The sequence below is a fragment of the Drosophila serrata genome, unplaced genomic scaffold (genome assembly GCF_035046125.1).
Source record: "Drosophila serrata isolate PLE 108 unplaced genomic scaffold, ASM3504612v1 contig_151, whole genome shotgun sequence".
Lineage (NCBI taxonomy): Eukaryota > Metazoa > Arthropoda > Insecta > Diptera > Drosophilidae > Drosophila > Drosophila serrata.
Genome location: NW_028257049.1, coordinates 1535 through 68294, shown reverse-complemented (window position 1 = coordinate 68294; position 66760 = coordinate 1535). Strand labels below are relative to the sequence as shown.

Below are 66760 nucleotides of genomic sequence, written 5' to 3'. Positions count from 1 at the left end.
ATATCAAATCCATAGGCACATTCACATACATATGTACTATCACGTCCGTCATTAAGCTGCACTTCTATTTGGTTAAAAAAAAAAATATATTTATATACACACAGACACACCCATACACTAAATGCACAAACAAACCCTGCACTACCTGTCATCAGTAATTCATCAACGTTTCATCAACAGTCAAGGGGGTGCAGTTGATTTTTCATCGATGACAGGTCATACAAACTGTTGATTTGTTTTAACATGGGCCTGTCCTAGGCTGTTATCAATAAAAATTCATCAACAATTAATCGATGTATCACCAACAAATTTCTCAACGGCCGGGTCATGGTACTGCCGACGACTGCCGTCTAGACTACCGCCGTAACTGTATCGTGGGCAGAGCGCCTTAGTAGAAGTCGCAGTCGGCAGAGCGTCGACTCGGTACAAGTCGCAGTCGGCAGATCGTCGCCTTGGTAGAAGTCGCAGTCGTTGATGACATGTTGATGACAGTGGCCTATTGATGACACGCGGTACTGCAGGGTAACCTTTTAATATAATAGTTCCCACGGACAGAAACTGTCGAGTTGCAGGCCATATCCGGTGGCCAACACGCGCAGTCTAAAAACTCCCGACTCCACACTCCGGGGGCAATAGCTCGGATTCCGGCCAGAACACTCGGTCAGCAAATTATCGCTACTGGCCGGATTTAAAGTGCTGACCCGGCACTTTGGCGGCAGCGCTGCAATCCGGCAGAGGCCTCGAGCTGCAGCCCAACGTAACCGACCCACGCCGTTCTCGGTACAGCATTTTCACGAGTTCTAAAATTTCGAATACTCGCGCGACGAAAGTGCAGTGAATTTGCAATTAAAATTACAACAAATAAATAAATCGACCCTAAATCGCGGCCGGTGTAATTTATTTGCGGGAATTGCAAGATAAATAAAAATAATAATAAAAATAGCAACATCACAAGGGGAGCTACTGTGCCCCAACCCCAAAGAAACAACTACTGCAGCGACGGCAGCAGCGGCCAGCAACGACGGCCATCAGCGACGACGGCAGTAGAATCAGCGGCAGCGAACAGAAAACTCGACGGCAGCATAAATATAAGAAATGTGAGTAGGCTTTTTATCCAAATTGTTTGCCAGTATACAAATAAGATATTTTGCGAACTTTAACTTTAACTTTAATTCCCTCACACTACATGTATATATTTCCTCTAATGAAATTTATTATTAGTAATAAAAATTTATTTAAAAAAAATCAAAACTTGATACTTAATTGCCGGAAGGAATGAAAAATTCCAAAGCCACAATTATTTTTTTTTTAATTTTAATTGAATTTTGCAGCACCACTAAATTCCTTTTCTGATTAACTTTTATTCTACTGTCGCCCCAACAAACACATTGCAAACATTGCAAAAAAAATACCAGAACTTGAGCTCCGTCACATGTATAGAATAGACGAGGATGTTATCGGGCAACGTAGTAAGCCTATTCCTCAAATGGACTCGTCTCCTCGTAACTGGAATACAAACAACTATAACACGGAGTTTCCTAACCTTCCTGGTAATGGCAAGAGAGCGAGATCCAGAACTAGAGTCCGTGCTCCTTCCTCTGCGCATGTTGCTCCTTCTGCCTCCACTCCTGACTTGTTGAGTTTGTTCCAAATGATGCAAGAGCTCCAAAGGGTGGTCGCTCAGCTATCCCTCTCAGTGGCAGCAATAGCCCAGAATGTGAACCAGATTCAGGGAGGATCCTCTCTGACAATTCCCAGATATAGTGCCCATTATGACTAATGATCTCCGCATTGTATTCTGGAACGCCCGCAGCCTGGCATCAAATGCGAATGAGCTGCTTATATTTACTCTACAGCATAAAATTGACATCATGTTAATTGCGGAGACTTATTTACACCCTGGAATCAACTTTACTCTTGCAGGATTCGAATGCTTGAGAGCTGACCACCCCGGCAATACTCGCCGAGGTGGCTCAGCTATTCTGATCAAGGAAGGAATTTCCTATTACCAACTTCATGTTGTCAGGGATTGGAAAGTTCAACTAACTACCGCCATGATCTCATCTAGCAGTGGAGAGCTATTGATTGGTGCAGCGTATCTTCCTCCTTCATTAGGTTGGACTAGTGCTGAATTTGATCACCTCCTTTCAGAACTGGGCCATAAGTTCATCCTAGGCGGGGACTTCAACGTAAAACATCGACTTTGGGGTAGCTACAGAGCCGACGGTAGAGGGAGCGCTCTACATGATGCTATTACGAATTCTTCAGCACAAATTCTAGCAACTGGAAGCCGTACGTGCTTTCCATCCAATTCTAGGGCCACCCCGTCCTGCATTGACTTTTTTATCTACAAATCGATTACAAGTAACCTGCTTTCCATCAGGAACGAGCATGATCTTAGCTCTGATCACTTGCCGCTGGTAGCAACATTTGCGTCTGCTCCTACAACCATTGTCTCTAGATCCAGCCTGCTGAAACCTGGATTTTGTCTCTCCGCCTTCCAAGATTCACTGGATAACTCCCTTGAGCTTTCCACCTCCCTAAACACGAAGGAGGACGTGGATTCAGCCATTAACATCCTTCTTACAAGGATTGGGGAGGCTGCTGCAGTTGCGGCCCCTCCGGTGTCTCCAGGCTCTCTTACGGCAAGGCGTCATTGTGTGCTCTCTTCTGAAGTTGAGGGATTGCTGTTGCTGAAGAAGAGGCTTAGGCGAGAGTACATCCGCACATCCGACATGAGAATCAACAGATTGTTCAGGAGGATTTCAAACAGAGTACGTAAAAAATTGTCGTTACTCAAGGCTGAAGCTACGGATCGCATGCTGGAAACCGTGACAGCTGATGCGAGCTCCAACTATTCCCTTTGGAAGCTGACTGGATCCTATAAAAGGCAAGCTACTCCCAAGTTTCCAATCAAAACAGAGGATGGTACATGGGCAAGATCAACACAAGACAGAGTTGAAGCTTTTGCTCAAAGTCTAGAAGATAGATTTACTCCCTTCGGAACAGCCTCTGTCCGGAGACAACAGATTGTGGCTGACAAGCTTGCGATTACACACCAAATGGAGCTTCCGGTGCCACCTATAACTGTGCAGGAGGTTAAGGAGGACATAAAAAAGTTAAATGTCAAGAAAGCCCCTGGAGATGACCAAATTGATAATCGTATTGCACGAACGCTACCTCTTAGAGCACTGCTATACCTTATACTCATCTTCAATGCTTCCCTGAGGTTGAGCTACTTCCCAAAGGCTTGGAAGAGTGCTCGGATTGTAATGATCCTTAAACCTGGGAAACCACCCGAGGACCTAAACAGTTATCGGCCTATTAGCCTCCTTTCCACATTTGGTAAGCTGCTGGAAAGATGCATCCTTAGAAGATTACGTCAGTCTCAGTTGGCAATGAACGCTCTTCCCAAATTTCAGTTTGGGTTCAGACTTAGGCATGGCACCCCTGAACAGCTGCACCGTGTTGTTGAGTATATACTCGAGGGGTTTCACTCTAAACAATACGTGGTGGCTGCCTACCTAGACATACAGCAGGCTTTTGATAGGGTGTGGCATCCAGGGCTACTCTATAAACTCAAGCCATTACTAAACCCACAACTGTTCGAAATGGTTAGGAGCTTCCTCTCTGAAAGGACATTCAAAGTGGTTCAGGACGGTACCCTATCCTCTCTAAGGCCGATAAAGGCTGGAGTTCCCCAAGGAAGAGTGCTGGGACCGACGCTGTACAGCTTGTTCACTCATGACATGCCGAAGTCCACGGGACATGATCATAATTCTATGCTGGCCACATTTGCTGACGATACTGCTGTCCTCTCCAGATCCAACTGTATCTATGACGCCACTGATATGCTTCAGCTATACCTCAAAAGGTTTGAGAATTGGGCCTGTCGCTGAAACATTTCAATTAATCCAGCAAAGTGTGCTGTAGTGACGCACTCCCTCAGAAAGGAGTCGTGCCCTGGACTGTTCCTGCATGGAGAGAGCTTCTTGAGCAGGTCAGAGATTATAAATACCTGGGGGTCACCCTGGACACTAGATTAACCTTCGCCAAGCATACAAGGTTAGTTAGGCGTTCATTAGAGGATAAAGCCAGAAGGCTGTACTGGCTCCTAAAGGCAAATAGTCACCTGAGTCTGGCGAATAAGGTCCAGATATACAAGTCCATACTTGCCCCTACTTGGAGATATGGGATTCAAGTTTATGGCATAGCGGCCAAAACTAATCTGAGTTACATCCGGGTCTTCCAAAGCAAGTTCCTGCGGAGAATTACTGGTGCTGAGTGGTTTATTCGTAACACTGACTTAGCGAGGGACCTTAAAGTTCCCTTGTTAGGGGATATTATCAATGAACAAGCCGAACATTACAAAAATAAGCTCATGTCTCACCCAAACATTCTAGCCAGGAGACTTGCGTCTCGGCGGGCAAGGCGCAGACTTAAAAGGATTCATCCCTCGGACCTACCAAGAAGGAAAATTTATTAAACACTAACTAAACTCCCTGCCACTTGTTACTTCTTCACTTCTTACACTTTTGTAATAATCCAATGAACTCCTCCGCTCACTATTGTATAAGTTGCTACACTACAGTAATTTACAATAATAAATTCAGTCAAAATGGAAATATCGGGTTTAAAGAAATCCCTAAAAATAGTCGAGTTTCCGGCACAACCAAGGGACTTGCAATCAGCATTAGCGCTAGCGCAAGAAGCTGAGTCAAGTAACGGAAAAAGTGTCTTTGCAGCCTTTTTTGCCGGCCACAGCGAGGAAAAAATTTATAAGCCAAACAACCAGAGACAAGTAGGATAGAGAAACCCTCAGCATGAACAAAGCCAGGGGCGATAAAAAAAAACCCTCACCTTATTAGGAATCAATGAGGTTAAACAACTTCTTGCGGACGGCGTGATAAGGCCATCCAAGTCCCCTATAACAACCCTACCTGGGTTGTAGACAAAAAAGAAACAGACCAAAATGGGGTCAATAAGAAACGATTAGTTATCGACTTCAGGAAATTAAATAAAAAAATCACATACGATAGATATCCTATTCCAACAATTTCGCCAATACTGTTGAACATGTTCTAAGAGAAGGAATTTCAAAGATATGCTATGTATACGTCAATGACGTAATAATATTCTCAAAGACAAAGGAGGAGCATGACGTAGACTGGGTATTAACCAAGCTCTTAGAAGAAGGCATTAGAGTATCCCAAGAAAAATCAAAGTTCTTAAAAAAAAGCGTTGAGTACTTGGGATTCATAGTGTAACAAGGGGGCTCATAAAAATCCATAAAGCAAATCCCCGTACCAAAAACGTCTTTCGACCTCAGATCCCTTCTGGGGCGAGCGAGCTACTACAGGTGCTTTATAAAAAACTTTGCGACAATCGCAAGATCCTTAACTAGCATTCTGAAGGGAGAAAACGAGAAAAATAGAAAGTACCTGTCAGAGAGAAACGTTTGACAGGCTGAGAGAAATCTTGGCATCTGAGGACGTTTTGCTTTCATACCCAGACTTTAAGAGGCCATTCTATTAAACAACGGAGGCGTCGGGCTTTGGTCTAGAGGCTGCACTATTTCAAAACGGCCGCCCAATCACAATGATATCACGTGCCTTACGCGACTGCGAAAATAATTAGGCAACAAACGAGCGAGAGGTCCTCGCCATTGTTTGGGCACTCAAGAACCTCCGGAATTACCTATACGGAGTAAAAGGCGGATCTTTACCGATCACCAGCCACTTACCTTTGCTGTCTCTGAAATAAACACTAATGCAAAGCTAAAGCTCTGGAATGGGATTATTGACGATCATGGCGTAGAATTGGTTCATATACCAGACAAAGAAAATGTCGTAGCGGACGCGTTATCTCGCCAAAACATAAACGCCGTAGAGGACGTACAGGAATCAGACGCAGCCACCATACATAGCGAACAGCCGCTAATATACACTATCGACTCAACCGATAACCCTGTAAATTGCTTCCGAAATCAAATAATAATTGAGGACGGAAACAGCTTCTCGGTAGACATTTTCATCTTGTTTAAGAACAAAAAGAGACACATAATAAGAATTCCCAATCGGGAAAATCTGCCAAATACGTTACAGAAAGTTGTAATAGCCGAAGTAGTGAATGGAATATACTGCTTTTTACCAACCTTGACATTCATCCAACACCGACTGGTTGAGTCGTTTGAGTCGGGAAATTCTACATATTTATATTTTTTTTTATCAAACCATCGCATCGAGGGCAATTGTGGACATAAAAACGCCATTGCTACACATACACAATTTTTTCCCGAAAATAAAAATAATCTACTGCGATAATGAAAGATCACTAAATTCCGAAACCATTAAATCAATCCTACTAAATCAGTTCAATATCACCATTTCCAATACTTCGCCCCTACATAGCACCTCAAACGGCCAAGTAGAAAGGTTTCACAGTACTTTGACAGAAATAGCCAGATGTTTGAAACTGGGAAACAGCTTAAACGATACTGTTGAATTAATTCTTCTGGCAACCAATAGGCATAATAATTAGATCCATAATGAAAGATCACTAAATTCCGAAACCATTAAATCAATCCTACTAAATCAGTTCAATATCACCATTTCCAATACTTCGCCCCTACATAGCACCTCAAACGGCCAAGTAGAAAGGTTTCACAGTACTTTGACAGAAATAGCCAGATGTTTGAAACTGGGAAACAGCTTAAACGATACTGTTGAATTAATTCTTCTGGCAACCAATAGGCATAATAATTAGATCCACTAGGTTAGGTTAGGTTATGTCGGACGGCCCTCCTGAGGGAGCCAATAATAGGCCAGTGTGGCCCTTATTTATCCGGATGTCGTTTTTCACATGGGCCTAGAGTCCTTTAGGATCGCGATAGTATTTGCGAAGGCAAGTAGTTCACCTGGCGACCTCTTGGAGGCATCTACTAGTGATGTCAGTACTGGGATACTTAGGTGCTTTACTCTTGCCTGCGTTAGGGCTGGGAACTTACAGATGAGATGCTCCAAGGTTTCGGTTTCCTCAGATGTATTGCATTTCCTGCAGTTGCCGTTGTTGGTAATGCTCAGACAGTGAACCGTAAGCATTATTTCGGGATAGATGCAGTACGTAATGGCTGAGTTTGTCATTGCGCTCTTTGCACACGATTTTAGTTGTTTTGCAAGTCGTGGAGTTTCCTCTCCACCTGCTTCTTGCTAGTACGTCCTAGTTCGTAGCTTTGGAGCTTTCTTAGAGAGACTGGGACGTTTTCTGTTCTATCGATAGCCAGTCCGACTCCTTCCTTTGCAATTTCGTCTGCGATTTCGTTTCCCTTTATGCCCCGGGGGCTGGGAACCCAGTAGATCCGCACTGACGTTGTCGTGCTCAGGATACCTAGTGCGTCACTGCTTGCCAGTAAATTTTTCAAACTGACGATTGAATGGATCTAATCGCCGCCTGACTGTCTTCGAACAGGTTTACCGCCTCACATGGGCGGTAAGCGCAAGCTCTACCGCCTTCCTGATGGCGAAGACTTCCGCCTGGAATATGCTGCAATGACTTGGTAGCTTATACGACAGCCTCATCTCGGGGTCTGTACAGTGTATGCCCGCTCCAACTCCTCCTTCCATCTTGGAGAGAGTGGTCCTGAACCGTTTTCCAGTCTTCAGGTCCCCTAAATGTTGATGTTTTCATATCCGGGCAAGTTCTAGGCGTCATGTAGTCAGATACACTGGTCATGGTTCGACCAATTGAACTGTGCCCGTATCCTTTTTTTGACATATTTCCTGGCGCTACTAGGCGCTGTATCGTATCCAAGTATCGTCTCTGGTGCATTGCCTGCCGCTGGGTTCTCTCCATAAGCATTTTGTAGGGTTTCCATGTTTTCCATGGCTTGCCACCACACTAAGCCCCCGTATAGCAGATTCGGACCAGATATGTAGACCCAGTGGATCAGAGCGGGTGAGAGGCCCCATGTGCTGCTGAGCATCTTATTGGATGCATATAGCGCAATGGTGGCCTTTTTCACCCTCTCTAGTACATTGGGTTTCCATGCCAGCCTGCTGTTCAGTACAGTGCCCAAGTATTTAACTTGTGTTTTCGGGGTCAGCCTAGTTGAGTTTTTTTTGGGGGGATCCATCTTGTATCTCTTTGTGAAGAGAATGAGGTCCGTCTTATCCGCATTGATACTGAGTCCTACCTTGTCCGTCCACTCAAATATCTCCCTTAGTGTTGATTTCAGGATCGAGCTAAGGGTCGATGGACATACTCCCGTGATAATTATGCTTATGTCGTCAGCATCGTTAGATCTGTTATCTTTGGGGCCTTCCTCTCGAACCTTTTGATTAGGTCGTCGACCACTAGATTCCATAGGAGGGGCGATAGGACTCCAGCTTGCGGCGTTCCTCTGTGCGCTCCTTGTACCGTGGAAGCGGTGCCCCCATCTGATTGTACCCGACTGCAACTTAGTAGTTTTCCTATCTAAAAGTTGATGGCGGGGTGCGTGTTAATCGGTCCTAGGCGCTCCACTAATTCTTATGTGCTAACATTATTGAATGCCCCGGATATGTCCACAAAGACTCCGAGCGCATATTCCTTGTTGTGCAGGGACCTCTCAATGGCGGCTACTAACGAATGCAACGCCGTCTCCACTGATTTCCCTTTTGTGAATGCGTGCTGGTTAGTTGACAGTGATCTGCCCACATTGTTTCTGATGTATAGGTCCAACAGCTTTTCTAGCGTCTTGGGTAGAAAGGAGGTGAGGCTTATCGGCATGTAGTCCTTGTAGTAGGAAGACAATCCTCGAGGTCCTCTATTGGATTGGGATATAGCCCCTACTAAGACAACCTGTATAGATGGCGTATAGCCATGGAGTAATAACTTCATTGGTCGCCTGCAACATGGCTGGAAATATTCCATCTAGTTCTGGCGCTTTTATCCCAGCGAAGGAGTCTATAGTCCACTGAATTCTTCTAGAGGATATGAGATCATTTGGGAGATGCTCTTCCTTGGTTGCTAGTACCTGGTGCTCGTTAGCATCGGTGATCTCTGTGCAACTTGGGAAGTGCGCGAGCATTAGTGCTGTTAGGGCCTCTTCGAGGCGAAGGCCCTAAGTCCACTGTCCGTCGCCTCGTTTGAGCTGACTCTGTGTGGTGGGTGGCTTTGAAAGCAACTTCCGTAGTCTACCCGTTTCTGCGGCCGACTCTATGTTGGAGCAGAAGTTTCTTCAAGAGCTTCTTTGCGACCTGCGTATTTCCTTCTTGTAATTCCTTAGCAGGATTTTTTATTCTTCGTTGATTATATCATCCTCCGCCTGCTTGGCGAGTTTGAAAAATTCTCTGAGGGTATCAAGTTAAAGCGAAAGGTCGTTATTCCACCAGGATGGTCTGGTCCTTTTCTTGCTTCTTGAAAACGGGCATGATGCGTGATATGCATCCAGTAATTCCTTTAAGAGGGTCTCTAAGGACTTTTCTATGTCTTCATCGGACTTTATTGTGCCCGGACTAGTCGCGAGTTTACGAGAGATTATATCTTATATCTTTCCCCAGTTAGTGTTCCAGGGGTTCCTAAAGACTGTTGTTTTTAGAGAGTAATCGAACACGCATTGGAACTGTATGTACCTGTGGTCTGAAAAGGATGGTCTCTCCAGGACCTTCCAGTCTGATACCATGGTACTTTGTCCCACTACGAGAGTTATATCTAGCACGTAGCACGGCCCCACGCTTACAAAGGTGTGTTCCTCCCCCACGTTTGCTATATCTAAATTGGTAGAAAGAATAAAGTCTAAAAGTGATTCACCTCTGTCTTTTATGTCGGGGCTTCCCAGCGTATGGGTGAGCATTGGCGTCTGCACCCACGATCAGTTGCTGGTCCTTTGGGCCGGGATCTACTAGACTCCTGAGTTCTTCCGATGAAGCTGGCTTATCGCGTGCATTGTAGCAGGAAGCTACCAGTAGGCGCTTTTTCTTGCTTTCTAGCAACAGGTCAGGTCGTCCGAGTTGCAACGAGACATAAGGTTAGCTTGGAGACCCTTCCGTACCCTTCTTTTCTGGGACTCTCTGCTGAGCATTGCCGTTTGGTAGCAAGCATATCCTCCATCTTGTTGTTGAAACAGATCGTTGATGCCATATTTGGAAGCTTAAGTGCAGCCTGCTCTCTTCGATCCTTTGATCGGCCCAGTTCTCCTCTTACCTTCTCCGCCTCGGTTAGGGCAGCTTTTGTCCGGAGGCGGCTCTGGATGCGGAGGGCAGGTTTGTACTGCGCCTTAGCTTTCTTCCCCTCGCTTAAACGCTTCGGCCCGTCCCTGCGCGGGGAGCTGGTGCCTGGTTCTGGCGAGCGAAGTAGCCTTTCTTCCTTCTCTTCCGAAAGCTGCATGTTCTCCAGGTCCGAGTCTATATAGACAACAGCTTCGCGTTTTTTTATAGTTATTGTGGCAGCAGCGTTACAACTGACTTGACCTGCTCCCGTCAAATCAGAGGTGTGACCGCTGGCGACACGCAGAGAGGATTGCTCCACTTCGTGCCCGACGGGGGTAGCAGTCACGCCTTCCACCGACGTTTACATCCCAGCCCCGGTTGCTTCTCCTTTCTCCATCCCTGCGAAAAATTGGTTTATTTCCGGGGAACCACACACTTGCGTGTAATGCCTGCCGCCAGGCACCTCCAACCATGGCTAGTGATTCATTACCTCCGGCGTTTAAGCGGAAGCCTTGGCTAGGCACTGTATTACCCCGGACAGAGCATGCGCCACTGCATTACCATTGTACGCGGTAAGACAGTGCCCATTGCCCAGCCGGCTCCCTTGTAGAGGGTTCAGCTGGAGGATTTTTGCCAGCCATTCGATCCACTCAGTAACTAATAAAAAACCAATAGAAATAGTTTACTCAAATCCAGGAAAGAACCCTTGATAATGCGAACAAGAATAGGACTTACAAAGATTATCAGGTCGGCGAAAAGGTTTTCCTAAAAAGCAAATAAACGCCTTGGGAACAAACTTTCCCCGTTATGTTCGGTAGAAGTTATTGAGGCAGACCTGGGAACCACGGTTCTTATTAAAGGGGAGGGTGGTCCACAAAGACTATCTACGCTAAGCATTTCCGCTAGATTCCTGACCCTTCTTTTTATATGTTTCTTATATTCATTTATATTCTTTTATATATTTATAGGATAGGAAAATACATTTTAGTTTTGGCACTAACGGCTGTTAGATCGGACGCGACGGTAAAACTGAACGACTACACGAACGAAGACTATATCCCAATAGAAGACGGTGACGTTGTAGTTTGGGAATCTTATGGGTACCTACAAAACGCAACGAACATGACAACCTACGAAAACTACGCCGACCAGACGGAAACTTTGACAATGACATTCACTGATGACCACAGAATACCAGTTTTTACGACGGACCTCAGACACATTCGCAAGTTGGTGGCTACACTAAAAATTCATCATAGGGCCGCTAGGAGTATTAACTTAATTGGGACAGCTTTAAAGGTTAATGCAGGCACACAGGACTTTAGTGACTGGGAGCAAATAAAATTCAATCAAGAGCAATTACTGAGAACAGATGAAGGGCAAACGGAATTAAATATCAAATTTCAAGAACGTTTGAACGAACTCGCAAACGCGATGAACCAAATTCAAAAATTTGGAAAAAATAATGAAACGCACCTTTTGGAAATAATTGTAGCAAAAAATAAAATCGTCATCACTGATTTGGAAAATATTCTAGGGCTTCACCCTAGCAAAATTAAATATTGTAAGCCCAGCAATTTCATATAGCTCTGAAATTAGCGAATTTAAGGACAGGCAGCCTATTAAAATTAGTCTAATAGAAATATTAGAAATATCTAGTATAAGGGGGCCATATCCGGTGGCCAACACGCACAGTCAAGAAACTGCCGACTACACACTGCAGGGGCAATCGCCCGGATTCCGGCCATAACACTCGGTCAGCAAATGATCGCTACTGGCCGGATATCAAATGCTGACCCGGATCGGGCAGAGGCCTCGAGCTGCAGCCGGATTAGACTCTTAATATCAAATGCTGACCCGGATCGGGCAGAGGCCTCGAGCTGCAGCCGGATTAGACTCTTAAGTTAGACTTAATTTGGTAATATAACTAAGCCCAAATCAAATTAATTCATATACAAAATTATAAAAAATATACAATATTTCATCCACTCGATTTATCTATACTATTATATAAAGAGGAAAGGTTTGTTTGTTTGTTTGTTTGTATGAATTGAATAGGCTCCGAAAGTACTTGGCAGATTTGAAAAATTCTTTCACTGTTGGAAAGCTACATCATTCCTGAGTGACATAGGCTATATTTCATTTAAAAAAAAAATAGGCATCCTTACTAAAATTACGATAACGTAATCCAAGGTGTTAAAAAAATATCAAAAAACTACCGCCCTCTACAGGCAGCCAGCTGAATCAAAGCATTTCCTGTCAAACATTCAAAACATATTGAAATAAGGAATTGGAGATAAAAATTTTATTTTTTTGTTCAGGTTCAGTAAGAAACGAAGTCATGCCACCCAAGAAGTCGAGTTTGGGTCGTCGTAATCGTAATACAGAAGCAAAAAGACGTAAGATTACGAATATAACTGACGAAGAACGGGCCTCCATCCGAGAGACTGAGCGGCTGAGAGCAATGCAGATGCACAAGGAAGAATCAGCAGAAAGACGAGCAGATAGGCTTGAGAGAAAACGATTAAGAGTTAGACAGTCGCGTTCTGCAGCAATCGATTTGATTCACTCTCAAAATAATGAACGCGACAGGGCAAGGGTAGCTGAAGCGGGTTTACAGCTTGCAGAAGATTAGATATAATCCAACTATTGATTACAGCTCGAATCGAATGTCGTTATTGGCCGGATGCATCAGGTCTGCATATCATGTCAGGCCTCTTAGATTGAATCAGACGAAACTTCGGTTCGAGGAATATATCCATTTGCGGGATGCTGTGATGAATGCTGCAACTCTCTTGAAGGAATGCAAAACTGCTCATTCTACTTTTAAACTTCCACAATCCGTCAATCTTGAACAACAATCTACATGTTCCATCCGCAAAAATGGACCTATTGGTAAATTACTACAAGACGCCTCGTTGATTATGTGGGACGAATGCACGATGAGCCATAGAGCACATATATAGGCCGTGAACAGAACCTTACAGGATCTAAGGAACTCCTCTGCAGTCATGGGCGGGATTACTTTTGTATTTGCTGGAGATTTTCGACAGACTCTTCCCGTTATTAACAGAGGCACGCGAGCAGATATCATCAAGGCATGCTTGAGATCGTCTCCCATATGGACTACGATTGAAACATTAAAATTAAGGACAAATATGAGAGCTCATCTTCATGGAATCACTGATAGCGATTTCCCACAGCAACTGCTAAAACTTGGGGAAGGAATTTTTCCAACTCCAAATTTAAGCGGTCATTGTGACATTCTTCTGGATGAGTCTCTAGGCCAAATACTCCATAATTTGGAAAATTTAATAGATTCTGTATACCCTGATATCGAGAATTTGCACGAAAGAGACTTCCATTGGCTGTGTTCTCGGGCTATAGTATCACCTAAGAATGATACTGTCAATAAAATAAATAATCTGATAAAAACATACAAATCGATCGACACTGTAACGAATATTGAAGATGCAGTCCATTATCCACAGGAATTTTTAAATTCGTTGAACCCCTCTGGACTGCCACCCCATGAATTGACGTAAAAAATCGGAATCCCACGGAATCATGCTTTTAAGAAATTTAAACCCTCCGAGCATGTGTAATGGGACGAGGCTGCTTATTAAGGAGTTAAAAGTCAATTTAATAGTAGCAACTATTATCACTGGCCCAGCAAGTGGTCAACTAGCTCATATACCGAGGATACCGATGATCCCAACTGATCTGCCAATACCATTTAAACGGCTTCAATTTCCGGTAAAAACTTCTTTCGCATTAACAATTAACAAGTCTCAAGGCCAAACCTTCGAATTAGTAGGGATCGATCTGCGAAAGAAATGTTTTACTCATGGTCAACTGTATGTTGGTCTATCGTGAGTCGGAGCCCCTGAAAATCAATTTATTTTGGTGCCACAAAATAAAAGAACATGAAATATTGTTTACAGAGAAGCTCTAACAAAATAAATGTATTTTCTTTTAGGGTTATGACCTCAATAATTGAAAAAAAAGGATGAATATGTGTCATATTATTATTATTATTATTATTATGAATGTGTTAAAATTGACAAATCTAAATGTAATGTTTAATGCCCGTGCGAAGCCGGGACGGGCCGCTAGTGTTAAATATATGCCAAACTTACACACTATTTTAAAAATATATAGATACACACAAACAAACCCATACACTATAAGCACAAAATAAAATTATACATGTATTCATACATATACACAAAGTAAAAAATGTACAATATTTCATCCAATCTATTTAAAAATAAAAAATATGCAATATTTCATACGCACAAATTTAACCCTATTTTATTTACATCAAAGAAATACCAATTTATTTACATACATACATACATAAATATATTGGGAAAGCTTCTCACTATTCTGTATAAATATATATTTACAAACCTACATACATATATTGGGCAAGCTTCGCGGTATTCTGCCCTGAGCATCGATCTCCACAACTATTACATACATACATACACACTCCCGCATAAGGGCATATCAAGCAATTATTTGTCATTTTTTTCGTCTCCTCTTTGTGCCTAGATTGTGTACAATTCCACAGTGATCGAGCAGCCGAACAGTGCCGACGAAACAAAATCCGTCACCTACAACTTTAAAGAATTAAATTTCGGGAACCGAGAATTTAAAATTATCCGAATTTTATATATATTTTTTTAATTACTGTGTAACGACCTTCACACGCGTTAGCTATTTTATACCTGGTTGTCCAGCTAGTTTGTTTTTGGCGTTTTTTTCTTATCTCGGTGGTTGGCGTTTTTAATCGGTTTTATTTAGCTCACCCCGATTGTTTTATTATTTAGTCTTGGGTCAAATTTAGTAATTCAAATTTCACCCTCTTCCTGTCAACCGATTAATTTAAAATTTTGTATACACTTTGGATTTTGGTGACAATACAATTATGTGTATTCATTATCATTATAAATTCAAGATGGCCGCCGCTACAAAATGGCGGATAACTAAGGTTTTATCAATCCCATTAACATGGGTATCAAATGAAAGGTCTCAACAAGTAGAATACAATTTACTATGAAAAATTGAAATCTAAGATGGCCGCCGCTACCAAATGGCTGATATCAATTGTTTATCAATCCCAACAATATGGGTATCAAATAAAAGGGCTTGACAAGAAGAATACAGTGCACTATACAACCGTAATATTTAAGATGCGCGCAGCCACTAAATGGCGTATAATAATAAGATTTAAATTTAGAAATTGAATCTGTAATTTAGGTATCTTACGCGCCGAGAACTGTATGGCATTAGGGTGGATTGAAATCATATGTCGTTAGCGTTTTCCCCTCAAGACTCAGGCGCATCTTTTTGTACATACCCTTGCCCCTTTATTGGAGCTCTGGGGGGGGGGGTCGACCGTTTAAATGTCCATTACTCGTGGACTCGTACCAAAATGGTTACAAAAAATATAAATAAGAATAGGTAAAAAAACTTTTTAAGTTAAACGGTTTAATGTTAAACATACATTGCAATGTTTAAGATAAATGTACTGAAAACCAAATAATAAAAATAGGTAAAAAACTTTTTAAGTTCTACGGTTTTTATCTTAAACATACATTGCAATGTTTAAGATAAATGTACTAAAAACCAAAAAATAATAAAATAGATACAGTCGTGGAAATTATAAACATATGCATAGACTAGACTAAAATAAAACCGTGGGGCACGTCAATTGTCTACAAATTATCGACTTAATGTGCAATAGAAGAATCCTTTAATTCGATGTTAGGCGGTTGGCCTGCAGACGGTGAGGAAATTACTTACTATTTTTTTTCTCATCGAAATTCCAATAGTTATACACTCCATGTAAATAAAAGAGATGTTTCAACTAGTTTATCGTTGGACATTCACACTGCTGGCTGGCGAGGAATCGTTTCACTGCTCGTAGTTTGTCTTTAATAGACAAAACATATGATAAAAGTACTACTCGCTCACCACTATGATACCCTAAAACTCGCTTATAATCGAGCATGCTAGCTTGTTTCCACAGTCTAGCCCTACTTATCACACGTCCATCGTTGTCGGTTGAACAACTGCCTAATTATAGTGTAACATTACAAAACAATCATTTTAATCAACGATTGTAGACAATTGACGTGCCCCACGGTTTTATTTTAGTCTAGTCTATGCATATGTTTATAATAACCACGACTGTATCTATTTTATTTCGATTTCCCAAAGCCAACCCATCCACTCCGGTACCGGCTTGCGCTTGGCCAACACCCAAGTCCGAAAGGAAGAACCGCCTCAGCGTTGTCCACTTCTCAATGAAGGAATCTTCCGTCGACAAATTCGAAGGCCATTCCCCGTATTGTCATTTCCCATCCACTGCCGAAAGCATCGAGCGAATCTTCGCTTGTAGTTAAGCCAGAGAATCCCTTCGCTTCCGGAAGTAAATTCCTAAGTAAATTCCTGACACGCGCAGTCAGCAAAGGAATGGCATCCTCCGATCAGCCAACGGCAGCAACCACTGCGTTGCACAAATTCATTGCGGTCAGCGATCGAGTAAGCCTCTTTCGTCCGGTTGTCGTTTACCTTTGTGTGATACGGAAGTTTTCGACGGGGTCTACCTCCGATGGCCCACTTTCAGGGACCTGTTCATGGCAGTTTATGTCAATAAACCCAGAGTTTCATTTCTCAAGAGTCTGGTCAAGCTCTAAAGGAGCTTCTGCCAACGATTCAGGGGTATTTAAAAACGCTTGCACACTCCCAAATATCCACAGAGAACTGGGATTGTCTGCTGGTCTTCCTTATGGGAACAGTCCCTCACTTCGAAATCCGAAATACCAGCTTGGGAAGAAATGAACACCTTCCTGAGTGAGAGGTATCGGACATTTAAGGCCATCGAGGATATGAAATCGACTCAGACAGTTCCGAAAAGGCTTCAATCCTTCGAGACAAAGGTTAGCACCAACCAGAGAGGGTGTGACTTATGCTCCAAGGAGAATCATCCAGTGAGATTGTGATCGCGCTTTTTCCAAATGTCAGTTGACGCGCGTTCCGGTTACATCAAAAAGAAGCAGCTATGTCTGAATTGTTTCGCGAGAGGTCATCAGCTTCGTGATTGCTCAATTACACACAGCTGTTTTTCTCCTTCTCCACCTCGCCCTCTGCACCCTCCAAACCCTCCAGCCGTAATGCATCTGCGAGCACATCAACGGTGCAAAATTACATCGGCTCCGGCACACACAACCGTGTGTGCCATTTGGGCACGAACTACCGAGCACGAGCTTTAATCGACTCGGGATCAGTGGCGACGTTCATTTCCGAACGTCTTTCCAAAATCATTATGTTGGCATTCCGTAACATCCAGACTCAAGTCTCCGGACTAAGCCACTCAGTTTCGGCAAAGTCGACGAGACTTTGCAATTTTGCAATCCGCTTCCCTACCAAACCGGGTCTACAATTAGACACCGTAGCCTATGTCCTTCCGGAATTAACGGGCAAATTGTCCTCGCATCCAATTGTGAGAAATTTCTTGAAGGACCTGCCCGATGCCCAATGGCTCCTAATCGGAGCCGACATTCTACCGTCAGTGATGATGGGTGTCTCTCGAAGGGATATTTGCGGCTCACTTTTAGGCCAAGAAACTATCTTTGAGTGGGTGCTTACGGGGCCAACCTCCAGTATGCAGGGCAACCGAGTCGCATTCTTCACGACTCAGATACGTAATGTTAATAATGATGCATTGGACACACTTCTCAGCAAGTTATGGAAGGTAGAGGATTTATCAATAAAGATGGTAGGAGAATTGAATTCCTATTGTGGGAGTAATTTTATCCGAACAACGAGAAAAGACGCAAGCGGGAGGTACGTGGTCACGCTCCTGTTCTGCGACCCCAAAACTCCGGCTCCAATCTGGGATATTCAAGGTCCATTGCGTTAGCTCAGGTTCTTCGAAATGAAAATGGTTTAAAAAGACACTTTTCCCTAAAAGAGCAATATGACAGCGTGACTCAGGAATATCTGGATCTGGGTCATATGATAGAAGTTCCACCGACTCATAGTTCTCTTATCTACTTCTTCCACATCATGCGGTACTTAAACCCGAGAGCATCACTACAAAGCTTCGCGTTGTATTTAAAGCCAGCTTAAATGATATTCTTCATGCTGGCCCAGTCCTGCAATTCGATTTAACTATCCAGATTCTGAAATGACGGTACTTTTAATACGTATTTAGTGCAGGCATCACAAAAATTTACCGTCAAATCTGGGTCAATCCGAAGCAAACGCCTTATCAAAGAATTCTGTTTCGAAATAATGAAGGGGATATCCAAGACTTCGGTTACCTTGGGGTCAACTGCGCGCCTTTCGTCGCCATTCGAGTGCTGCAAAAGCTGGCAGAGGCCATTTCCAAAAGCCAGCCGAATTATAAACCAAAATATGTAAGTCGACGACGTTGTAGCAGGAGCAAACTCCCTAAATGAAGCCCAAGCCTCAATCCAAGAGTTGCAAGAGGTTCTTAACTCCGCGGGTTTCTTGTTTAAAAAATGGACTGCCAACCACATGACTATTTTCGAGAATATTCCAGTCGAGTACCTCCTTCATTGCGAGTTCTTCGACATAGATGCCGAAAGAACGGCCAAGACACTCAATATTCGATGGAAGGCAAGGTCCGATGAATTCTTTTTCGTCCCACCAGAGATAGCATTGGAAACCTCCTACATCAAGCGCGAGGTGTTAGCCTAAATTGCGAGGTTATTTCATCCGGATGGTTCGCTTCGTTCATAATGCGTTCAAAAATCGTCATGCATGAGATTTGGCTGCAAGATCTGGGCTGGGACGATACGCTTCCTAGAGAAATGATTCAGAGGTGGCGATCGTTCCTCCTTGAATATTCCGGCCTCAGCCAGATCTGTGTTCCGAGATGGGTCCAGTATCAGCCCGATATAAAAGTTAAGTACCATAGCTTCTGTGATGCGTTCCAAAAGGCTTTTGGAGCGGCTATCTACGTGAGTGTCGAGTTTGGTCCCGTACCTTCTCACACCTCTTCACAGCCAAGACACTAGGCGCTCCAGTAAAGACCTTGTCCCTCATCAGCCTAGAGCTCTGTGGTGCTGGTGGCAACGGTTCTTCCACATATGCCGATTGCCGACTGATTCCACGATCGTGATGGCCTGGTTAAGAAAGCCTGCTTGCAACTGGATCAGTCGACTGCTAGCCACACGTTCGATCCGAACAGAATTCCGTCGATTTAGCTAGACAAGGCGTGTCCCTACCTAGCGGATAGTCAACTGTGGTTGCATGGACCTGAGTGGCTGCAAGAGCTATGGCCAGCGCAAAGCGATGTCCATCCGAACACAGAGCTAAAGCAGCGGGCGGTCAGGGTGTATTTTAGTAAGGCCCCCTCTGACGAGTTTCTGGAACGTTTTTCCAAGCTGGACAAAGCACTGCGAGTCCTGGCGTATGTTCGACGATTCTTTAAGCGCTGCCGCGGCTCTATCCCGCCCACTTTACGACTCACTAGTAAAGAAATACGAGAGGAAAAAAGAGCGCTGATCTCCATTGCACAGCATAGAGCATACGGCCAAGAGCACAAGTGCTTGCCAGAAAAATGGCCCCTTCTAGTGGCATCTCCAATCTTATATCCGTTCATTGACCAACACGGCCTTCTTAGGGCATGTGGACGCATCACTGCGACAAAAGCCCTGGATTATGATGAGCAACATCCATTCCTTCTGCCCTACAACTGTAGGCTGGCTCGCCTTCTGAATCAATTAACTCACCAGATGACCCTCCACGACGGCAGTCAATAGATTGTGCGCCTGATCCGATCAAAGTATTGGATTCCCAAAATCAAGAATATGGTGAAGGCGGTATGGAATCTGTAGAAGGTTTGCATGAATTACAAGAAGAAACTTCAAACACAGCTGATGGGCAATCTTCTGAGAGACCGAGTCTCCTTCTCCAGGGCCTTTACCTACACGGGCATTGAATTTGCCGGCCCTTTCGAGATCATGAATTATACCGGGAGAGCATGTCTCGTTACCAAAGGATACGTGTGTGTATTTATGTGTTTTTCCACTAAGTCTATCCATTTGAAACCCGCCTCCGATCTAACAACCGAGAAGTTTCAAGCAGCCTTTGCTCCTTTCGTAGTTAGGCGCGGTTGTCCTCAGCGGGTCCACTCGCATAATGGCAAGACCTTTGTGGGGGCAGCAGCTTATCTTTCAAGGGACTTTCTACAGGCCTTCAGGTGAATGAAGCAAATAGCCTTCAAGGACTAGTATTGCGGTTTATACCACCAGGGCCTCCACACATGGGGGGTCTGTGGGAAGCCGGGGTGAAAGGTTTCAAAACTCTTTTCTTCAAATCCACGGCTACCCTCAAGTACACATTCGAGGAACTAGCGACGCTTCTTCCGAAGATCGAAGCTTGCCTCAATTCTCGACCCCTCTCCCCAATGTCCAAAGATCCATCCGATTTGCTGGCCCTTACACCAGGCCATTTCCTGATTGTAGGGCCGTTGCTTTCCATGAAGAGGAGTATCTGAAGTACAGGAGGAGTATCGCAGTACAATAAAACGCCCCGCCCACAAGGTCATCCGTCTCCCTGTGGAGAATTAAGTCCCCAATGTGTCCAGCAAGGGAAATATTGCCTCCTCCAGTCGCATAATCGACTCCGACTAAAGTTTTTTTCTTTTTTTTCCCTCGCAGAAATATTCGGCATCATGGTGCCGCGTCCTCGAACCGGCGAAACTTTGCACAGCAGACGCTCCCGACTTATTCAATCCTACCGCTGCCGAGTCCGCCGGGGAATCCATCCTCTTCTGAAATGCAAGAGGTTTCAAAAACTAAGCGCTCAAAGGCGTCTTCGAGCAGTGCTTATCAACAAGTACTGCTCGAACTGCATCGCCCACCACCATTCGGAGGGCACGTGTCGCAGCACCAATGGTTGCAAAAACGGTGGGGGGAGCCACCACACTCTGCTACACATACACGAGGAGCCGCGCCGTTCACTTCCAGCTGCAGCTGCTCAAAATTCTTCGAAACACACGCGCCAGCTTGCTCCGCGTCGGAGGACGGAGCCGCGGCCGTCCGCTATAACCGTCTCCAGGTCTCCGTCGCCAGCCATCGAGTCAACCCGCCCTGCGGCCTCCACTCCGTCCTCGGCTGTGGCAGCGTTTCTGCACCAGAAGGTCGTCCACGTTTTCCCGACGGCCTGCGTCGTGCTGGATACCGGGACGACGATCTTTGAGAGATGGGCCATGATTGACCCGTGTGTGGCGGTCAGCTCCATTGATCGGTCGCTGGCGCCAGCGTACCGGCAATCGACAGTGGAGACAGGAGATGACGAAGTCTGCTCGGCGACCATCCAGTTCCGGACAGGTAGCTTCAGCCTCGAAATGCTTCCGAGGCTTGATCCAAGCCTCAAGATCCGAACCAACCGAGGTTCCTGAGATTTAAAGATGGGTTGCCTGTCGCCCAGAGCACCGTGTTTGGATGGACCGTCACCGGAGCATGCCGAGGGGTCTAACGCTGCTTTGCGTGCCCAAGGGGGGGGGGGTTAGAATGTTCAAGCCACAACGGCGCTTAATTTCGAGCATCAGTGTGGGAGCAAGAGCTCTCGCTCTCGCTTGCTCTCGGTCGTCGCTCTCTCGCTCCCGTCTCCTAGCCGAAGACACCAGGCACGCCTGTTTGGGTTAGGTGTTAGTAGGCGCGATGGAAAGTATAGGACGAAATACGAAGAAATAGACTGCCAGCGTTCTGCCTGGTTGTTTTCTTGCATGTTTACTAAGTGTGTTAGAATTAAAGATTTTAATTCTAATTTTGGTAATATAGAAGGCAATAAACGCCTTCCGAAACTAAAAACTGTATTACTTTTAGAAGGTAACTTATTCTAATTTTTTCTCGTTATATTAGCTATTTTCCTTCTTACGCGTATATATTGAACGCGATCGTGTCATACGTTGCGACCCTCGGTCGATTGGGCAGAAAGTGGTCGAGGGAATAGGACCACTAAGCAAGACAGCAAATAGTACAAAAAAGTACTATCACAAAAACGGCTGAGCCTAGAACTCCAGAATACTCGAACGAAATGTCTAGAACCCCAGAGTCCCTATGGCTTTTTCGAGTTCGAAGCATTCGTTCGAAACCGAACACAAGATTTTACTTTTCAGTAGCAAATGGACCGTGGAACGATGAACAGAGGTGCGTCTCTTTGCGCTGTGCTCTCGTTTCTGTGCATGTGTGTATATGTGTACAAGCGCTCGCACATTTGTATTTCAGCATGCAGAGTCTGTTTTATAGATATCGGACGGCCACAGCCAGTGCGCCGAAGCGGCGGCTCACTTGCTTATCACGTCACAGCAATACTTAGCGGCTAGCGCTTGCATTGGGAGACACATTATTTAAGTTATCTAAGTATAATTACTACTTAAGTTTTTTTTTCTGACAATATATTTCCCAAAAGGCATTTTTGACCGACCAGAAATTATTATTGAATTCTATATTGTAATAAATCATTTTTATATGCTTCAGTACATTTGCAAATTTATAAAATTATAATAAATAAAAACTAATTCTATAATTAATTAATTAATTGTAAACTAGAATATAATAATAGATTTATGGTAATTTGATGACATTATTTTTCAACTATGAACAGAACGTACTCACATATAAGAACATACATACTTATGTATGTACCCTGCAGTACCAGTCATAAGAAATTCATTAACGTTTCATTAACAGTCATGGGGGTGCTGTTGATGATTCATCGATGACAGGGCATACAAACTGTTGATGAATTTAATATGGGCATGTCATAGGCTGTCATCTATAAAAATTCATCAACAATTCATCGATGATTCATCATCAACTCTGGTGTTCTAGACATTTCGTTCGGGTACTCTGGGGTTCCAGACTCAGCCGTTTTTATGATAGTACTTTTTTGTACTGTTTGACTTCTCTATGTATTTCTAGCTTAGTGATAGAACTTAATAACAAACCTTAGGGGATTTTCTAAATCCAGTTATAGTCGACCATATAGTCCGTTTCTGTGCAAAGTAGTCCCTTAGTTTTAAATCTATCTGAATAAAACTTCACAGTTATGCCGGGGTTGGAATTTCGTTTACAACTTCGTTTGTTTTTTTTTTTTTTTTTTTTTTTAATTAGTTAGTGAATAGTGCACACATTGAATCTGAGAATACGGCAATAGTATTACTTAATGGTAATTTATGAGATTAATTTTTTGTAACTCTTTTGCGTATTAAAACCTTAAGTGACAAGAGTTTAAGTACATCCCTGCCTAGTACTATAGAATATAACGACTTAATTACTACAATCGTTGGCTAAGAAGATGCATACTCAGTACACGTGGCGTAGACGGCTAATAGTTACAAATCGTCATAATGAATAAATAAGGAAAAAGAATGTCAGCAGAACCAACGACTGCAGCAGAAACGGTGACAGCGATTGAACGACGTGTAGCCTATATAAACGGATGGTAAGCTTCAGCAAAGTTAGTTCTTTGTTACGAACTGCTTTTCTTCGATGGGGCATGGCTGGCTAGCCAGTCGTCTCGGGGAGAGATTTTTCACCGTCACATCACAATTCCAGCTGATCTGGAATCTATAACGAAACGGACAGGAGAACAGTAATCAAAATTTGAACCAAAGCAATATTTAAAGGCACAACTCAAACTAACTCCTTCTTGTCTCCCGGATGTAGGCTTGGGGCATGGCTGGAAACACCCCTGAATGCACCCTCCCTTCCTGGAATCCGCAACTTCACGAAATTGGTTGCTTTGTTCACGTGTGATTCTGTTTTACATACATACATATGTATTTGTTCACAAAATGTTTAACTTGCATTGTATGTCATAAATTTATGTATTTAATTTAATTTCGATATTTTCATTTGTTTTTTTTTTTTTTGTTTTTGACTTGTTTATGTGCTTAGCATAGTCGTTCTAATGTCTTGCTTCGACTTTGTGCATTTGATATCACAGTTTAAGGAATGAATGAATAAATAAATATTTATGCAGAGACAAACTAAAGAAACGTTGTTGAATAAGTTAGCACAGGCACAATCAACTAAATAGATACATAAATAATCAATAATAAATAAATAAATAAACAGAAATGAATAATAAATATGTAATACATATTTTAAATAAATAAATAAATATGTAAATATGAATAAATATAGGTTCCCCTCCATATACATATATATTATATACATATTATGCTACAGTTTTGTGTCAAATTTTATGAAAATCGGACGACTATATTGTCATATATACTTACATGCATACACACTGAAAACCTATGTATATGTATGTACACATGTTGTAAAAATGAGCTTTTACCTCGCAGAACTTCACAGCTTCGAAAGCTTAGATTAAAAGTTAGTCTTAAGCTGATCACTACTCAGAGCGGAATTAATTAAAGAATTAATTATATTATAAAAATAAACCCGCGTGTAATAATTAAACAACCAAATACAAGTGCCTCGAGAGCATTCTTGTACCAACTGAGAAAGTTGGCAATCAACACTAAACTGGCGACGAGGATTTAAAACTTAAAACTACAGCTACCTAATATCAACAACTATAAACTCTAAAATTTCGTGTTGCAGTACTATATTTTACATTAATACAGGGAAAAAACATAGTAGTGGACATCGCTAAATACTAAGCGCACACGTGCTAAAAGTACTTTACGTAACAGAGCAGAGTAAGATAAGCAGCAGAGTAAGATAAGAAAGAAGAACGAAAAACTTTTCTTTGTCCGGGTAATTTACACATAGATAAGTTAAAAATGGATGCTACTAGTATAAATGCCTTTAATTTAACTTTGAACTGCTTGAAAAACGTACAAGACTTTGATGGCACCGATGCTAACCAATTGCCAGACTTTATTTCGCAAATTAAAGCAATTATGCCAATGCTCGCCGGTTATGACGATGCAACGGGAAAAATCTGATTTGGCTTTGTACGAAATAAATATGTAGGAATATCAAGACCAGTTATTCACAGGTACGGTAAAATCGAAAATTGGGATAACTCATAGAAATTTTGCTGAAAAACTTCGGAGAAAAAGAAAACAGCGATAACTTAATGGACATGCTTAAAATGTGTAGGGTAGACGGTACAATAGAACAATATTATGATAAAATTAACGATTTTGCAAATCGCTTGCATAATCGTATACTTACACACAACGATGAGACATACAGCACAGGCGAAGTAAACAGAATTGCATTGCGAGTATTTAGAGACTATGATTTTTGCTCGGAACCCCAAAACACTAGATGAGGGCTATAAAATCATCGAGGATGCTAGACATCAGAACTATACGTTTTACGGACCTTTCCGCAAAACTAATAAAAATAGTAAACCAAACTATAGGTCAAATTTCAGCGATGATAATCAAAATTCTAATGAGCAACTAGTACCTCAGACGGACGATTCTAATAAAGGCCAGCAAAACCACTTCAAACCTGACTATAATAAATTCAGTACCAACTCAAGGTTCCAAAAACAGGCCAAAGACACCTCAGCTAGCGCATGTTCAAAAATGTCAACAAGTAGCCGAAACAGCCAGTCCTCTGGGCAAAATAAACTGTCTTCGGAACCAATGGAAATTAATCAATCGAGTGGAAATTTTCAATCGTTAGGGTCAGAAGATTACCTTATATAGAAATTAAAACTCATGTTAGGACACTACTTTTCGTTATAGATACTGGAGCAGAGTTCAGCATCATTAACGAAAACTTCTGTAACCCAAAATGGAAAACCAATCTATATATATAAAAATGCTCTGTTCGTGTCTACATCCTTCATAGACTCGAAAAGTTCTGAACCGTTTAAGCCCAAATTTTTACACAACATGCGTTGAGGTTCCAGCTCGGTTATTGACTACTTTTGATGTTGATAGCTTATCTGCGGTGGCGAATATATCTATTTTTTTTGCGTTTCCAAGTGCCCCTACTGCTGCGCCATCTACAGGCAGCCAGCTGAATCAAAGCATTTCCTGTCAAACATTCAAAACATATTGAAAGAAGAAACTTGAAAAGATCTGAACCGTTTATGCCCAAATTTTTAGAGAACATGCGTTGAGGTTCCAGCTCGGTTATTGACTACTTTTGATGTTGATAGCTTATCTGCGGTTGCGAATATATCTATTTTTTTAGCGTTTCCCGTGCCCCTACTACTGCGCCCTCTACAAGCAAATCAAAGCATTTCCTGTCAAACATTAAAAACATATTGAAAGAAGAAATTGGAGATACAAATTTTATTTTTTGTTCAGGTTCAGTAAGAAACGAAGTCATGCCACCAAAGAAGTCGAGATTGGGTCGTCGTATTCGCAATACAGAAGCAAAAAGACGTAAGATTGCGAATATGACTGACGAAGAACGGGCCTCCATCCGAGAGACGCGGCTGCGCGATGAACTTTTACTCATACAGGTTAATGGTTCGGAGGACCGATTGCAATCATATATTGAAATGTCGTCAGTTGTTTCATCAGTACATTGTCGATATGTATGCAAAAATTGAAACAACGTTTGCTGTTCCTCCGATTGAATCAGAAGAAACTTCGGTCCGAGGAATATACCCATTTGCGGGATGCTGTGATGAATGACCGTAATACAACCAACGTTGGAAAGCTCACGATTTTGCCATCCTCATACATAGGTAGTCCACGCCACATGCATGAATATGCTCAAGATGCCCAGGCATATGTTCGTTGCTACGGCCGTCCAGACTTATTTATCACCTTCACATGCAATCCAGCTTGGGACGAGATAGTGCAGCTGTTATTTCCTGGACAATCATATAGGGATAGGCATGACATCACAGCCCGTGTTTTTAGACAAAAGCTTAAGTCACTGATGGATTTCATTGTGAAACATGGAGTTTTTGGATCTGTGCGGTGCTGGATGTATTCAGTAGAATGGCAGAAGAGAGGATTGCCGCATGCGCACATACTGATTTGGCTGTATGATAAAATTACTCCAGACGAAATTGACAATGTGATATGCGCTGAGATTCCACGGGCAGAGGTTGATACAGATTTGCATGCAGTTGTCATCAAGAACATGATCCATGGCCCATGTGGTACCCTCAACCGAAGTTCACCAAGCATGGTAGACGGGAAGTGTTTCAAGCGATATCCTCGAGCATTTACAGCCAACACCGTAACAGGGGAAGATGGATATCCTCTGTATAGGAGACGGTCAACTGAAGATGGAGGGACTTCGGCAACTTTAAACATGAGAATTGGTGATATTGAGGTAGACAATCGTTGGGTGGTTCACCACTATTGTCAAAATCATACAAAGCGCACATCAACGTAGAATATTGCAATTCCGTGAAATCGATTAAATATATCTGCAAGTACGTGAATAAAGGCAGCGATATGGCAGTTTTTGGTGTTCAGGCAGAAAATGGTGACAGCAATGCAGTACGAGTTGTCGATGAAATATCTCAATACCAGGCTGGAAGATACATAAGCAGCAACGAGGTTGCATGGAGAATTTGTTCGTTTCCCATTCATGAACGCTATCCAGCTTTAGTTCACTTGGCAGTCTATTTGGAGAATGGTCAACGTATCTATTTCACAGAAAGAAATGTGCAAGAAAGAGTCCTGAATCCGCCAGCGACAACTCTGACTGCCTTCTTCACCTTATGCCAGGAAGATGATTTTGCCGGAACATTGATGTATTCAGAAGTGCCCTCTTAACCACAATATGCCACAGAGAAACGTGGCAGGGTACAGCTAGTCTATATATATAAAAATGATCTGTTCGTGTCTACTTCCTTTATAGACTTGAAAAGTTCTGAACCGTTTAAGCCCAAATTTTGACACAGCATGCGTTGAGGTTCCAGCTCGGTTATTGTCTACTTTTGATGTTGATAGCTTATCTGCGTTTGCGAATATATCAGTTTTTTTTCGCGTTTCCCCGTGCCCCTACTGCTGCGCCCTCAACAGACAGCCAGCTGAACTTTCAATACGTCTAGAAAATTCTGACATGACAATGGAATTGACAGAAGGAATTTGCAATGAAACTTTGATAAGGATTGAAGAAAAGAAAAAAATATTTTAAACATTTTGAAAATTATTCTTTTTTGTTTGACTTATTTCTTATGCGTGCAACCACAATATGCCACAGAAAAACGTGGCAGGGTACTGTCAGGCTCTCAAATTCAAAAAAGAAACAAAGGGATTGTGTTGCGCTTCCGGAAAAGTGAAATTGCCTCAACTTGAAGTACCACCAGAGCCTCTGTACTCTCTATTCGCTGGATCTACTGCTGAAGCGAAGCATTTCCTGTCAGACATCCCCAACATATTGAAAGAAGAAATTGGAGATTAAAATTTTATTTTTTTTTTTCAGTTTCAGTAAGAAACGAAGTCATGCCACCCAAGAAGTCGAGTTTGAGTCGTCGTACTCGCAATACAGAAGCAAAAAGACGTAAGATTACGAATATGACTGACGAAGAGCGGGCCTCCATCCGAGAGACTGAGCGACTGAGAGCAATGCAGATGCACAACGCGGAATCAGCAGAAAGACGAGATAGGCTTGAGAGAAAACGATTGAGAGTTAGGCAGTCGCGTTCTGCAGCAATCGATTTGATTCACTCTCAAAATAATGAACGGGACAGGGCAAGGGTAGCTGAAGCGCGTTTACAGCTTGCAGCAGATCAAAACCTGCAATACAATCGTCTTGCATTCCGATATAATCAAACTGTTCATTATAGCTCTAATCGCAATGTCGTTATTGGCCGGATGCATCAGGTCTGCACATACTGGCAGGCTCTCAAATTCAAAAACGAACCAAAAGGATTGTGTTGCGCTTCCGGGAAAGTGAAATTTCGGAGAATGGAGAAACGAAGAATATTCTATACCAACAAGTTATTACAGAATTAAATGAATTTGAAAATTATTCTTTTTTGTTTGACTTATTTCTTATGCGTGCAACCACAATATGCCACAGAGAAACGTGGCAGGTGTAGATTCCCATCATTTAAGGAATTCAATATAAAAAAAACTATTGGTGTGAATGCCTCGAATATAATTTTCATCAAAATTTCGATGGGCTAATAGGAGGAAATCTTCTAAATTAAAATGCCGTCATAGATTATCCTAACAGGAAGTTAATAATTAATAACGTCACCCTAAAACTTTTTATACAAGACGACAGTAATATAACACACAAAGTTATAACTCCTAATAACTTAACCAAAAAAATCGATATCAATCAGGAATCAAAAGCTTTGCTAGAAGAGCTTGTACATGAATATGATTGCCTTTTGTATAGGAACTATCAAAATCTGACCTCTACTAACGAAGTCAAACATAGCATTAAAATAAGAAACGATATTCCATGTTACTCAAAATACTTACAAATATCCTGAGATCCATACTGAGGAGGTTAACAGACAAATAGACGAGATGCTCGGGCAAAGAATAATTAGACACTCTAATAGTCCATATAATAGTCCGTTATGGGTGGTCCAGAAGAAGACAGATGCCTCAAATCTCAAGAAGTGGCGGTTAGTTATCGACTACCGTAAACTAAATAAAGAGACAATCGAGGATCGTTTTCCTATACCCAATATTGACGAGATTTTTGACAAATTAGGTGGATGTAAGTTTTTCACAAGCTTAGATTTCGCTAAAGGGCTTTATCAAATCGAGATGGATTCGTATGACATACATAAGACAGTATTTTCTACATCCAGTGGGCACTACGAATTCTTGCGTATGCCATTCGGATTAAGAAACGGTCCGTCCACATTCCAACGCCTTATGAATAACGTACTTAGGCCATTCATAGGACACATATGTTTGGTATATATGGACGATGTTCTCAGTTTTTCTAAGAGTATAGAAGAACATGTTGAACATATCAAGGCCATATTTGATTGTCTATTGAAATCAAACCTAAAACTCCAGATTGACAAATGTCAATTTGCAAAACAGGAGATCGAGTTTTTAGGGCACATGGTGAATCAAGAAAATGTTGAAAATAATAGAAAATAAACACGTAAAAAACAACCACAGGGGCATAAATGAAATTTTTTTAGAAATTAAGCAATTATATTATTGCCCTAATTTGTTAAAAGAAATTCAAAAGTATATTAATAACTGCAATATATGCAACACAGCTAAATATGATCGCCGCCCAATCAGATATAATTGTTGTATAACCGAATCATCTGAAAAAATGAACGATATAATTCATTTGGATATATGGTATTCACAACGAAATATCATGTACCGTACTACAATCGATAAATTAAGTAAATATGCAACAACACATTTTCTAAAAGACCAATCATGGATTTCTCTGCTTAACGCAATTAAACTAAAACTTTAATATCTAGGAAAACCTAAGTAAATTGTTACGGACAACGAATTTAATATGTTAACAATTAAGGAATACCTCCAGGACAATGATGTCCAGATCCATTTCACGACACCATACTAGAAAACTGGAAATTCAGATATCGAACGACTTCATCACTTTAAACGAACACTTACTGTTATTCAATGCGGATCCTAACAATAAAGATAGTGTGCAAGGCAAAAGTTTCAAAGGCTATAATATCATACAACAACACAATCCATAATACAACTAACATTAGGCCAATCGATATTCTAAAAAATTTACTCTCTTCTGAAGACATTGAAAAACTATCTAAAAAGATAGTAGACATAAAATAAAGTTTATGTCAAAACAACCTATAGAATCTATTGATAATTTTAAGAATGATTTTGTCAAAAACAATAAAGTAGGAAAATCACAACCAAAATATAAACGTATCGAAGGTTATGAGCAGGAGGGTAACTATCTCGTATCTGTCGACAACCCAAATCATAAAATTTATTGATCAATTTATTTGATCAAGTTAAACGAATATATAACCACCAAAATGTTAATATGTAAGCTCGATAGAAATATTGTAAGATACAATTAATTTTCAACAAGGATATTGTCGAAACTTGCGAGCGGGGTGTCATATATACTTACATGCATACACACTGAAAACCTATATGTATGTACACATGTTGTATAAATGAGCTTTTACCTCGCAGAACTTCACAGCTTCGAAAGCTTAGATTAAAAGTTAGTCTTAAGCTGATCACTACTCAGAGCGGAATTAATTAAAGAATTAATTATATTATAAAAATAAACCCGCGTGTAATAATTAAACAACCAAATACAAGTGCCACGAGAGCATTCTTGTACCAACTGAAAAAGTTGGCAATCAACACATTAGCTGATTTATATTCCGGAGCATGATAATCGGCACACCTATTTTTAATTTCAATATGTGTGGTGGCATTCCAAGCAGATCAAGTGAGTTTAGAAATTCCGTAGGGTAATTAACTGCTTCCTCTGCCTCCACAACGGTATCTATAGACTTATATGTAATTTCGTCAGTTTCTATGCTGGATTGGATTACATGATTGAGCTGGTAGACATGTTTGTTCTTGGCAGTGAGAATCGCTCGTCCACTGAGCCAATCGTGATTCCTATAATTTATTCGGATATCGGGGAACACTTTTTGGATAAGTCCTTCCTTCGATGTAACTAAATTACAGAAATTCTCGGGCAATACTACTTTTCTCGACGTATCATTGATGCAGCTTTCCGCTCCCCGTGTCCAGTAGCTGTCGTGAGAATACGTCGGCTGAGTCATCGTTCTGTAACTGGCACGCATATTCGTCTTCAACTGTAATGTACGTACATGTTGCCACAATATAGAACATTTTAGGCAAGCATTTATCTCGTCAGCTGGTGTCGATCGGGAAATCACGGGCAACTTTTTCCTAAATTCCCCTGCGAGCAATATTAACGCATTCCCAAATGGTTGGACAGCTCCACGCAAATCCCGCAATGATCGATCGAGAGCCTCCAGCGATTTTTTGTGTGCCATCGTGCATTCATCCCAAACAATGAGTTTATATCTTTGCAATACTTTTCCCATGCCAGATGCTCTGGAAATGTTGCACGTAGGAGTCTCGATGATTTGCATGTTCAACGGCAACTTCAGCGCTGAATGAGCAGTCCTCCCACCAGGAAACATTGTCGCAGCGATTCCAGATAAAGCAAGAGCTAAAGCTATGTCCTTGTTAGCTCGAACCGTAGCCAGAATCAATGTAATGATGAATGTTTTCCACGTTCCTCCTGGAGCATCCTTCAGCTACCATTGCCCTTCGCGTTGATTATTTGGAGAGTGAATCAAATCGATTGTTGCAGAACGCGACTGCCTAACTAACAATCGCTTTCTCTCAAGCCTATCTGCTCGTCTTTCTGCTGATTCCTCGTTGTGCATCTGCATTGCTCTCAGCCTCTCGGATGGAGGCCCGCTCTTCGTCAGTCATATTCGTAATCTTACGTCTTTTTGCTTCTGTATTGCGAGTACGACGACCCAAACTCGACTTCTTGGGTGGCATGACTTCGTTTCTTACTGATACTGAACAAAATAATAAAATTGTAATCTCCTATTTCTTCTCTCAATATTTTTGGAATGTTTGACAGGAAATGCTACGATTCAGTGTCAAAATTTGGGCTTAAACGGTTCAGAACTTTTCAAGTCTATAAAGGAAGTAGACACGAACAGAGCATTTATATATATATAGATATAAGTGAAATACAATAATCTTTAGATATAGAATGCAAATCTGTGAATGTAAAACTGTAAATAAAACTGTATAGATGAATGAAATTAAGGCATTACTTTATTTTTTAACATAAATATATATAATTTATATTGAATTGATTCCTAGTCATCGAAGTTCTATCTGCAAGGGTTTATGAACTTCGGCATGCCGAAGTTGCCTTCCTTTTTTTTTATTAAAAAATTATTAACAATCTTCAACTTGCGCCCTAACAGGGACAAGTTCCGCGTCTCGCGTTGTTTGTTGTCCCGACGTTTCAGCAAAATAACTCCGCCTAAAAAGTGAAGAGTGAAAACCAAACACCGAGGAAGTGTGAAAATTGTCGCTACTCCTATTAAAAAGACTTGTGGAACGACCAGTCCAAAATCTTTTTATAAAGTCTTTATATATCACAGTGACCGAACAAGACTCAAATCTCACAGGACTTTCCTCAACAACTAGCACACAACTAAACGCACGAATTATGACAGAGAGTGGAATTGATTGAAGCTTTCTAAAAAATATACTTAACCCTGAAAAGGAAATTGAAACCAAAATTGGTTCACCTGAATATTACGGAATCCTTATAGAAATTCGCAATAAAATTATTGGACAAGCATATGCTGTACTTGAGTCATACAATATTCCTTAGACTGGACACAAATCTTGAAATGCCTAACAGCGGTAGGTAGGTTACTGTGGTGAGGCCCCTTGCTGGGGCCTCCAATTAGAGCCAAGCTCCTTTTTGGTCCACTCCCTCTGTTTGTTGTTGTTGTTCACTATTAGTACCACCCAGAGTCAGTAAGGAAACCTAGGATTGCTGAAACTTTCAGCTTTCTTATGCTTCCCAGTGACTCCATCTGGTAGGCACCAAAGTGGCGAAGTCTTATGTGGTTTAGCGCTGGGCAGAAGCAGAGCAGATGTTTCGGTGTCTCTTGCTCTCTTGCTCTGTAGGTTGCTTACAGCTTCTACAGATTGCATTGTATGGCTGTCCCAACTTCATTGCGTGCGAACCGATCGCCCAATGTCCTGTTGTGAGTGCCGTGAACCTGCATATATCCCGCTCGCTGTTGGATAGCTGTTCACTGGTTCGTTTCTTGTCGTACCTCGGCCAACATTCCCTTGACCTTCTGTGATCGCTCTTGCTTTGCCATTCTTTATTAGCTATCGGCTTAAAGTGGTCATGGATCCTTGTCTGGATCGCGTTTAGGGAGATCGGTAACTCGAAGTCTGAACTTAGCCCTGCCGAGCCACGGGCTAGTTCGTCTGCCTTCTCGTTTCCTGGGATCTCGTTGTGTCCCGGTACCCATGTTACTTGTACCTTATTTTTGTCAGCAAGTCTATTAAGGGCCTTCTTGCATTCTGCCACTAGTCGTGAGTTCGTTTTCACGGCAGCTAGGGACTTTATAGCCGCTCTGTTGCCCCTGAGGTTCTGCCTTAAGGAAAGTTCGACTGCTTCCCTTATGGCTAGTAACTCAGCCTGAAAGACCGTCGTTGAGTTAGAGAGATTGAAAGCCTTTTCAATTCCCCAATTTTCAGCGTAGATCCCAGCCCCTACGCCGCAGCTCATTTTTGAGCCATCGGTGTAAAGGGACACCTCGTTCTCCACTACTACTTTGCCCCTACTCCAGTCTTCCCTTGATGGGTATGAGGTCGAGAATGCGTTCCTGAATTTCATCTCCGCGATCATGTAGTCGGTCTTAACGTCTGTGTTAATGCCGCTGCTCCCAAGGATCTTGCCGTGCCCGGCGCCGTATTCCGTCCAGCAATTGCTTGCCTTCAGTCTCACTGCGGTCTGTGCTGCAATGGCCTTCACGAACAGCTCTATCGGTATTATATCCAGGAAAGAGTTGAGAGCAGCCGCGGGGCATTAGCGCATTGCACCCACGGCCCCCGCACTCGCTGCCCGTTGCATCCGTGTCAGCTTCGTTCTGTTGTAAGCCCTAGTTAGTGGCGGCCACCATACTAGGGCTCCGTATGTTAGAATTGGCCGTACCTCTGCAGTGTAGAGCCATAAAATTATCTTTGGGTGCAGTCCCCAATTGTTCCCAAACATTTTTCTGCAGGAGTAGAAGGCAATGCTTGCTTTCCTTACTCTTTCTGCAATGTTTTTTTTCCATGAGAGCTTTTTATCTAAAATTACTCCCAGCTACTTTGCTCGCTCCGCTAGTTTTAACTCCATGCCGTTTATACTGGGCATGTTGAAGGGTGAACTCTTTGTTCTTCGTGTGAAGAGCATAAGCTCTGTTTTAGTGGGGTTGATACCTAGTCCGCGGATTTTGCCCATTTATTTAATCGACCTAGCGCATCCGTCATTATTTCGCTAATAACATCAGGGTAAGGTCCTGATACTAGCAGTACTACGTCGTCTGAGTACGCAATTGCTTTAGCTCCACCCGTTTTGAGATCTGTCAATATGGCGTTCATATTTGTGAGCCAGAGTAGGGGCGATAATACTCCGCCCTGAGGTGTGCCTCTCTTCACAGTCCGCGTGAGGTGAGTGACACTCAGTTCGGCTGTGATCGTCCTGCTCTTTAGCATGACCCCGATCCACTCTCTGATGCCTCTCTCAATACCTAACAAGTTGAGGGAGTCCAGGATAGAGTCGGGGTTCACGTTATTGAACGCGCCTTCGATGTCTAGGAAGGCTGCCATCGTGTATTGTTTGTGTTGTAATGTCTTCTCGACATGATGTACAACTACGTGTTGAGCTGATTCAGTTGATTTTCCTCTGCGGTACGTATGCTGCGCATCCGAGAGTTGATGTCCTTCTAGAGACTCTCGGATGTGGACGTCCAGGAGTCTCTCTAGTGTCTTCAGGGTGAAGGAGGTGAGACTTATCGGTCTATAATCCTTTGCTAGGATGTGCCTCCTTCTGCCCGGTTTCGGTATAAAAATGACTTTAGCCTCTCTCCACAGCAGTGGGACGTGCGTCAGTCTTAAGCAAGCTTCGTAAATTTCTATTAGCCATTTGCAAATACTATCCTTAGCTGATTGTAGCATTGCCGGTATTAAGCCGTCTGGGCCCGGTATTTTATACTTATCGAAAGAATCTATTGCCCACTGAATTCGTTCAGTGGTAATGATGTCTTTCGTACTTGTATCCATTTGAGGGTTCCTTCCCTCCTCGGGTTCCGAGCTCACTCTTAGGCTTCCTGGGAAGTGGGTGTCAACTGGTAGATCTAGTGACTCCTCAATTGAAGTCGTAGCAGAGCCGTCTACTCTATTAATCAGGGTAGGGCTTATGTGCCCTTTGGCAAGAATTTAGCTTACTCTCGCCGTGTCCTTTTTGCCTTCTAAGGTTTCGCAGTAGTTTTGCCAGGACTCTTTCTGAGCTCGCTTAGTTCCTTTGTCCACCATGGTCGGTATTGCTTCTTAGAGAATATAAGCTTACAAGTCTCTTTGAAGGCATTGTTCAGTATATTTGTTAGGTCCTCCACCTCCTTGTCGAGTGCCTTTGTAGTGGATATAGTCTTGATCCCCCTGCCGTTTACTTTAGATTGGACAATCTCGCTGAAATTGTTCCAATCCGTCTTACTGGGGTTTCTTTTTGGCACCTGTTTCTTAACTGGTGTCGTTATTTCAATGAAAATGTATCTATGGTCTGAGAAGGAGTGTTCTGTCGATACCCTCCAGTTCTCGACCCTGTAATTATTCTGTTCTATATGTAAGGTGAGGTCTAACACCTCTTCCCAACCTTGAAAATTTTCGGTGCTCGGAAAGATGAAGGTCGGCGTGTTACCCTTATTACATATCGTAACATTTCTAAAAATAATATTTTCAAAAAGTGACTCACCTCTTTCGTTAGTCTCCGAACTCCCCCAGAGCGTGTGCCTCGCATTCGCATCGCACCCAAGCACCAGGATTGTCTTCATCACTTCCGCCCATTGCAGCAGCTTGACTACCGACTCAGGCGGGGCCGGCTCGTCATGGGCCATGTACGCAGATGATAGGGTGACTCCGCTCCCATCCGCCGCCACGAATCTGGCCACTGCTAGGTCAGGTGTGCTGAGATTGGGACAGAGAAAAGCATTAAAATGATTCTTAATTACAATGCAAGCTTTCAACCTACCATTCGAGTTTGTGCACAGTAGTGTGTGACTTGCCCGTCCCTGGTCCAAGGCTCCTGTATCAGACCGATGTCGATATCCCTCTCCCTTAGAAGGATCGTCAGATTAGCTGAAGCGTGCGTGCTGCGCTTCAGGTTAATCTGCACGATTCTCGACATCGATGATGGTGGGGGTGGCGTCAGGAGATTTGTCGTCGATGAACATGCCGTCAATTTGTTGGTGTCATCGACCTCCTCCAATATCGCGTCCGGCTCGGCCAAGAAGACCTTTATCTTGGCCTTCCTGATGCCATACCGGACCTTGTGGTCATTTGCCTCCAGCTGAGGCAGACAGCGCTGGTTAATCAGCAGGAGGAAAGGCTGGCTCGCCTTCATTTCCTGCTCTGTTCTAAGGATGGTCCAGTCCTCTGTATGTATATCTGGGTTCTGGGCCTTCAGAGAGGCAATCACCCTTGCATGGTCAGTTTGGCCCTTTGGTAGCCAGATGCGAGCTCTGGGTCTCCTTGGTATCTCCCTGGAGTGGACTAGCCTAATCTTAAGGCCAGCCCATGTGTCGCTAATCTTAGCCACACACTCCGCCAGGAAGCTTCTGAAGAACCCGTCGTCGCTCCTGATGACCCGGTGCCCTCTGACCACGTCTGAGGAGTCGAAGGAGGGGATGGGGCCGGTCGGCATGCTAACCAACTTGTCGGTTACCATGTCGGCCAACTTGGCCTCGATCACCTCTCACTTCACCGACAGCAGGCGGCCGTCGTCATGTAGCTCGTCCACCAGTGCCATAGCCAGACTGTCTCTGGCCACCTTGCTAAATTTCTTTGCTTTGCTGACAAAGTTAGTCGCTCGCGGCTTACCCTGTGGGTCTTAGGCGCGCTTTCGCTCACTTCCTGTGAAGTGGGGCTTTGAAGACAGGTCGACCGCAGCTTCGCCCCAAAACTGCGACAAGGCCACTTACGGCCCTGGGTTGCCTGGCCCTGGGAGAGATCCGTGCAGACATAGCTGGATTAACCCCTCAGCTGCGAACCTGAAAGTCAAGCTGATTAAAGACTTGCCTAAGTCCGCCCGACTACAATTGGTCAGCATCCCTGGTCGAGCCTCGACTGGGAACCTGCTTCCATCCGCCCTCGCTTGGAGAGTATAGTCGCACTACCGATGGTGTGCACAGTTACGGCAGATGATACAGTCATCCGTTGATCCCCCTGTGCACCCTATCGGCTGACGGTTTGAGGACAACCGCGATCTAAAAACTTTAGAATATCAACTCTTAGCACTTCATCATCCGTTTGTCAACAGCTGTCTCTAATTTTGAACCAAATTATCAACTTAGATGTCTCGCAAGAGACTGTGAAGTCCTTGACACTCAAGAGAGAAAAGGCTTTTGACACTTTTGCCAGAGGCCAGAATGGCAACCTATCACAATTGTTTTCTTTTAAAGAACCGCACGACCCAGGACACGCTCTTCATCTATGCAGTCTACTTGAGAACCAAAATACTAGAATAACCAGACATCAAAACTACTTACTTTGGAAAATTACCAATGTTACCTTTTAAACCCTTGCAAACTTACCCACGAAGCAAGGCTTTCACCCACACTTATACCATCCGAATCATTCGCAAATAAAACTCTCAACTGGGAAAACTTCACTTGACCAGTTTAATCAACCCAAACCATATAACGAGACTTTTGCACAAGTAGCACCTTACCTTAGCATAAAAATTAATTATAATTCCTCTCGTGCGGTCACAAAAATCTCTTTGCCGACTACGATACAAAACACATACAACCAAAGTAGTAGGTGAAATCAGAAATCGACGGACTCCCCAATACCCAACATCGTTGGAACAAGAGGCGGAAAAACTAGCAACCGAGATCCTTAAAAAAGGCATTATAAGGCCCTCAAGATTACCATAATTAATTAAAATTATTAAATATTATTTTTAATTAAATTATAGCACAGCTCGGGAACAACAAATATTTTTCGGTGTAAGATCTGAAGAGTGGTGTCCATCAGATACCACTAAAAGACACGGACATAGAGAATATAGCATTTTCTGTAAACAGGGAAAATTGAAATTTACAAGACTCCCATTTGGCCTAAAAAATTCTGCACCTATTTTCCGGAGAGCTTTAGATGACATATTGTAAGAACACATTACAGAACACACAAAAATCTGCTTCTTATACGAAGACGACATCATAGTCTTTGTGTGATAAGTGCCACTCAGTTTCGCTGTTATCCGTTTGCACGTTAGCATTGCGCCGATCCCGGTTCTGATCCTTTTTTCAACACCTATATTCTTGAGGGAGCTCAAAATGAAATGTGCATTTACGTTATTGAAGGCCCCCTCTATGTCTTAGAAGGTTCCCAAATAGTAATTCTTGAAGGGCAGTGCTTTTTCTATGTATTGTATCATTTCATGTAGAACGGTCTCTGTGAGTTTACTTCTACTGAATGCATGCTGTGAGCCTCTGTTATGGGTATTTAGTATCCGTTTCAGTGTTTTCGTGAGGAATTAGGCCAGTGGGTATGTCTTCTTCGAGTTTGTAAATATGCACTCCTTGTACGCTTTATTGAGACCTGGTCGCTGCTTTAAACCTGGCCACTGCTAGATCTAAGTTCCTAAGGTTGGGATAAAAGAAGTGCGTTGACGTTGTTTTTGATGATTATACCCGCCCTCGGCCTAGCTGTCGAGCTGATTTATATAGTTTTGTATCCTTTTAAGGCCATACCAGAGATTTGCCCATCCCTAGACCTCTCTCTCGTACTAGGTCAATGTAAATCTCCTTCTCCCAGAGAAGGAATGCAAAAATTTCACGACGGTCGGTGTTATTTTGGGGAGTGTTGGGGTGTCGTAGTTGATGGCTAAAGCGTCCAACAGCTTGTTGGTGTCATCGACTTCGTCCTCGAGGACATCGTCTGGTTCGGCAAGGAGAACTTTTATCTTGGTTTATCTGATGCCGTACCGAACCTTGTGATCCGTATTTTTTAGTTGTCCTAGGCATCGGTGGTTGATGAGGAACAAGAACGACTAGCTTGTTTTCATTTCGCACTCCGCCTTGAGGACGACCATATAGACCCCTAGATTCTGTATTTGTAAGTCTTAAGCACCTCTGTCGTAGTTGGAATGCGCCTTTGGCAACCAGATAAAAGCCCGGGGTCTTCTTGGGATATCCTTGGCAGGGACTAGCTTCATTTTAACCCCCTTCCATGGGTTGCTGATCTTAGCAACGCACTCCGCCCGGAAGTTCCTCGATGATTCGTCGTCATCCGGTACCACCATACCATGTCTGAGAAATCAAAAGAGGGAGTCGCACCAGATTACTCCAATAGTAATTTGCCTATTACCATCTCAGACACTTTGGTCTCGACCTCCTCTAATTTCTGGAATGGAAGTCAAAGAATTAATTAGATGTGGAAGTCACGGGATTTATCCGCTCGCTTTAGCTGTACAGTTGTTTTTTCCAAATTAAAAAAGCCCAAACTATCAATGATATACAACATGAATATGTATTAGAATGTAAGAAAGAACTATTTGCAATAACAGAACCATGCGAAACCATGATAAGACAGTTTGTAATTCAGAAAAATTTGTAGATTTAAGTAAGATAATATGAGGAACCGATGGTTCCCCACATACATATGTAAATATTTGTAGATGTTATAGGAATAAGATAGAAAAACCAGACAGAAGAATACCCAAGGCGGGCACAATGTAAAAATAGTAGTAAGATTAGCAGTAGGAATAGCGTCAGGAATAGTAATAAGAATAGCAGTAGGGACAAGAGAAGGAGCAACACCCCAACGGATTCAACACACACACGGCAGAGGTACACACACGGCAGGGCCACACGCCATCGGCAGAGCCCACAGCGGCAGAGCGACACGTCTTCGGCAGAGCCACACGCTATCGGCAGAGCCATACACCATCGGTAGAGCCACACGCTGGCACGCCGAGTTTCGTGCCAGCGAAGGCGAAAATGCCAGAGCAGCAGAAATATCGGCGGCAGAGGAGGGCGGCCCTATCCCCTCTGCCCGCCGATCAAGGAGTCGATTTTCGTCAGCCCTCCGGGAGCCTCTAGGCATTCCCGTTACGAACCACGTGGAGCGGGTGGGCTCTGCCTTGGCGCCGATCCCCGTAGCGGGGCTCATGTACGAGTAAGAGTAAGGGGTAGTTTGCGGCTGGAGTATTTGTCCAATTAGGGTGCCCTTCCCACACTATTCTACCACCCAGCTTGGTGGCCAAGGCGGGAACAGTTCACGGCTGATGGGGCCGACCCAGTTCTCCCAGACCCCCTGTTTGGTAGCGTTTGGTCGCGACCCACGGCTGAAGGGGCCACGACCAAACAGGGCTACTCTCCGGGCGTAGCGGGCGGCACACGGGTGATGTGGTCGCCATGCCTATGCCCGGAGGTGTCTTTCTACTCAGGCGAGTCCTGCAACTCCGATACCCGGGTGACGGGGTCGGGGCCGCACCTTGGTCGGGTTGAGGGACGGTCGAGTTCACAACTTAGTTCTCACAATCATTTACTAAGAAGATGCAAGCTCAGTACATGTGAAGTAACAAGGTGAAAACTCCCTACCAACTTAGAAAACTTCTTGAAAAGCCTTCCCACGCTCGTTAGCCAAAAAAGATGCTACCTCAGCCCACGTGACAGCGCTGGTGAACTTATCGAGGGCATTGATAATTGGGAAATCAATGCATTAACCAATTGTAATTAGAAAAGGCCAATAGTTACAAATCTGGCATTAGCAGCCAATAAGACTAAAGAATGTCAGCGGAACCAACGACTGCAGCAGAGACGGTGACAGCGATGGAACGACGCGTAGCCTATATAAATTGTTGTTAAGCTTAAACAAAATTAGTTCTTAATCCAATTCAATTCAATAAAAATAATGATCTTTAATATGTTTTACTGCTTGGAATAACTCCTCTGCTCACGAAACTCACATCTAGCACCGCAAAAATGTTATTAATATGAATGCATCCTTCTTAATTGGATAATCGTATGATTACTAATTGATACTACTTTCATATGGTTTGGGCACTGCTGATATTGGTGCCCAATCTTTAGGTAATAAAATCAAGCATTCGATTACCCAATAGCCAACGTTTAAAGTCATTTAATTTGTGGATAGCTGCAGATAGCCTATTCTATAGGACATGTTATCGACTCCCGAAAATGTTCTCCAATTAGCGTCAAGGTCCCTGATATCAACAACGGATTTGCTGTCTACTACGCTAATGTTGTCTTTAAGCTCTATGTCATCATTTACGCTACTATCACTTTGGCCTTCAATGGACTCTGCAACTATAGCCTTTGGCATTGCCCGCAGCTGATGCATGTTCTCATTCCCGGTCAAAGCACGTGCTTCTAAGAAAGCCTCCTTTATCAGATTGAGTATTAAGATTAGGCACATTAAGGCGCGTAATATAAAATAAAGTGTTTACAAATAAAATGTATTAAGTAGAGCTTAACCCTAAAGAGGCACCAAGCTGTAGCCGAACTCAGCATTCCTCCAGTTTGCCCCTTGAAAAGCGCATGAAGGTGTCCCACAAGGACGAGATGGTTAAGATAACCCGGGAGAGGCTGGTGGAACAACGTACGCACACCGAAATATCATTCGGAGCTCTTCAAGTGAAGTACTTATTTATTTAGACACTTCAAGTGAAGTACTCCGAAAAATAGAAGAAATATAAAATAAGTAGGTTATATACCACTAGGTTTAAATAAATAAGTGTAAGTATAAAACAAATGGCCGTCAGCCGATAGGGAACACAGGGGGATCAACGGATGACTGTGTCATCTGCCGTAACTGGGTACACCATCGGTAGTGCGACTATAGTCTCCAAGCGAGGGCCCGTTCTGACTTCCAGGTTCGCAGCTGAGGGGTTAATCCAGCTGTGTCTGTCTGTGCCTTCCCTGGGCCAGGCAACCCTGGGACGAAAGTGGCCTTGATGCAGTTTTCGGGCGAAGCTGCGGTCGACCTGGTTCGATGCCCAAAACCCCTCTGGGCCGCTGCGCTTGCCAGGACGAGCAAAGCGGGCGTTTATGTAATGATAATGGAACATAAAAACCGAGCTTCGGAACTCCCGGGAGAGGATAAGATGGAAGAAAAGGAGATGCTGAGGCCGAGATTGGTCGCGGCATCTCACATAGAGACCGACGAAGAAGTGTCGCAATCCGAAAGGAGAGCAAGTAGCACTCCCCAACTAAAAAAAATGTGGCATCCCCAAAAACGAGATAGCCAAGAACGAGGCTGAGGGCAAGTCCGACCCTCGGGACGCCAAGGACAAGGTCAAATTCCCTGCAGAGATCTCCGAATTTGAGGCTTACAAAACGGCAAACCCATCGGCGTTCCAGTCCTCAAAGGCTAAGCGCAGAAGAAGTTTAGCAAGGTGTGCGGAGACAGTCTGGCTATGGCTCTGGTGGATGATCACCCTGACGACGGTCGCCTGCTGTCTTAGAAGTGGGAGGAGATTGGGGCCAAGTTGGCCGACATGGTAACCGACAGGTTGGTAAGCATGCCAACCGGTCATATCCCCTCCTTCGACTCGTCAGACGTGGTCAGGGGGCACTGGGTCATAAGGTGTGACGACGGGTTCTCTAGGAGCTTGCTAGCGGAGTGTGTGGCTAAGATTAGCGACACTTGGGCTGGCCTTAAGATTAGGCTGATCCACGCCAAGGAGATCCCAAGAAGACCCAGAACTCGCATCTGGTTCCCGAAGGGGCAAGCCGACCACGCCAGGGCGATTGCCTGTCTGAAGTCCCAGGACCCGGACGTACGCGCTGCACGTAGTTGTACATCATGTCGAGAAGACATTACAACACAAGCAATACACGATGGCATCATTCCTAGACATCAAATAACGTGAACCCCGACTCTATCCTATGCTCTCTCAACTTGTTAGGTATTGAGAGAGGCATTAGAGAATGGATCGGGGTTATGCTAAAGAGCACGACGATCACAGCCGAACTGAGGGGCACTCACCTCACGCGGACTGTGAAGAGAGGCACACCTCAGGGCGGGGTTCTATCGCCCCTACTCTGGCTCATAAATATGAATGCCATATTGACAGTATTGCTAGTATCAGGACCACACCCTGACATTATTAGCGAAATAATGACAGGTGTGCTGGGTCGCTTAAATAGATGGGCAAATATCTGCGGACACAAGAAGAACCAAGATACCACTCTGTAACATGCCCAGTGTAAATGGAATGGAGTTAAAACTAGAGAGCAAAGTATCTAGGTGTAATACTGGACAAAAAGCTCTCATGGAAGGAAAACTCTTTCTGCAAAAGAGTGAGGAAGGCTAGCGTTGCCTTCTACTCGTGCAAGAAAATGTTTGGAAACAAATCGGGACTACACCCAAAGATAATTATATGGCTCTACACAGCAGTGGTACGGCCAATACTAACGTACGGGGCCCTAATATGGTGGCCGGCACTAACTAAGGCATACAACAGAACGAAGGTGACACGGATACAACGGGCAGCGAGTGCGGGGGCCGTGGGAGCAACGCGCTCATGTCCCGCGGCTGCCCTCAACTATATTCGGAATATAATGCCGATATAACTGTTCGTGAAGGACATTGTAGCACAGATCGCAGTGAGACTGAAGGCAAGCAATTGCTGGAAGGATTACGGCGCCGGGCACGGCAAGATTCTTGAAAGCAACGGAATAAAAGCAATTGAAAAAACAGACTACATGACCGCAGAGTTGAGCTTTTGGAACGCATTCTCGACCTTATACCCAAAAAGGGAAGATTGGAGCAGGGACAAAGTGGTAGTAGAGAACGAGGTGTCCCTCTACACCGATGGCTCCAAGATGAGCTGCGGCGTAGGGGCTGGGATCTACGCTGAGAAATGGAGAATTGAAAAGTCATTCAATCCCTCAGACTCAGCGACGATCTTCCACGCTGAGTTACAAGCCATAAAGGAAGCAGTCGAACTCTCCTTAAGGCAAGACCTCAGGGACACCAATGTGCGTATTTACTCGAATAGCCAAGTGGCTATGAAATCCCTAGCTGCCGTGAAAAAAAACTCAGGGTTGGTTGCAGAAAGCAAGAAGGCCCTTAATAGACTTGCTGATAAAAATGAGGTACAAGTAACTTGGGTACCGGGACACAGCGAGATTCCGGACATCGAATTATCGATCTCCCTAAACGCGATCCAGACAAGGATCCATGACCACTTTAAGCAGACAGCTAACATGGAATGGCTAAGTAAGAGCGAGCACAGAAAGTCAAAAGAACGTTGGCCGATATACGACAAAAAAGGAACCAGTGAACTGCTATCTAACAGGAAACGGGATATCAGCAGGATCACGGCAGTCACCACGGGACATTGGGCGATCGGATCGCATGCAATGAAGATAGGACTGCCCCGTAATACAATCTGTAGAAACTGCAAGCAAATTACAGAGCAAGAGACACCGGAAAATCTGCTCTGCTTCTGCCCAGCGCTGAATCATATCAGACTTTGCCACTTTGGTGTCTACGAGATGGAGTCACTGGGAAGCATTGGAAAGCTGATGGAATCGGTAATCCTAGGTTTCCTTACTGACTCTGGTCGGTACTGATAGTGATCAGGATCATCAACAACAAACAGAGGGAAAACACTTGGAAAACCCATTAAATAGAGTTTTCTACGGAGAGAATGGTTAACAGAGTCAAATGCTTTACTGAAGTAATATTACATCTTTCTGAAAATTTTTATGGAAGCCCATTGCTGGCATCCAACTTGCTAATAAACGATTCCTTCTAAATAATGGGAAAGTGGGAGGTTTCTAAGGATAAGGAAAACAATTTCAGAAGGGGATAGCACAAGACGTCGGCACAATACCTGAGCACACAGCCAGGAATTCCGTCGGGACCTGGCGAATAAACTGGCTTGACACGATGAAGAACTAAAAGGAGAGAGCTTTCGTTTAGGCTAGGACAGAAAATTATGTTTGATTTGGGTATGTCGTAGGAATAAGTCTGGTGTAAATACGAAGAGTTTGAATAAGTTGTTTGAAAAAACTGCGAAAATAGATCGGCTATTGCCTGATCATTATTTGCAGTAGTATTTTCAAATGAAAGCGAGGAAGGATTTGTTTTAGGCTTACGTTTAGTGTTAACGACTGTTAAAACTGTTTTGGGTCCTGTGAGACCTGGGCCCTACAACGAGTTAAATAGTTTTTATATCACTCCGCGTTCAGCATGGTAAAGTTTTTCTGAGCTGATAAATAAGATAAAAGGGCAGATTGAGAACCGGTGAATTAAAATTTGGCATACTGCCTAGATTTTTTATTTTTAAGTCGGCTCAACTCTGTAGTAAACCGCGGCGATTTTTTCGAGCTTGGCGAATAGTATAACGGAAGACATTCAGTAAAAAATGAATGAATGGCATTGTAAAAAATATCCAACGCAACCGCCATGTCAGTGCATACGTATAAAATTATTCAGCCATTCAAAGTCCGTCTTGCGAATACAAAGGACTTTTTTGGCTGAACGCTCAGATATATTCTGTACGTCAGACCCAATATCAAGAGTCACATCGAAAGTTGGATGATAAGGATCTTCGGGCTCCGTCAGATTCGCCGCCCTTACTAAACTGACTCTTGCAGGATTAAAGACGAAACAAAGATCGAGCAAGCTCTGTAAGGAATTTCGCACATGGTTGACTTGAGTACCAACCTTTGTAATTGTGATAATTCAGAGCATCTGCTGCTGACGGATTCATTTCAACGTGGCACCCATCTAGAATATATATAAGCCAGCACATTAAATTTTTTTTTATTTAGAGGGAAAAAGAGTATAGGAAGTAAAGATATTTTTTAAAGTATAGGATAGTATAGGACGCCTTCAGTCTGCTCCCGGTGCCTCAACTCACGCATCACGGATGATGCCATTTCGGAAACCGCATTCCATTTTGGAGGGGCTCTCCAACATACAGTCGATCAGATTGTCGGGTGTACGGCGACTATTTGTAACTACCTCCAGCGCAGCTCGATCTGCGGAAAATAGTGAGCACACGAGATGGGCATGTTCAGCGTATTCGATGAATTCGCCAGGTCGGGGATGAGCTTGTGCGTCCGGTGCGGCATAAAGATTGGTCGAGGTCACCACTGTTACTATCATTCGCCTGCTATGCTGCTTTTGGTCATCATCCTCGAGGTGGCAGCGGTGGCCTTGGATGCCTTAACCGCCGAATACTCCAAACGTATCTTGAAGTTGAGCCTATGGTCAATCATGACTCCAATATGCTTTATGGCCGGACTGGACTCGATGGTTGTCGAGCCGTACCTAATGTTTACTTTTGAACAGCCTTACTGCTATTATAAGTAGTGCTTCCGTACGCCGCCTCGCTGGAGTGCCTGCAGGATAGACCCCAACTTTTTCGAATTAAAGGCGTTTTCGACGTCTAGGGTGCAAACCAGGCAATATTGCTTGGTGCCTCCCTGTCGTGCCTCCCTGTGTCGATCGTACTCCGCTTCTTCCTGAAGCCGTGCTGCTGGTTTGATAGGGCTCCTTTCTCTTTAATCTCAAATATGTTCTCCAATGTGTTGAGCATGTAAAGGGGGTGATATGAGGACGAGACTTCATTCAACTAGCCTTTGTTCCTTCCAGGCTTTCGGGAAGGTATGCTCAGTGATGCACATTTTTTGTACCCGTGCAAAAACGCTCGGGTAGGCCTTTATTATGGCACGCAGTGCTCCTGGGGACTTGGCTGCTTTAATGATTTCCAGCGCACACAGGTTTTTCTCCTTGCAGACAAGGATTTCTTCGCTCACAGCTATGCTCGGAGGCACTTAGGAAACAGCGTGGAGACTATTGCTTCAAGTTGCTCCTGGAAGGTTGGGGTCGGTGGCTTATATAGCTTATCCATGACCAGTTTATAGCCTGGTCTGCTGCATCACACAGCTCCTGAAAACATTTGCTCTTGCTCGTCCTGCTCGCCGCTTTGGGGGCTTTTTTTTCCTTATAGCGGGACGTCCTCTACTTCGTTGGGATCTCCGCCTTGCAGACAGGAACTTCCTCCTCGCAACGGCTATCTCTGGGTTCCACCAGGGGACAGGCCGCCTTCCATTTCCCATAATGGAGTTTGCTATGGCGGCATCACAAGCAGCCTTTATCGTCACAATCCATGCTGAGCACGTTCACGTTTAGGATGTGTACCCTGTACGCAGGTTGTCTAATGTGTAGGCCCTGCTGCCTGTGCATCGTCTGCGTTTGCCAAACTCCCACTGCCTTCGCCTTATAGCAATTTCAATTATATTCTCGGAGACTGGTCATAGGTAGCAATGGATTAGGTTGAGCTGTAAAAACTTTACCATTCTACGTTTTTTTATTCGCCCTCAAATACTCAGGGCAGGTCCTGTGAACTTGCCTCCTCGGGTGCATAGGATGCACCTGGGCTTGCTTTGGCACGTGTAGTGCTAGTGACCGGTGCCCCTGCATCTAAAGCAGGAATCCTGCGTCTCCTTGGCTATTGCGGCAGAGGGTCTACATCTCGGCGACGTATGCCCGTAGCCCAAGCATTTGAAGCTCCTCCGCAGCTCTTGCTTTTGCCTGATGTGAAAGACGACCCATCCGAGCCGGATTTTGCCCATCTCGAGCAGTACTCTCCGGTATGAGTTGGGAATTCTTGGGTTTAGGTTTGGCCCTGTCTTCTTGCCGCGTCTCCCGGGTCGGCGGCACAAACCGCGTCGGAGATGGGGGGTGGTGTATTGGCTTACGCTCGCACTACAGCTTTTGGCGTGGCCCTCGGTTAGAGCGGCACTAATTCAGACCTGCAGCTTCTTCATGGCAGGGGAAGCGTTGATTGTCCCCAAGGTGACGTGACGTACCACTTTTTTGTTGTTCGTCATGGTGTCTGTGAATTTGGCGATCATCTCGTGGAAAATCTTAGCAAGTCATTCCGCTAGGGCTGACGCGCTTGCGTCGACCCTTTGCTTCTTGTGGGCTCCTGACTGGTCCCTGTCAGGGCTCACTGTGTCCCAACTTCTTTTAGGGATTACGCTCCTCGGTGTCTCCGAAGACGAAGATAGGGCCGTTCACTTTCGGGGGTGCTGACACCGGTTGCGTCTCCGTCATGGTCGTCGGAGGCGAGCGTTGCACCCTTCGCTTAATGCGCTGTAAGTTACGGAACAATTCCTCCTTTGCTCTAGCTACAGCTAGTAACAGATGCTTGATGGGAGTTGTACAGCTCCTTCTCGGTCCCCAGCGCCCCACTTGAACTGCCACCGCCTCAGCGGAGCGGTTGGAAGATGGCCAGGTTCTCGGCCTTTTGGTCTTTGCTCCAATGGAGCCAGATGAAGAGGATGCCGAGACTGGGGCCGAGAGAGTTGGCTTTCTATTCAAAAACGAACCTAATATAGGTTTTGAAATTTTGATTCCTATTCATTCGAGCTTGGAGTTGGCCATGGGTGGGGATCTTGGCACTGTCATCATCTGGTCTAAATATGTTGCTGCCCGGAGGAGAAAACGAGCGAAAAATTTTGGCGTGTGGGAGCTATGAGCGCGAGAGAGGATCCACTCTTACCTTCAACTTCCTCTACCAATAATGTGGCAGATAGCCACGGTCAGCAGCATACATAAACATAAGATATACATAAGGCAGCCGCTCCGCTGCCGACGTTCTTGTCAGCGCAGTTTCGTGTTTCTAGATATAAAATGTCTTTGTTAGAAATCAAAAATGATTTAACAATTAAAGCGGCACCCCTGCTGCCAATATCTATATCTATACTATTATATAAAGAGGAAAGGTTTGATTTTTTGTTTGTTTGTTTGTATGAATTGAATAGGCTCCGAAAGTACTTGGCAGATTTGAAAAATTCTTTCACTGTTGGAAAGCTACATCATCCTCCATCCGAGAGACTGAGCGGCTAAGAGCAATGCAGATGCACAAGGAAGAATCAGCAGAAAGACGAGCAGATAGGCTTGAGAGAAAACGATTAAGAGTTAGACAGTCGCGTTCTGCAGCAATCGATTTGATTCACTCTCAAAATAATGAACGCGACAGGGCAAGGGTCGCTGAAGCGCGTTTACAGCTTGCAGAAGATCAGATATAATCCAACTATTGATTACAGCTCGAATCGAATGTCGTTATTGGCCGGATGCATCAGGTCTGCATATACTGTCAGGCCTCTTCGATTGAATCAGACGAAACTTCGGTCCGAGGAATATATCCATTTGCGGGATGCTGTGATGAATGACCGTAATACAACCAACGTTGGAAAGCTCACGATTTTGCCATCCTCATACATAGGTAGTCCACGCCACATGCATGAATATGGTCAAAATGCCATGCCATCAAACATGGAGTTTTTGGATCTGTGCGGTGCTGGATGTATTCAGTAGAATGGCAGAAGAGAGGATTGCCGCATGCGCACATACTGATTTGGCTGTATGATAAAATTACTCCTGATGAAATCGACGATGTTATATGCGCTGAGATTCCACGGGCCGAGGTTGATACGGATTTGCATGAAGTTTTCATCAAGAACATGATCCATGGCCCATGTGGTACCCTCAACCCATGTTCACCATGCATGGTAGACGGGAAGTGTTTAAAGCGATATCCTCGAGCATTTACAGCCAACACCGTAACAGGGGACGATGGATATCCTCTGTATAGGAGACGGTCAACTGAAGATGGAGGGACTTCGGCAAATTTAAACATGAGAATTGGTGATATTGAGGTAGACAATCGTTGGGTGGTTCCATACTCACCACTATTGTCAAAATCATACAAAGCGCACATCAACGTAGAATATTGCAATTCCGTGAAATCGATTAAATATATCTGCAAGTACGTGAATAAAGGCAGCAATATGGCAGTTTTTGGTGTTCAGGCAGAAAATGGTGACAACAATGCAGTACGAGTTGTCGATGAAATATCTCCATACCAGGCTGGAAGATACATAAGCAACAACGAGGCTGCATGGAGAATTTTTTCGTTCCCAATTCATGAACGCTATCCAGCTTTAGTTCACTTGGCAGTCCATTTGGAGAATGGTCAACGTGTCTATTTCACAGAAAGAAATGTGCAAGAAAGAGTCCTGAATCCGCCAGCGACAACTCTGACTGCCTTCTTCACCTTATGCCAGGAAGATGATTTTGCCAGAACCTTGATATATTCAGAAGTACCCTCTTAACCATAATATGCCACAGAGAAACGACGCAAAAAGGGATGAATATGTGCCATATTATTATTATTATTATTATGAATGTATTAAAATTGACAAATCTAAATGTAATGTTTAATGCCCGTGCGAAGCCGGGACGGGCCGCTAGTTATTAAATAAACCGATTAGCTCAACACATAATATTTAAAAGTTACATATGAACAACGCTGAGTTTGTGGATGCTGCTCCTGTCGAGCAACGGGATTCACCGAGCCTAAAAGAAGCTCTAGAGGTGTGTCCAAACGATGAACCCCGCCCCCTCACAATAGCTGAGTACAGGTCACTCCAGGAAAAAAAGAAGCCAGCAACAGGGAAGAAAAGAAACGGACTAAGGATCAAGCTCCTCCGACGCAGGAGACTTATAATGGACTACATTAGGATGCGACAACAACGGAAGAGAAGGAGGCACACGACAAGAAAATAAACGTCATCGAGGGACAACAACGCAACAAAAGCTGCATTTATGCCAATCCCTGGGTTGCCATTAATTTTAAATAACCTCTAACTCAAGCCGATGCGAGAAAGCGCTGATGGAAAAGCACTTACCCGTGTTAGGCTTTCTACTAAAACCATATAACTTATATTGATTTATATAAAATCAAAACAAAATATATATATGCATATATTTTTTTGCTAGTAACACTTACGATTATCGTAATAATTAAAATTGTTAATAAAAATAGGAATAATAACAACAAACAAGAATACAGATCAAAAATCAAACATTTTCACAATTTTATTATTCGGCTAATATATTCTAATATGATAATTTCAATATTTTTCTTTTATTTTTTTCTATAATTCAATATGACTACAATAGAAGCTATTACGACCCAAATTATCAAGATAGAACTTTACAAAACGACTCCGAGGAGCATATTAGAGCTCGAATTCTCTCCACCAATATAGTGCTCAAGTACACATTGATTACCATTCCAGGTATACAAGTGAGATCAGACAAAAAACCGATCATGAAAAATTAGTTAAAAATTACGATCGAACTTAATATCAATGAAATAAAGATACAAAATAAATATTTCTCAACCATATTGAATTCTCCATTGACCGTAGAACCTAGAGAGGAAACAGAATCATTGGCACTCGATCCAACAGAGACTTAAATAACAATAGAGGAAAAATACATAAATACCTCGTCATCCCCGCCGTCCTTGTTCAATCTGAATTTACAGATCAGGACCTAACTGACTCAGGTTCAAACGATAGCATTATAGAAGATAAACCGACCACGATAGCCGATGAAACTATTGATCAGAGGATATATATAAATATAACGGACAAAAGATACACCTGCAAAGATTTGAAAAAGCTTTGAAGTTGGTGGACTTAACTAACGGCACATTCGAAGATTTGGCTGTTGAAGTCATTTAATAAAAAATTATAAGATCCACTCTATACAAAGTTCAAAATGAAAGCTCAATGAAAGCTATCATAAAAACACTGCAAGACATTATTGTCGTTAAAATTTAAGACGTAATAAAGGCTAAAGTGGCTAAAAAACACAGAAAGAAATAACTGCTGAAAAATTCACAAGTAAAATTGATAGCCTCCGCAAGATACTGGAGACATCATGCATTGGTGAAGGGTTATCAGCCCAAGACGCTGATAAATTCAGGACAAAAGAAACCATCTCAACAATGGCTAAAAATTGTGAACATTCTAGACAAAAAACATTTCTTGAACCTGGGAACTTAACCACCAAACAATGAAACCAACAACACAAACAGAAATAATAATCATTTTTATTTTGTTTTTATATAATGATAATACTAATATTAATAATAATAATAATAATAATTTTTGCTTTTTTTTTTGGTTGAGAAGGGCGAATGCCTAACGAATCTATCCCTATTGCCGTCGCAAAAAATGGGTATGTGGGGCTCGCACCCACTAACCCCCCCCCCCCCCCCCCCCCTCCTTGCATTTGGCCGTATCCCCACCTCGGAACAGCTTTCGCATTACTTCAAGGTGGCACCAATTCAGCGCAATGCGCTCTCATCTTCTTTCAGCGTCCAGATTACCCAGATAGTTCGTCCATATGTTGCTTCTTAGATCTGAGCTGTTTTCCAAGAATCCTGCAATGTGTTTCCACGTTTTTTCGCTGCCTATCATCTTCGTGACAATATTTCCTGGGTTTATTGCCCCAACAGCTTGTTCCAGCCACTTCCGCGCAGGTCCGAATTTCTTAGTAGAAAATGGTGTGTTCAGCACTGTCCATCTCCGCATCTCCATATACACATCTGGCGTTGGTTCTTTTCCCTAAAGCGTGCAGAAAGCCGTCAAAGTAACCATGGCCTGTCAGCATCTGCGTGACGTAGTAATCCACATCGCCGTGTTTCCTTTCGTACCAAGCTACCAGACAGTCTAGCTGTCCATCATCCTCTTGCTTCGGCTGCCCATCTTTCCTGCCATTGTTGGAGAATTACTTCTCTGGTCCGCTTAATTAATCCTCTTGTCGTCTCTCCTTCCTGTCTCCTCTCATAGATTTGTTTTCGCGCTTTGGCCAATAGGTCGATTGGTATAGCGCCTGCAATTACTAGTGCAGCAGGGCCGGATACCGTTCAATATGCACTCGCGATTCGTAGAGCCATGGTTCTTTATACTTCCAGTAGAGGTTTTGACCTACAGGTTGTCTCAAGGCTTCCTGCCCAGACCTCACACCCGTACAGCATGTTTGCGTGATTTATCTCCATTCAGAGTTTCCGCCTTGATTGTAAGGTGCCGCCCACGTTTGCCATGAGTCTACTAAGCGCCTTTGTAGTCTCGGTCGCCCGCTTCTTTGTCTCTTGTATGTGTGCATTGAATGTCAATTTTGAGTCCAGTCTAACTCCTAGGTACTTTATAACCTTCTGCGTCCTTATTAAAGACTCTCCAACTCTAATGTTTATTTCTAGAGGGATCATTTTTCTGCTGGCTAAAAGTAGCTCTGTTTTTTCGTCCGCTAGTTTCATGTCGTGTGATTTCAGCCAGCTTTTTACACGTGTCATTACTTGCGTCAACATACGTTGTGCGTACTCGGAATTTCGAGCTGTAATGACTGCGACTATGTCGTCCGCGTACCCCACAATAGTCGTGCCCTCAGGGATGTCTAGGTGAAAAATTTCATCGTAGCTGATGTTCCAAAGCTCCGGTCCAAGTATTGATCCTTGTGCCGCTCCTGAAGTTATCTCTATACATTTCTCTCCTGCTTTTGTTTGGTACAGTAGTTGTCGGTTCTCAAGATAGCTTTCTATTATCCGCATCAGGTATCCTGAGATTTGGAATCGTCATTCAAGGCATCAATTATGTTGTCCCATTTAACGCTGTTGAATGCGTTTTTAACATCCAGTGTTGCTAGGAGAACTACCGGCCTCGAGAAATGGTTGCCTTGTTGGCTGCTGAGCGCTTGGTTGACGACTTCTTGGATTGCTCCAATGGTCGACCTGCCTGGCCTAAAGCCATACTGCATCGGTGAAAGACCCCCACCTCTTTCGATCGCTGCTGATAGGCGTGGCTTGATCATTTTCTCTAGTAGCTTCCCGGTAGTGTCAAGCATACATAGTGGTCGATAAGCTGATGGGGTTAGGGGATCTCCTTTGCCCTTACTTATGAGAACTAATCGTTGCCTCTTCCAGATGTCGAGGAATTTCCCGCTGGTAATGCAATCGTTATACATATCCAGCAGGATTTGGGGTCTGCTCTCCGCGATCACTTTGAGGACCTCTGCTGGGATGTTGTCGGGTCCTGGAGCCTTCTTCCCTTTTAAGGTTTTTGCCGCTTTCAGTAGCTCGTCCACTGTGAAGAGTTCAATCTGTTCTGCTATTGATGGAGAAGTTCTCGCTTTACTGTTTGTATGAGTGGGGAATAACGTTTTGACTATATGGTCCATTTGTTCTTCCTCCAGTTCTGGTGTTGTGCTTCTTGTTCTCAGCTTCTTGGACGTTGATGCACTAAGGTCAGTACATTCAAGTGGCCCGTATGACACCAGGCACGTGCCTGTTTGGGTTAGGTGTTAGTAGTAGGCGCGATGGAAAATATAGGACAGAATACGAGGAAAATTGAACTACCGGCGTGCTGCCAGATTGTTAGCTTGCATGCTTACTAAGTGTGTTAGTATTAAAGATTTTAATTTGGGAAGGGTATCTACGTTAGAGATTAGTGTGTACAAATCATTATAATTTGCACATAACACTCTAAAAGGTTCATGCAGTTCAATTGAGGTCCTACAGTGGCGCAACACTAATGGGATATAGGATCTAGTGGCTCTACATGGTACATGGAAATTAAGCTGACTCAACGAGTCAGCACTTTCCACATCACCATGGATAAGGTTAAAAATAAAGGTTATCCCTAGCATCGTTCTACGATTGGCTAAGGACGGCAAGTTTATTAATAGAAGTCTACTAGAGTAGGAAGATAATCTTTGGTTTGCATCCCAATTTAAACCGCGTAGAGCGAAAAGTAAAAAGTTCTTTTGAACCGACTCAATGCGTTTACTATGGACGCCGTACTGAGGGCTCCAAACGCATCATCCATATTCTAGGATAGGACGAACTAAGGAAGTATATAAGGATTTAGTAACATAGGGGTCATTGAATTCCTTCGACCACCGTTTAATAAATCCAAGCACACCCCTGGCTCTATTCACCATAGACGAAATATGATCAATAAAGTCAAGTTTTGGGTCCAAGCGGACGCCCAAATCGTCAACTGTATTAATTCTTTCCAAAGAGCAGCCGTTCAGCGTGTAAGTAGCAAGCTTAGGAGCGACACGAGAGAATGTCATTAGCTTGCATTTCGAGCCATTTAAGTTTAATAAGTTTACACGGCACCAAGTTTGAAAATTATTAAGATCTGTTTGTAAATCCGACTGGCAGGCAACGTCGTTGTATTGCACGCAAAGCTTGACGTCATCCGCGTACATAAGTACTCTGGAGTTAGTCAAGACTTTGGGCAGGTCATTTATGAACAATGTAAACAATAAGGGTCCCAAATGGCTTCCTTGCGGGACACCAGATGTAACCCTTAGAACATTGGATAAAGTATTCTTAAAGATTTATATTTTTTCTTCATCACGATTTTATACCCTAGCCCCCATGGGTCAGAGTTGACGTCGTTGCAAAGGCGTTGCCATTTTTCCGTTTTGCTCTTCCGGATGGCAGCATTTAAGTCCTTCTTGGATTTCTTAAATTCGTCATTAAGTTCTGTAAGAATCCCCCTTCCTCTAGCCCTCGTGAGGCGGCGTCTGTTTTTAATACACGCTTCTCTAAGAGCTTTTATCTCTTCTGTCCACCAATAAGCTTCTTGTCCTTGTCTTCAAGGATTGCCCTTTTTTGGCATTGCAGCGTTGCAGGCCTGTTTTATGATTGCCAGGTTGTTGCTAACTGCGTTACCACCGCTCTGTCGGTTCTGCCTTGTGTCAATTTCTTGTATCAGCCTTGCCTTGTCTAGTCGGTTAACGTTCCATCCTTTTCTCGTTAGTCTTACTGTAGTCACTTCGTTTTCTGCTATGTTAAACGTTATATAGTTATGGTCGCTTCCGTTGTAGGTGTCGAGGACTTTCCAATCGGTGATCTTGTGCGCGCAGTTTTCTGTCACTAGGGTTATGTCGGGGATTGTGCCCTCGTTCCCTACTCGATGGAATGTCGGTATTGCTGTAAGCATTCCGATACTTGCAGCCATATTTAGGACTCTACGGCCCCGAGAGTCAGTCGATGCCATGCCCCATTCTTGAGACCTTGAGTTAAAGTCTCCTGCTATTATAAGGTTTCCTCCTATTTGCCTGGCGTTGTCTTCAATACATTCAAGTTTCGTCTGGAAAGTCTGAATGTCGTCAAATAGCAGCTGAATATTGTCGAGTTTCTTATTTGTGTTAGAACATGGCATCTTCCTTTTTTGTCGCCTCTGTGTGAAAGAGTGTTAGGGTGGGAGATCCAAATTGCCGCCGTCTTTGTGTCGTCTTCTAGCCAAACACCTTCGTCCCGTTTCTTATATTGTTCGTTTATGATAACAACGTCAATTTGGTTTTCCAGCACAATTTGGTTCAGCAGGTCATTTGCCGTTTTGCTTCTATGCATATTTGCTGTAAGAATCTTCATGGCTTTCCTTTCCTGGCCACACTGGAGCAGTGCGCCGTCCCTGGGAGGTGTCCAACGTCGCTCCTGTTCTCTGATGTACAGATACAGCATTTTGGACCTTTAGTGCAGGTCATCATTTTATGACCACTTTCACCACATCTAATGCAGAGGTCTCTCCTATCCGGTCCAATCCTTTTGCAAATGTCCAACACCGAAACATTTGAAGCATCTATTTATTTCGAGACAACGCTTAACGCGGCATAGGGTCCATCTTATTTTTATTCGCCTTTGTTCTGAGCTGTTTACTCCTGTCAAGTGGATTATGATTTCCTGGTGCGTGTCGCCTATACCTTCTCTGATTGCTGAGATTTTTTCATCTTCTTGTGTTATGCTGTCGATGTCTCTGATTTTCAGTTTGACCAATTGCCTCATGGTCTTCACTGTTCCGCACTCTTTAAGAGTATCCTTAATGTTTCACATAACTTATCCGTTTCACTTCCTTTTGCAAGTTCCAGGAGCATATCACCTGCCTTCGTTTTTCTAACCGACAGTATATTGCTATCGGATTCCTCTGGTTTAAGGTTTTTTCGCAGGTTGCGCAGCACCTCGGCATAGCTTTTTCCCTCTGCCGGTCTGACTAAGACGGCTGCTGGGCGAGTACGCATTTTTTTTTTTCCCTCAGTTTCACTTTGTCTGACATGTCCTTCTTAAGTTTTGCTTTCTTTTTTCCCCTTCTTATATGTGACCGTCAGAAATCCATCGTCTTCCTGTTTATTTTTCACCTTCTTGCTACTCTCCTGCGCCGCCGGGCTAGTGGCCGTCCTCTTCTGAAGTGTCGAGGTGGGGGTTTCGCTCACTGTATTGCCACGCACGTATTCATTGGCTTTTCTTGTTTCCTTTGACCTCTCCCTTTCTGCGGTTTTCCATCTAGATCGGTAGTTTTCCATGACCTCAAAGAGCTCACTGAGTTCTGAGGTGCCATCCGTTACGTCCATGCTGATATTCCTTTGCTTTTGCATTGCGATCTTCATTTTCTTGAGAATTGCCTTGCACTCTTATAAGGCCTTCTCTTCTAGTGCCTGACTCTTGTATATCAGCTCCTGTCGTAGGGAGCTTATCTTCGCAGTCTGTGTAAGCAGTGGGGTCTGTTGCGTTGGTAGGGGGGTTGATCCGAATTCAGTCTCTGAGTTGTCCTTGTCCTCGAGGTTAGGATTTGGATGGGCTATCATCCCCATGGTGTTGTTCGGTGATCTTGTCATCAAGCTGCTCCTCCTGAATGCGTCTTCTTCATTGTCAATTTATCGTTGTGCGCTGGTTATCTTGTTTAAGTGGGTCCAAACTCTAAGCCGCTATCTCCCCGCATATGTGCAATAGTCCAAAACGTCCCAATGGGTCCCTATGCAAGCAGTGAGGTTCATGCGAGGGTTGACACAGAGCTTCATGGGCATCTGTGTTCAGAGCCAGGATAGACTCTAAGCAGGAATCCATTCAACTGCACCTGCACCACCGAAGCATCGGTGTTTCCTGAATGCCGTTTCTGCGAGATGTCACTCTTGCTTACTAAGGTAACAGAATGCCGCATTCGTCAGCCCACAATCGTCGATTCAAACAGTTTTATTCAAGCATTGGTCCTTGAGAAATCCATGGTCGTTCTGTGATTAGGAATCGCGGGTGGGTCAGGCCCATCACCCCGGTAATAGTTTTTTTTTTTTTTTTTTTTTTTTTGGGTTGAGGAGGGGGAATGCCTAACGCATCTTCCCTATTGCCGTCGCAAAAAAAAGGTATGTGGGGCTCGCACCCACTAAACCCCCCCCTCGCATTTGGCCGTGTTCCCACCTCGGAACAGCTTTCGCATTACTTCAAGGTGGCGCCAATTCAGCGCAATGCGCTCTCATCTTCTTTCTGCGTCCAGATTACCCAGTTAATTCATCCAGATCTTGCTTCTTAGATCTGAGAATGTTCTGCACGAATCCTGCGATGTGTTTCCACGTGTCTTCGCTGCCTATCATCTTCGTGACCATATTTTCTGGGTTTATTGCCCCAACAGCTTGTTCCAGGCAGTTCCGCGCAGGTCCGAATTTCTTACAGTGGAAAATGGTGTGTTCAGCACTGTCCATCTCCGCATCTCCATATACGCATCTGCCGTTGGTTCTTTTCCCTATAGAGTGCAGAAAGGCGGCAAAGTAGCCATGGCCTGTCAGCATCTGCGTGACGCAGTAATCCACATCTCCGTGTTTCCTTCCGTACCAAGCTACCAGGTTTGGTAACAGTCTAGCTGTCCATCTTCCCCTTGCTTCGGCTGCCCATCTTTCCTGCCATTGTTGGAGAATTACTTCTCTGGTCCGCTCAATAAAGCCTCTTGTCGTCTCTCCTTCCTGTCTCCTCATATATATTTGTTTTCGCGCTTTGGCCAATAGGTCGATTGGTATGGCGCCTGCAATTACTAGTACAGCAGGGCCGGATACCGTTCGATATGCACTCGCTATTCGTAGAGCCATGGTTCTTTGTACCTCAAGTAGAGGTTTTGACCTGCAGGTTGCCTCAAGGGTGCCTGCCCAGACCTCACACCCGTACAGCATGATTGCGTGATTTATCTCCATTAAGAGTTTCCGCCTTGATTGTAAGGGGCCGCCCACGTTTGCCATGAGTCTGCTAAGCGCCTTTGTAGTCTCGGTCGCCCGCTTCTTCGTCTCTTGTATGTGTGCATTGAATGTCAATTTTGAGTCCAGTCTAACTCCTAGGTACTTTATAACCTTCTGCGTCCTTATTAAAGTCTCTCCAACTCTCATGTCTATTTCTAGAGGGATCCTTTTTCTGCTGACTAAAAGTAGCTCTGTTTTTTCGTCCGCCAGCTTCAGGTCGTGTGAGTTCAGCCAGCTTTTTACGCGTGTCATTACTTGCGTCAACATACGTTGTGCGTACTCGGTATTTCGAGCTGTAATGACTGCGACTATGTCGTCCGCGTACCCCACAATAGTCGTGCCCTCAGGGATGTCTAGGTGAAAAATTTCATCGTAGCTGATGTTCCAAAGCTCCGGTCCAAGTATTGATCCTTGTGCCGCTCCTGAAGTTATCTCTATACATTTCTCTCCTGCTTTTGTTTGGTACAGTAGTTGTCGGTTCTCAAGATAGCTTTCTATTATCCGCATCAGGTATCCTGAGATTTGGAATCGTCATTCAAGGCATCAATTATGTTGTCCCATTTAACGCTGTTGAATGCGTTTTTAACATCCAGTGTTGCTAGGAGAACTACCGGCCTCGAGAAATGGTTGCCTTGTTGGCTGCTGAGCGCTTGGTTGACGACTTCTTGGATTGCTCCAATGGTCGACCTGCCTGGCCTAAAGCCATACTGCATCGGTGAAAGACCCCCACCTCTTTCGATCGCTGCTGATAGGCGTGGCTTAATCATTTTCTCTAGTAGCTTCCCGGTAGTGTCAAGCATACATAGTGGTCGATAAGCTGATGGGGTTAGGGGATCTCCTTTGCCCTTACTTATGAGAACTAATCGTTGCCTCTTCCAGATGTCGGGGAATTTCCCGCTGGTAATGCAATCGTTATACATATCCAGCAGGATTTGGGGTCTGCTCTCCGCGATCACTTTGAGGACCTCTGCTGGTATGTTGTCGGGCCCTGGAGCCTTCTTCCCTTTTAAGGTTTTTGCCGCTTTCAGTAGCTCGTCCACTGTGAAGAGTTCAATCTGTTCTGCTATTGGTGGAGAAGTTCTCGCTTTACTGTTTGTATGAGTGGGGAATAACGTTTTGACTATATGGTCCATTTGTTCTTCCTCCAGTTCTGGTGTTGTGCTTCTTGTTCTCAGCTTCTTCATCACGATTTTATACCCTAGCCCCCATGGGTCAGAGTTGACATCGTTGCAAAGGCGTTGCCATTTTTCCGTTTTGCTCTTCCGGATGGCAGCATTTAAGTCCTTCTTGGATTTCTTAAATTCGTCATTAAGTTCTGTAAGAATCCCCCTTCCTCTAGCCCTCGTGAGGCGGCGTCTGTTTTTAATACACGCTTCTCTAAGAGCTTTTATCTCTTCTGTCCACCAATACGCTTCTTGTCCTTGACTTCGAGGATTGCCCTTTTTTGGCATAGCAGCGTTGCAGGCCTGTTTTATGATTGCCAGGTTGTTGCTAACTGCGTTACCACCGCTCTGTCGGTTCTGCCTTGCGTCAATTTCTTGTATCAGCCTTGCCTTGTCTAGTCGGTTAACGTTCCATCCTTTTCTCGTTGGTCTCACTGTAGTCACTTCGTTTTCTGCTATGTTAAACGTTATATAGTTATGGTCGCTTCCGTTGTAGGTGTCGAGGATTTTCCAATCGGAGATCTTGTGCGCACAGTTTTCTGTCACTAGGGTTAGTTCGGGGATTGTGCCCTCGTTCCCCACTCGATGGAATGTCGGTATTGCTCCTACATTTGCTGATAACATTCCGATACTTGCTGCCATATTTAGGACTCTACGGCCTCGAGAGTCAGTTGATGCCATGCCCCATTCTTGAGCCCTTGAGTTAAAGTCTCCTGCTATTATAAGGTTTCCTCCTATTCGCCTGGCGTTGTCTTCAATACATTCAAGTTTCGTCTGGAAAGTTTTAATGTCGTCACTTGGGGTCAAATAGCAGCTGAATATTGTCCAGTTTCTTATTTGTGTTAGGACATGGCATCTTCCTATTTTGTCGCCCCTGTGTGAAAGAGTGGTAAGGTCGGGGATCCAGATCGCCGCCGTCTTTGTGTCGTCTTCTAGCCAGACGCCTTCGTCCCGTTTCTTATATTGTTCGCTTATGATAACAACGTCAATTTTGTTTTCCAGCACAATTTGGTGCAGCAGGTCATTTGCCGTTCTGCTTCTATGCATATTTGCTTGCAGAACCTTCATGGCTTTCCTTTCCTGGCCACACTGGGGCAATGCGCCGTCCCAGGGAGGTGTCCGACGTCGCTCCTGTTCTCTGATGTACAGATACAGCATCTCGGAGCTTTAGTTCAGGTCTTCATTTTATGACCACTTTCACCACATCTAATGCAGAGGTCTCTCCTATCCGGTCCTTTGCAATCCTTTTGCAAATGTCCCACCCCGAAACATTTGAAGCATCTCTTTATATCGAGACAACGCTTAACGCGGCATCGGGTCCATCCTATTTTTATTCGTTTTTCCGTCAGTATCTTCAGAGCGTCTTCCGTTGGTAACGTAACAAACGCTCTCCTTTGTTCTGAGCCGTTTACTCCTGTCAAGTGGATTATGATTTCCTGGTGCGTGTCGCCTATACCTTCTCTGATTGCTGAAATTATTTCGTCTTCTTGTGTGATGCTGTCGATGTCTCTGATTTCCAGTTTGACCAATTGCCTCATGGTCTTCACTGTTCCGCACTCTTTAAGAGTATCCTTAATGTTTTCACATAACTTGACCGTTTCACTTCCTTTTGCAAGTTCCAGGAGCATATCACCTGCCTTCGTTTTTCTGACCGACAGTATATTGCTATCGGATTCCTCTGGTTTAAGGTTTTTTCGCAGGTTGCGCAGCACCTCGGCATAGCTTTTTCCCTCTGCCGGTCTGACTAAGACGGCTGCTGGGCGAGTTCGCATTCTTGTGCTAGTCTTTCCTTTTGTTCCCTCAGCTTCACTTTGTCTGACATGTCCTTCTTTAGTTTTGCTTTCTTTTTTCCCCTTCTTATATGTGACCGTCTGAAAACCATCGTTTTCCTGTTTATTTTTTACCTTCTTACTCCTCTCCTGCGCCGCCGGGCTAGTGGCCGTCCTCTTCTGAAGTGTCGAAGTGGGGGTTTCGCTCACTGTATTGCCAAGTGCGTATTCATTGGTTTTTCTCTTTTCCTTTGACCGCTCCCTTTCTGCGGTTTTCCAGCTAGATCGGTAGTTTTCCATGACATCAAAGAGCTCACTGAGTTCTGAGGTGCCATCCTTTACGTCCATGCTGATATTCCTTTGCTTTTGCATTGCGATCTTCATTTTCTTGAGAATTGCCTTGCACTCTGATAAGGCCTTCTCTTCTAGTGCCTGCATCTTGTATATCAGCTCCTGTCGCGGGGAGCTTATCTTTGTAGTCTGTGTAAGCAGTGGGGTCTGTTGCGTTGGTAGGGGGGTTGATCCGTATTCATTCTCTGGGTTGTCCTTGTCAGCGAGATTTGGATTTGGATGGGTTATCATCCCCACGGTGTTGTCCGGTGATCTTGTCATCAAGCTGCTCCTCCTGAATGCGTCTCCTTCATTGTCCATTTTTCGTTGTGCGCTAGTCATCTTGTTTAAGTGGGTCGAAACTCTAAGCCGCTATCTCCCCGCATATGTGCAGTTGTCCAAAATGTCCCCATGGGTCCCTATGCAAGCAGTGAGGTTCATGCGAGGGTTGACACAGAGCTTCATGGGCATCTGTGTTCAGAGCCAGGACAGACTCTAAGCAGGAATGCATTCAACTGCACCTGCACCACCGAGCCATCGGTGTGTGGTTCGAACGTACTAAGAGACTTGCCAAGTTTTAATTGGACGGAGGCGAAGGAGGCATTTTCCTGAAAGCCGTTTCTAATTTAATAATAATAATAATAATAATAATAATAATAATAATAATAATAATAATAATAATAATTTTTGTTTTTTTTTTTTTTTTTTTTTTGGTTTGAGGAGGGGGAATGCCTAACGCATCTTCCCTATTGCCGTCACAAAAAAAAGATATGTGGGGCTCGCACCCACTAAACACCCCCCCCTCGCATTTGGCCGTGTTCCCACCTCGGAACAGCTTTCGCATTACTTCAAGGTGGCGCCAATTCAGCGCAATGCGCTCTCATCTTCTTTCTGCGTCCAGATTACCCAGTTAATTCGTCCAGATCTTGCTTCTTAGATCTGAGAATGTTCTGCACGAATCCTGCGATGTGTTTCCACGTGTCTTCGCTGCCTATCATCTTCGTGACAATATTTTCTGGGTTTATTGCCCCAACAGTGGAAAATGGTGTGTTCAGCACTGTCCTTCTCCGCATCTCCATATACGCATCTGGCGTTGGTTCTTTTCCCTATAGAGTGCAGAAAGGCGGCAAAGTAGCCATGGCCTGTCAGCATCTGCGTGACGTAGTAATCCACATCTCCGTGTTTCCTTCCGTACCAAGCTACCAGGTTTGGTAACAGTCTAGCTGTCCATCTTCCCCTTGCTTCGGCTGCCCATCTTTCCTGCCATTGTTGGAGAATTACTTCTCTGGTCCGCTCAATAAAGCCTCTTGTCGTCTCTCCTTCCTGTCTCCTCATATATATTTGTTTTCGCGCTTTGGCCAATAGGTCGATTGGTATGGCGCCTGCAATTACTAGTACAACAGGGCCGGATACCGTTCGATATGCACTCGCGATTCGTAGAGCCATGGTTCTTTGTACCTCAAGTAGAGGTTTTGACCTGCAGGTTGTCTCAAGGGTGCCTGCCCAGACCTCACACCCGTACAGCATGATTGCGTGATTTATCTCCATTAAGAGTTTCCGCCTTGATTGTAAGGGGCCGCCCACGTTTGCCATGAGTCTGCTAAGCGCCTTTGTAGTCTCGCTCGCCCGCTTCTTCGTCTCTTGTATGTGTGCATTGAATGTCAATTTTGAGTCCAGTCTAACTCCTAGGTACTTTATAACCTTCTGCGTCCTTATTAAAGTCTCTCCAACTCTCATGTCTATTTCTAGAGGGATCCTTTTTCTGCTGACTAAAAGTAGCTCTGTTTTTTCGACCGCCAGTTTCAGGTCGTGTGAGTTCAGCCAGCTTTTTACGCGTGTCATTACTTGCGTCAACATACGTTGTGCGTACTCGGTATTTCGAGCTGTAATGACTGCGACTATGTCGTCCGCGTACCCCACAATAGTCGTGCCCTCAGGGATGTCTAGGTGAAAAATTTCATCGTAGCTGATGTTCCAAAGCTCCGGTCCAAGTATTGATCCTTGTGCCGCTCCTGAAGTTATCTCTATACATTTCTCTCCTGCTTTTGTTTGGTACAGTAGTCGTCGGTTCTCAAGATAGCTCTGTATTATCCGCATCAGGTATCCTGAGATTTGGAATCGTCTTTTCAAGGCATCAATTATGTTGTTCCATTTAACGCTGTTGAATGCGTTTTTAACATCCAGTGTTGCTAGGAGAACTACCGGCCTCGAGAAATGGTTGCCTTGTTGGCTGCTGAGCGCTTGGTTGACGACTTCTTGGATTGCTCCAATGGTCGACCTGCCTGGCCTAAAGCCATACTGCATCGGTGAAAGACCCCCACCTCTTTCGATCGCTGCTGATAGGCGTGGCTTGATCATTTTCTCTAGTAGCTTCCCGGTAGTGTCAAGCATACATAGTGGTCGATAAGCTGATGGGGTTAGGGGATCTCCTTTGCCCTTACTTATGAGAACTAATCGTTGCCTCTTCCAGATGTCGGGGAATTTCCCGCTGGTAATGCAATCGTTATACATATCCAGCAGGATTTGGGGTCTGCTCTCCGCGATCACTTTGAGGACCTCTGCTGGGATGTTGTCGGGCCCTGGAGCCTTCTTCCCTTTTAAGGTTTTTGCCGCTTTCAGTAGCTCGTCCACTGTGAAGAGTTCAATCTGTTCTGCTATTGGTGGAGAAGTTCTCGCTTTACTGTTTGTATGAGTGGGGAATAACGTTTTGACTATATGGTCCATTTGTTCTTCCTCCAGTTCTGGTGTTGTGCTTCTTGTTCTCAGCTTCTTCATCACGATTTTATACCCTAGCCCCCATGGGTCAGAGTTGACGTCGTTGCAAAGGCGTTGCCATTTTTCCGTTTTGCTCTTCCGGATGGCAGCATTTAAGTCCTTCTTGGATTTCTTAAATTCGTCATTAAGTTCTGTAAGAATCCCCCTTCCTCTAGCCCTCGTGAGGCGGCGTCTGTTTTTAATACACGCTTCTCTAAGAGCTTTTATCTCTTCTGTCCACCAATAAGCTTCTTGTCCTTGTCTTCGAGGATTGCCCTTTTTTGGCATTGCAGCGTTGCAGGCCTGTTTTATGATTGCCAGGTTGTTGCTAACTGCGTTACCACCGCTCTGTCGGTTCTGCCTTGCGTCAATTTCTTGTATCAGCCTTGCCTTGTCTAGTCGGTTAACGTTCCATCCTTTTCTCGTTGGTCTCACTGTAGTCACTTCGTTTTCTGCTATGTTAAACGTTATATAGTTATGGTCGCTTCCGTTGTAGGTGTCGAGGATTTTCCAATCGGAGATCTTGTGCGCACAGTTTTCTGTCACTAGGGTTATGTCGGGGATTGTGCCCTCGTTCCCTACTCGATGGAATGTCGGTATTGCTGTTAGCATTCCGATACTTGCAGCCATATTTAGGACTCTACGGCCTCGAGAGTCAGTCGATGCCATGCCCCATTCTTGAGACCTTGAGTTAAAGTCTCCTGCTATTATAAGGTTTCCTCCTATTTGCCTGGCGTTGTCTTCAATACATTCAAGTTTCGTCTGGAAAGTCTGAATGTCGTCAAATAGCAGCTGAATATTGTCGAGTTTTTTATTTGTGTTAGAACATGGCATCTTCCTTTTTTGTCGCCTCTGTGTGAAAGAGTGTTAGGGTGGGAGATCCAAATTGCCGCCGTCTTTGTGTCGTCTTCTAGCCAAACACCTTCGTCCCGTTTCTTA

The 66760-nt window shown here is 44.0% G+C and overlaps 3 long non-coding RNA genes across 4 annotated transcripts; 1 reads left to right on the top strand and 2 right to left on the bottom strand.

Annotated features, from left to right (window-relative positions):
• Positions 1 to 22667: 22667 nt before the first annotated feature.
• On the bottom strand, positions 22668 to 24298 carry LOC147644582 (uncharacterized). Its single transcript, XR_015270227.1, has 2 exons — positions 23883 to 24298; positions 22668 to 23806 (listed from the first exon to the last, which is right to left on the bottom strand). It is a non-coding gene; the product is annotated as an uncharacterized LOC147644582 (long non-coding RNA).
• Positions 23363 to 24237, top strand: LOC147644583 (uncharacterized). 2 transcript variants are annotated; one of them, XR_015270225.1, is made up of 3 exons: positions 23363 to 23405; positions 23488 to 23831; positions 23906 to 24237. It is a non-coding gene; the product is annotated as an uncharacterized LOC147644583 (long non-coding RNA). The 2 variants fall into 2 exon arrangements; XR_015270226.1 differs by having other exon boundaries at positions 23381 to 23405; positions 23496 to 23831.
• A 12345-nt stretch (positions 24299 to 36643) lies between the features above and the next one.
• Positions 36644 to 37124, bottom strand: LOC147644581 (uncharacterized). Its single transcript, XR_015270224.1, has 2 exons — positions 36920 to 37124; positions 36644 to 36855 (listed from the first exon to the last, which is right to left on the bottom strand). It is a non-coding gene; the product is annotated as an uncharacterized LOC147644581 (long non-coding RNA).
• Positions 37125 to 66760: the final 29636 nt, after the last annotated feature.